Genomic DNA, 72,089 nt, shown 5'->3' with positions numbered 1-72,089 from the left:
TTTATCTGTGGATTGATATCCCATAAATTGTGATAATTCTGTATTCTTGAATTTCTATAAGAGTTTTTTCTATATATATTAAATTGGCAATTATGCTAGAATGCCTTTATAAACTGCTACCTTTCTTAATTTGAGCCCAAAATATTTGATTGGTTATTTTTTAAATGTTATAGAGAGTGACTGTTATTAATGGTTTAAGTGAAATTCATATTAATGATTTCAGTGATATGTTGAGTACATGATATTGCTGCTTTCGAATGTTTAAAGAGATTTAGAAATAATTTAAGTATGCAAGTGGACTCATCCGGTTCGCCGGTGAGGTATAAGTGGACCTATCTGGGACGCTAGTAGGGATTAAGTGGACTCATCCGGTACGCCGGTGAGGTATAAATGGACCTACAGGGATTAAGTGGACCTATCTGGGACGCCGATAGGGATTAAGTGGACCCATCAGGACGCTGATGAGGTATATAGGTGACCTACTTGGGACGCCAGTAGGGTATTTTGTGAAATCCTTTGAATTAGGCACTGCCGTTAAAAGTGTTATAAGCATTTCAATTACTCGGATTATACTTAATTATGCATTTATTGAAAGTGAAACTGTTGATGCATTTTTGTTAATAGATCTCATTTTGGAAAATATTGATATCTTTCAATCATGATTTTTTTAGGATTATGATGATCACTTACTGAGTAGCCAAACTCATCAAACTATGGTAAACATTTTTTCAGGATAACTGCGGATTCATTTTGAGTGCTAGTCAAGATCAGCCTTGGAAGATATTGTTGTTGTGCTAGCTTTCTTTTGTTACTTTGTAAGACCTCGCCACTGTAAATTTGTTCTATCAATAGATGTATATATGTTTTGTCTATCACATCTCAGGAATAACAGTATTGTAAATTCTTGGGGTGTGACAGTCCGTTACAACCACGACTCAAAGAGCTTCGATTTGAGATAAAGGGGCCTTATTTTAGCTTGAAACAAGGTATGATTTTCTGACTCCGAAATTCCATTTTCCGGTGACCACCTAAATTAGGAAAATGATCAATTAGAACTCAAATAAGGGGATTTTTGTTGTAAAACGATCACAACGATCTCGCCTTCAATTTGTGATAAAGAAAAAGACTAAGAACACAACGAATCAAGCTATATCAAGGATTAAAGTTTGCAAGCTTATGGACTTGGCTGGATTTTTTGATCAACCTCAAAAGTTTGATTCAAGCTTCAAGATGAGTACCAAATCGATCGTCTCGAGACGACCATCGATTCTACGATGTTGGGTCAGTCAAAATTATGTCGTAAAGCACCGAAAAGAGCCCCAAGGCATAGCTATGCAAAAGGCCCCTCCAAGAGGGATCATTTTGTCATTTCTAAGATCTAGCTAAGGGCAAAATGGTCATTATGCACAAAAAAGGGATTAATTATTTTATTCATTTTAATGTTCTATTTTAGCAATTTTGTTATATTTTGGTCATCTACCCTTGTTTTGTGATGATCATATATAAGTTATTTTTGCTCATTTGTAACTCAAGCAAGTAAGAAAGTTGGAAAGAAGAGATAAAATCCTAGGTTTTGCCCCTGTGAGCTTAAGCTTGTACCTCTTTCTTACTTCAAGAGAGAGGAGAGAGACTATTTTCATATTGATAGGAATACCCTTGGACTCCCAAACTCCCATACTCTAGACTTCCAAACCTCCCACTCCCTACTCCCATACTCCATACTTCATACTCCATACACCACACCATGTACTACACCCCAGACCACCCATCCTAATCCATTTAACCCTACACCATACCCTACCCTACACCCTAGACCGCTTATCTTAACCCATTTAACCCTATTCCCTACACCCTAGACCACCCATCCTAATCCACTAAACCCTAAACCACACCATACCCTACACCCTAGACCACCCATCCTAACCCACTTAGCCTTACTCCCTACATCATACCAAACCCTACAGCCTAGACCACCCATGCCAATCCACTATACCCTACTCCCTATATCACACCATACCATACACCTTAGTCTACATATACCTAATCCACCAATCATACACCACAGTCCACCTAGGTTTATCCAAACTCCACCTTACACCTTAGCCCTCTACCTAAAGACTCAAGGACCCAAATCCCTCTTAAGAGCCTTCAAGGGACAGTGGGAGAGTATACCTAACTGCCAGGCTTGAGCCATCGCCCCATTTACTAGATACTCAGTCGATTTCTCTCTCCTCCTCTTCTTCTTTCTTCTTTCTTCGTTTTTTCTTCTTCTCTCTTTCTTCTTCTTTTTCTTTCCTCTTCTCTTCTTATTTCTTCTCTCTTCTTCTTTTTCTCCTTTCTTCTATCTTATTATTCTTCTTTCTTCTTGTCTCTCCTTATTTCTTCTTCTTCTCTGCTCTTCTCCTTCTTCCCTCTTCATTTTCTCTCTCTTTCCCTTTTATTCACGATCTCTCTCACCTCATAAGGGAGGTGGCTAAGCCACCCCATTTCTCTCTCTCCCCTCTTTCCACCCTCATCTCATAAGGGAGGCAGCTGGGTTGCCCCCTTTCCTCTTTCCCTCTCTCTCTCCCCCTCTTTCCACTCTCTTTTTGCCTCATCTCACAAGGGAAGCAGCTGTGCCACCCCCTTTTCTCTCTTTCTCTCTCTCTCTCCCTCTCTTTTCACTCTCTTTCTCTCTCTCTCCCTCTTTTCACTCTCTCTCTCACCTCATAAGGGAGGCAGCTAGCCCACCCTCTCTCTTTTTCTTTCTCCCTCACTTTTCGCTCTCTCTTTTGCTCTCTCCCTTTCTTTTCGCTCTCTCTCTCTCACCTCACAAGGGAGGCAGCTAAGCTGCTCCTTTTACTCTCTCTCTTTTCCTCTCTCTCTTTTCCTCTCTTCTCTTTCTTTCTCTCTGTTTCCCTCTCTCCTCTCTTCTTCTCTCCTTTCTTCTTTTTTTTTCTCTACTCCTCTCTCATCCTCTCTTCTTCTTTATCCTATCACTCACCTCACCTCTTGCTTTTCATTATAATTACTCACTCAGAGGATCTTCAGGGGTGATTCTCTACGAGCTCAGCTCGCATACTCCACTCACTCGAATCCTTTGTAGTGTTGAGGCCTTTCTCAAACTAGGACTCTTCTTGTAGACCCTAGCAAGGCCACTTGCGGGAGGCCGACCTAGAGGCTACTAGATTGGTAGTTGGTCCTCTTTGCTTCCCCCTCTTCTCTCTTACCCTTCTTTTTTCTCCTTGTTTATATTTTCTTTCTCGCTCTTCTCCATTTATTAGGTGGCTCTTCAAGAAGTGATTCTTTCTTAACTCTCAAACTCTGCTTTCTTGAATCTTCTAGGGTACTTAGGCCTCGTTCCTAGTACCTTTTCCTTTTTGCGTACTCGGTAATACCTCCTAGGGGAGGTCACGCTGAAAGGCTGCTCAATTCTCGAGAGCTTACCTCTCTTTCTCCCACCTCTTGCTTCTTATTTCATCCCCCATCTCCCTTAAACTAAACCCACCTCTAAACCTCTCCTAAGCTGCCCTTTTAACCTATAACCTTAGCCACCCCAGGACAATTAAAGGACGTTTAACCCTAGATATCACGAGCACACGAAAGCAGTAGTGAACTGGAAAGGGAGCAAGTTCCAAACCATGCCGATAAGGTCAGGAGGCTTTCTCACAATTGATCTTAGAGGGCCCACAATGGCCTAGGCATGTCCACGAACCCAACCCGCGACGAGGCAGGAGCTTGAACTTTGCACAGCGCAAAACCCCTCTCAAATGTCGGTACACCTATCCACACCCACACAAGGGTGCGCACGTGTGTGCACTATTTCTCAAGAGGGTGATCCCGAGCCGGGCCCCACATTGGGTCCCAGGCGTTGACGAGATCAAGGCCCAACCAACCGACTCTATAATGACTATTAAACAACTCGCATTAAGGATACTGTCTTTGACAAGGATAGAGGGAAGTGGGTAACCCTTGTGTTTCTTTATGAAGTGAAAGCCTCGGTGGTCTCTCCACTTTTTATAGACGGCGAAGACGAGGGGTTCAAATTGGTGGAGGGTGGGTATGGAGAGAGGGTTTGATTGGTTGATGAATCCATAGATAAGGATATGGAACCTTAGCTTGTTGGAGGAGAAAGCTGGGGTGATGATGTTTCGTTAGGAGAAGAAAGCTAAGGTTAGCTTTTGGAAAGATTGTGAGCTTCTTCTCTTTTTTCCTTTTTGGGATGTAATCTTGCACCAGCATTATGCAATAGTGGCTATGAACTACTCACTCGAGAACGTAGAGAATAAAATGGAGCTTCCACTCTATGATGTAAGGGAAAATAAATTGGTAAAGAGGGAAAATAAATTGGTAAAGAGTTCTATTAAAGTGAATATGAATAGGAGTTTTCTATGGGTGGGTTATAATGGCGAGGATGGTAAGGACTGTCTAGCAAGGGGCATTCCCATTGTTCACGAGGCCCATATCTTGCCCTACAGAGAAACACTCTTCCATTATAATTATTTTCCCTATCATCAACCATAATTGTAACTAATTCTGCAGTAGTGACCTGCGATTGGAATTATCCTTCCCACAATACTTTGGACCCATGGTCGCTTATAGGAGCGGCCCAAACCAAAGGTGGGTGTACCCTGATACCTTACCTCATTTCTAAACTAAGCTTTACCCTAGTTAGGAACTCTAAGCCTAGCCTTACCCGCTAGTGGTTTAGAGGTACTCATGTCTTTTTGCTTGATTTGTTTTCCCAAGTAGAGGAATGTATTACGACACAAGTATGGTGGTGAGAGATTCGGACACCGAGTCGACTGCCAACTCATACCGAAGGTCGAGTACATCGTCCAATCATCCAGCGAGGCAGCACACAGCTATCCCCTAGGACTATGGGACCCGGCCTCCATCTGGGCACATGGTTAGGTCACCTAGTCATCAATCTAAAGGCCAACTAAGTCGTCGGTTCGACACTAGGGATCACCAGGTTTGCGCTTCCCAAAACACCCTAAACAATCAAGGAGTTAAGAAGACTAGGAGTACTACCATCATCCCGATGACGGACACAAGATAGGATTTGTGCTTTTAGTAGTGGTCAAGCTGGTGCCTTAAGCATAGGTGATCCTCCCATAAAAGTAGTTCCTTGTCCTCCAAGTAAAGAGCCTTATGCTAGGGGTAATGCCACAGGATCCTTTAGTACCCGCAACAGTCATAGGGCTGACCGAGCTCCTCTTAGAGCCACCCAACCTAGTCTAAGACTAGCAGCCGACCCTAGTATGACCCAATTTCCTCTAGGGCCATGCCAACTAGTGGTAGACAACACTGTAGATCCATCTAGGATAGCTCAAGCTGTTCTCCAAGCCATATGGAATCCTAACTTGGGACAAGTAGCAAACTTCTCAGCCAAACCTAACATAGGGCCCCCTCAACTTGGTCAAGCACAAAACGATACGAGGATGGTCCAAAACCGACCCGTCCTCGAACCATCGTACCAGTTTTATAACCCTCAGCCTAGGGAAAATCCTCTCTGGCACCGACGTACCCACCATTGCATTAGCCTCCCCCTCTACATCTGGCTAGTCAACTTGCCACCCTAGAAAGTAACCCTTGGGTGTCATCCGTGCAAGCGTATAAAATACCAATCTCTGGAAGGTCAAATAAAAATCATGTGTGCAGCGCTACAAAGGCTGGGGGTCGGCGATCTGGCTCTTACCGAGCCTTATGACGAGTCCTACCTAAATGGATTCACTGGCCTATCAATAAATTTACTGCCGTCAAAATTCCTAAATCGCTTTAATCACAAGGAAGACTCATGGCTTCATGTGACTAGATATTTACTAGTCATACCAACAATCCGAGATAAGTCGGTCGCCCTTAAAGTGATGTTTGTCCATAGTCTCGCAGGAGACGCCATCACGTAGTATAATGAGTTTGTAAGGGACTACCCCGAGGCTTCATGCCAAGAGATTCGTAGCCCATTTCGACACCAAGAAACTGTGACCGATCTCAGTAGGGGAACTAATCACGCTTAAGCTAGAACTGAACGAATCATTCACAAATTTCGTTGACAAGTTTAATGCCATGGCCTCAAAGGTCACAAAATGCCCAATATCAGACCATTCTAAAATCAACATGATATTGGAAAATGCCAACAACAAATACAATATGTTCTTTAGCCACGTCGATGTCCCTCTAACATTCAACGTTATGTCAAATCAGATCATGCTATAAGAAAGAACTAAATCTAAGATGGCCAGTATTAGGTTGAGAGAAAATCAAAAAATTAATAAAGCCTCGAGAAATATCCCTCGGGCTAAACTACAACAAACCAGAGAGGTAAACAAGATTATCCTACACCAAGCGAATCAGAGTAATCAGGATTGGTCAGCTGGCCAAGACTGGCGAGGAAACCAAAATGGGGGGGGGTGGGGGGGGGGGGGGGGGGGGGGGCATCGATACAGACACACAATCAACCCATCAAACCGCAAAGACACTTCACCCGTAGAAACAACCTTTGTCCGAAGTACTTGGGCAACTTCTGAAGGAAGGAGATTTGATTCCCCGCCTCCTTCACCACTCCCAAATGAAATGATGAACGAAAGCAAATATTGTGAATGACATCAACATCATCAACACAATACCCAGGATTGCATCACTCTAAAACATCAAATCAAAAATTTGAGAGAAAAATGGGTCACTAAAGTGGTGAAACCTAGTGAGCATGTCAAAGACGGTCATCAAAAAATGGGGATCTATGTCGACCCATTGCCTACCATTGATCCTCAGCACAGTACGCCACTGCCTACGACCATGAAAGTTTTATCATCGGATCCAAGGAGAAAGGTCGCGGTCTCTACCATCCATGAAGAGTTGTACATTATAGATTCATCCCTACTCATCTTCCCGTGCATTATACCGGCTACCCCCAATGATTCCATGGCAAACCACCCCTCAAGAACCTCTTCGAGACATCTCAATGCCCACCATTTATAATGACCAAGGGGATGATGTCACATCTGAACCTCAGACATAGCATCAAAACATTATAATGTCAACTGCTTCAGAGATCTTGGAGGAATTTGCCCTTTAGGGTCCCCGTCACAGCCTCAAGACATTGAAATGGCACCTAAAGAAGAAGCCGAACAAGGTAATTGCTTATCTCCCAATAGCTTGGCAGTAACCAGAGTTGAAGAAGGGTAACTTGCTCAAAAAAATAATCCAATTGGAAGGGGAATAGGAGGAGTTTGGCACATGGATGAAAGACCAACCCTTCTACACCCTTACCAATCATCACTTGACTTACAAGACATGGTCGATATTTCAAGCCAACTCGGCTCAGAGCTGACACGTTATAGGGAAGGATAGCGAATCCAGCCCCTATGCCACAACCGGTCACAAACTACCCAACCTCTAATGCTAAACCAGTTCGGAGGGGGCAACCACTAATCTCCATAGCACCTATGACTTTCTGGCACACCTATATAGGATCGCTGCTTCTATATCCATCTTAGATTTGCTTAGGAGTTCTCCTATTCACTGGCATCAAATTGAGAGTATGCTACAAAAAGTGTATGTACCACCTAACACTGGACCTGAACAACTTAGTGGAATGATCACACAATTGACGAGCTCAACGCCCATTACTTTTAGCGATAGCGACATTCTTCTCGACACAGACTGATACTATATTTGAGCATTGTACATCAAGGCTCATGTAACCGACCATGGAATCCTCGAGGGTACTCATTGATAATGGGGCAGCCCTCAACATCTGTCTGGTTAAGACCCTAGAAAGAATAAGTATAGACCTATCTTATCTAGAACCCTCTCAACTCACCATCATAGCTTACGATGGGCGTAAGAGACAGGCAGAGAGCATTACGCCCATAGCTCTTAATGTAGGACCCATACCTCAGATAGAACAAGTATTACTATGATCCCTAACTACTCCTAAATACCTAGGATCGAGTATTATAGGCAAGCAAATGGTTCCAACCATGAAGGATGAGGCAGGAAATTGGGGAATGGCACTCTGAAATGTAGTAGTTGAAACCATTTTCCCACAATTCCTTTGAGAGGTAACCAAAAAGAAGAGAGGTGAACTTGTCCCCAATAGAGTCGCCAGATGTTTAGGATAATCTGAAGTTGAATGTGAATGTAGATGCATAAACAACTCAAGATGGCTTCAGAGGATATGCAAATAGGGTGGATCCATATACATAGTTTTGTTTTGTTTAGGGTAAACGAGCTCCAAGGTACCCATGGACACTTTGTTAATTGTATTCATTATCTTACAAAGGAGTGAAAAACCTTTGTTTAATTGATTACAAATGGATTTCCTAAAGGAAAAATTGTTTCATGCGGGCTGGACCGCATTTCTATATCTACGGTCCAGAAAAATGTAAAGCATCAATGTTAAAGATGGCTGCACGTAGGGGTTCTATCTAAAAACAATGGAAACCAACGGTCCAAATGTTTTCCTACTAGAATTATTATTTATAGCTTTTAAAATTTATTTATTTTTTCATATTCATGATCTCCATGTTAGAAATTACATGTCCTTAAAAATTAAGTCTTAAAATCCATCTCAAAAATAGATTTCTTAAGAGGTATGCGGGCTGGACCACGTAGAAACATTGTCCTTTACTAGAAGTATAGAGATAATACAAAAAACATCCTTCGAATTCGAAGGGTCTTCTGTCTGGCTGCTACTAACTAAGTGTGTACACAACCGGTTTTTTCCTCGTTTCAATTTTTCTTTTCCCAACTAAAGCACTCATATTGATTCTTGTTTTTGTAACAGGATAGCCATGTTCCCTGTGCTACATGTTCTTTTCCTTTGGTGTGTGGACGTTCATCAATGTACCCATGAGGTTTTCATAATCCCTTGCTTAGCTTTCAAATGAGTGGATGGGGTGGAGCAAGATGAGGATGGGAAAAGATTGGAGAAGAAATTTCTCTGGTTATTAGAGAAGAAAAAGGGGATAAATGATATTCAAGCTCTGGAAATTCCTTGTCGTCCATTACATGGTCACAAGTCTAAATCATGCAAGGCATGGTTAATTTAACACACATGGATTAAAACTGGTACATTTTCTCTTATACCTATACTACTCGATCACTATATTCTTACAATGAGAGATATATAATGCTCAAGCCATCCATGAAGGCTAATGCTCTGTTTGGGGCAGCAGTATAATTGCGATGGAATGGGCAATGTGCACAATTACAATAATGGAACTCGACCAGTAGTTTGGGGTTCTGCTAATATTGTTTGTATACTCACTCGCATGTATTCATATACAAAGATGCTATGACGTTTTTGACAAAGAAAAAGACCCAAAACCAATTCCGTGGATGGCAAGGATGATAGTGATAATAAATGAGAACACGTTTAAAATCGATAATCTCCTGTCCGATTTCCCGTCCCGATGTAGGCCTCTGGTTTTGTTGTGAGTTTGATAATGGAAGAGATGGGAACCAGGCAAAGCCCTCTACTTCCTAAGTCCATCGTTACATCTCCTCCCTATTCAAAAAGAAAAGATAATCAATCAAGAACTGATCGTTAGAAAGCCTAATTTTATGAAAAATATTGTTAAAAGACCTAGTTGTGAGTTTGATAATTGTTAAAAGTCTTAGAAGAATATCTACTTCCTTGGTTAAAAGACCTAGTTGGGAGGACTTTGCAATCTGAAATTTTGGAAACCTCCTAAGAGTCACTAGATGATTATTCTCATAACAACAAAAAATTATTTGTATATCACGTAGATCTAATTGGATGGTTTCTACTCAATCTCGAGATATTTAAATATGGATCTTTTTTTATTGAGGTTAATCTATGGGTTAAAGAGGTTACATCCCAAAATTTTAGGTCCTAAATCAATCCTATATGATGTTTTACCTAAGTTAGTAAATAGACAGCATGCTCCCTTCATAGTATAATATCTTTTGAAAAAAGTTATAAAAGGGTGAGGCCCTCAATCAAATTAAGGGGCACCTCAAAATTTCACTAGAGGTTGTTTCGATGCCCAAGAATCCTCAAATCAATTGTCTCAGCCTCAAGATGTATAGACATGAGAAGAAATGGATTTCAAGTCTTGAAAATAGTGTATCATGTAATAGATTTTTTGGATCGTCAATTCTCAAAATTTTCAAGTGTTCATAAACCAGCTCCATCTACACTTTTTTTGCTTTTAAATTTTATAATTTGAGATATAAATAAATTTTCAAGCTATTACAAAGATTTCCAATACTGAAAAAACATCGTTCAATACTATTTGAAAGTGCGTCTACTTTGATTTTTTAGGGCCTCACGCTAATACAAAACACACCCAATATCTTTTGAATTTAGAGTATAGGATTTCACTTATTGATAAAAAATGCATATCGTAAAGCATTTTATTTTTCTTGTATTGTTGAATAATCAGCATGCTAATTCAACATTAGCTACTATATAAATGTTGGTAGAGTTATAAAAACTGAGAAGCCAAAAGATTTCATGCAGCATAATGTCCATTTACTCCCTCCGGAAAAACCTAATTTAGGAGAAATTTAGGAGTCCAAATTTTGGAGAGGCTCGTCAACCCATGACGAACCTCAATTAAAAAGAAAAAAAAAAAATTCCAAATTGCACTCTATGTGCACTTGGAAAAAATAATGTCTGAAGAAGATTAAACATAGAATGTACAATTTTTCGGGGTAAAATCTAAGTATTAAAAAACTTAAATTTAAAAATTTATCTTTTAAAAACAAACTTCTAGTGATTATCAAGTGGTTCCCAAAATTTTAGATTGAAAAAAAAGAAATCCTCTCAAATCATCTGCCCAACAGATCAGGACCATAGTATACTCTCTCAATTAGGAAATTATATCATAAGTCATGGTGTATGGTATATGGTGAGCCCAAGGGGCATCCAAAATCGCGTCTAGAGGGCTGACATTAACTATTGTCTGAATGATAGCAATTCATATAAGTAAGGTTACCCTCCACCAACTCCCACTAGGAATGGACGGTTGATGCCCCTATGGTGTACCGTATATTCCACACCAGTGTTTATGGCATTTGTAGCCTTACGTTTTTTCTCTCTCTAAATGGGAAACGGGTGGTCCTTTTGGTCCAATTCCACCTTTAGAATTGTATTATATTAGATTTTTTGTATTTGTTTTGTGATTAATAAAGTTAAGTACTATTGTTAAATAAAAAAAATATTTATTATATTAATTGATGAAGGAAAAGTATACTGTGATAAGTATTTCATACTAATAGCATGGTAATGCTTATTTATTGTCCAATCTCAACAATTTATGGTCGAGATGATTGCCTATGTTCGCCTTAGTGTTCTAAAACGGGAATCGGCCACATGAATTGGGCATTTGGAAAACTAGTCTGGATTAGGGAATCATAGATCCGAGTCAGTGAACACACTCATTCTCTCTGGTGAGATTTGGTCAATCAAAAATAAAAAAATAGAAAGAGATAAAAAATAGAAAAATAAATAATTATAAATCGTGGCAACTAAGCGGTTTGGATGCTGGTTCCCTAATAGAATCATTTCTAGGTTGCTTCCCACATATTACCAATTCAGATTGATGATTCCCAATCCGAAATAGTGAATTTTAAATTTAATGTTCTAAAAAACTAAATCCGTTTACCTAGTGGCTAGGCTGATCCGGATCAGATGGATTGAACCTCTAGCATCAAATATCAAAGAAACAAAAAAGCTAATGCTAAAAAAGTTTGAAACGGAGGCAAGCCATCCAAGTCCTAGAGAACTAGATCTGAAACCAGATCGGCCACTCACAAATCTCGATCTCCATTAGATCATACCCATTCCACTCCTTATCAACTATTTTTAAGACATGGATTAGACTGAAAATCAATCGGGAAACAAAGATAATAGAAGAAAATGGGAGAGGTCTAGACGTACACGAAGGGAAGGCCGGCCCTTGAGGTATGGCGTGCTCAGCACCTGTTTATTAACAAACAAATTAATCAATTAATTAATTAATAAAAAAATCGTTAGCCACAGTCGCCATGCAAAATTGCAAGCATGGAACAACACATGTGGTCACATATGCACGTGTAGGCACTGGTGGTAGGTGTTCAGAAATTAATTAAATATGACATTTGTTGCATGGTAGGTAAGGGGACCCTGAGACATTTTGTCTTATTACGTTTTTTTAAAGGAAAAAGTTTATATAGTGCCGAGGCTCTCTCAACCATCAAATTAGAGCCTCACTTAAAAAATTTCACTAGAGGTTGTTTTGATTTTCAAATATCCTCAAATTGATCATCTCGATATCAAGATACAGGCACATGTGAAAAAATGGATTTTAAGTTTTAGAAATATTGTTAACATATTTTTTCACTGTCAATTTTCAAGATTTTCAAGTTTTCATAGATTTGCTCGATGAAAACTATTTTTGAAGCTTTAAATTTTATAATCAAAGATGAAAATATATTTTAAGGCTATCACAAATATTTTCAATATTGAAAGTGCATTTCTCAACATTATTTGAAGGTGTGATTTACTTTGATTGTTTAGAGCATCGGCTCTATACAAACAGCACCCCTATAAAAATAAGGCACGTCTTTGAATTTTGTCCAAAGATGCTCAGTTCTATTGTAGCAAAACTTATGAGGGATTGAAAATTTATGTTTAACCCTAATTATAGAATTTGAAATTTTAAAATGGTTCAGATCGAGCAGATCAATAAACGGTTGAACATCTTGAAAAATAGAGCGTCCACATAAATTGGTACAAGACAATATTTTTAAGGCTTGAAATTCTTCTCTTTCTTTATAGGATGCAGTTTGTATACGCCCGACGCTCTAAACAATCAAAGTAAAACGCAATTTCAAATAGTATCAAGAAATATAGTTTTAATATTGAAAATCTTTCTGATAGGTTTAAAATATATTTTCATTTCTAATTATAAAATTTAAAGCTTCAAACATAATGTAGATTGAGCATATCTATGAAAATTTGAAAATCTTGAAAATTGATGATCCAAAAATGCATTACAAGATGCACTATTTCCAACACTTGAAATCTATTTTTTTCTCATGTCCATCCATCTTAGCTCGAGATGATCAATTTGAGAATATTTGGGCATCAAAACAACCTCTTCTAGTGAAATATTTGAAGTGCGCCCTAATTTGATTATTTAGAGCCTCGTACTTATATAAACTTTTTCTTTCTTTATATCCATATATCTCAAAGTTGATATGATCAATGACCAATTGAATGGTTTTCTAACTTCGAAACACTCTTTTTTCCTAGATTTTTAAGGTACACCCATAATTCTTTAAGGTACACCCATAATTCTACAGTATAATGTTCCAACCTTATTATATAAGCTTTTTTCTTTTCTAGATGCCTTTATTTTTTTCTAATTGGGTTGGAAAGTTGAACTGACTCTTTTATGGATGATTGATTCTTCTCCTTACTAATTTTACCATAAACAAATTTCCAAAATATCCAATCGTTCATAGAGTGGTATCTAATAGCTTCCTAGTTCTATTCACACACGATAAGTGTTGAAATATAAACCCTCTTGTATTATGCAACACTTCGATACATGGCGTATCAAGTAAAAGAGCAACAAATTACCTTTAAAGAAAATATATTATAAAGTCCAGAATAAAGAAACTATATAATAAACTTATCCATTCACATAATGTCCATATTTTCGTTGGATCGAAAAATCAAAAACTTTGAGAATTAGACGGTCTGAATCCATCAGTTTTGTTTTGGAAATTTGTAAAAGCGAAAGGCTACTTGTTAATTGGATTTTTTTATTTTTTATTCGTCTGAAATAGACTAGATTTTTGTTTAATTTATGTTGTTGTGAGGATTATCTCATTTAGTTTTTCTTTAGCTAAATTTCTTTGAGACATTTAAACTACCGAATAATTGACAAAAATTATACCTGTATTTGTTCGTGAAGGTGCTTGATGTAGCTGCAAGCTTCGTGAAGCACTGAAGCTGTGTCTGTCTACAAAATTGAAGAGCTCTTTTACATTTCTATCATCATCATCCGAATCTTTTTCCAATTATTTGGAGTTGGCTTGCTCTTTTATTTTTATTTTTTTTTCACTTTTCCATTTTTAGAAATTGATTACTACATTGGAGGTTTGTTGAAGATGGGAATGAGTCACTAACCTTTCCAAAAGGGGAAACTAATTGCTGCAATATTGTGATCCGATCGCCGATCTTCTGACTCTTCCTTGCTGGCGTTTGCAACTGAAATCGAAAAGGTTAGCAACTTGGTTTTTTAAATACAAGTGCATATCAAGGGTCAAAGTCTATTTCTAAAAAAAAAGAAATGGCGTTTATAGAAAAGATGTGTACGGCCATGAGGGATGCAAATCCCTAACGTTATCGAGCACCTTTTTAATTGAGCGTACTTAATAAAAATATTAAAAAAATTTGATAAAATATAATGACCAAAATACCTTTTGAATCTTTCTGATAATTTTGATAATTTTATTTTATTGAGAATAGTGTTTTTATGTTGAGTGCGAGTTTGAAAAAGGAGTGGATACCCAAAATTTGGTGTGAAAATATTTTGTATAAAAAAATTAAAAATAAAATAACGTGGAGACGGGACATTATGGTTGGGGCCATTTTACCCGTCCAAAGGGGAAGTATATAAGTTTTATGCAATAAAAAAAAAAATTGCCCGATATGAGAAATTATAATGTAGAGATTAAATGGATATCTTTAAAACATAAATGGGAAAATTACGTATATATCTGTTATTACTAAAATACCTAATACTTTCCGTTATTACTGAAACGTCCATTTTTTGCACTTCATAACGAAATTTTTTAAACAATGCAGTTTTACCCTTTTTCGGTTGTTGAATAACCGAATTCGATAGATTTTCGGTTGTTTTGAACAACCGAAAAGTTAAAGTTTTCAGTTTTTGAACAACAAAAAATCCATCGAATTCGGTTGTTCAACAATCGAAAATTTAAACATTTCGGTTTTTGAAAAATCAATAATTTTTCCGTGAATAAACAAAACATATGAGGGTTATTAAAAATTTGTGTCCCCCAATACAATACAATATCGCAATACTATACAGTCTCGCACAGAGCTGAAGAGTTTGGCTCTCTGTCTGGTCTTGGTTGGTACCTTTCTTACTCTTGCCTAATACTGTTGATGAATTTTGCCACAATTAATATAATATTATATTTTTATATGTAATACTATTTATTTCCAAAATGACTTTTTGTATTACTATTATATTTTTTGTATTACTATTTATTGTGTATTGTTGATTAAATAATATTTTTTGGTAAATATTGTTGAAGTTGTTTATTTGCTTAATCAAAGATGCACACTCTTCAAATCCGAGAAATCTACGAACTCGTTGCCTTTCTTTAGCACTCATAGTTTAGTACTCACAGAGCAGCAAAGACGCACTCACAGAGCAAAGACGCAAAGAGCAAAGAAGATGAACTGATATAACTATCGGAGTCATTTTCGGTTGTTGAAAAACCGAATTCGATGGATTTTTGGTTGTTCAACAATTGAAAATGGGAATATGAATATTAACCTATTCGGCCATTTTCGGTGGTTGAACAACCGAAAATCTATGAAATTCGGTTGTTCAAGAACCGAAAAAAAAGTAAAACTATCTTTTTTAAAAATTTCATTATAAAGTCTAAAAAACAGACATTCCAGTAACAACAGAAAGTATTAGGTATTTTAATAATTACAAAAAATATAATTTCAATAATAATAGAAAGTATTGGATATTTTAATAATAACAAAAAATATAATAGATATATACGTAATTTTCCCAAACTAAATTATCAAAGATGAAAGAGAAACGAGAAGTATATCACCTTGGTGGGCTCCCCTGCAACAGGCGCATGTTGGAAGTATTCAGTGACCTCTGGACCCTTCCTTTTCTTCCACTCCCACTCCCTCTCACACTCCGCCACCCTTTTCCCTCTGCCCAAACCCTGAACAATTTTACATCAAACTAATTTTCATATTAAAAAACATTCTCAAAAAGTAAAACCTCTCAATTTCATAGTAAACCTAACCAATTTATAACCTCTCAATTTTAGATCAAAGTAATTTTCATATTACAAAATATCCTCAAAAAATAAAAGACATTTCATTGTAAACCTAACCAATTTGTAACCTCTTAACTGAAGCATTACTATGGTTCTTTATAGCAGAGTCTCTGCCCATTGCTTTCTCGGCAAATTTTATTTAATTTGGTTTTAAAGAAGTGTGACTTAATTTTTCCCTTGTATTTATTGACAGGTGGCCTATTTCCTATGAGCTAAATTTTAGGCCCAAAATTTTATAAAATCAAATTCTAAGGTCTCGAATAAAAGACGGCCAATAGGCTCCTTGCCGAGCTGAGTACTAGGTGCTACTCGAACCATTTAATAACAAAAAAAAGTGATAAAAATTATATAATATGATGTACGTACCATGATTTGTGAGTACTTTTTGTCATTTTGCATGTTTTCAATTTTTATAAAAAAATATCTCTAATTATAAATCAATTTTTCTCAATCCTTATGTAATTTTTTGAATTTTTGTATTTTATGTTGCTTTTAGTTTTATTTTACTTTTACAATTTCATTTTATTTTATATAGTTTATTTTGAAAAAGACAAAGGCTTTTTGAGTATGTACACTACCCGGCCGAGTTTTGCCTCAAGCCTGGCCAAGTCTGAGGCCCCAGGCGAGTTAAAAAAAAAAAAAACATTGTTAAGATTTAAACGTTATAGAAGATTTGAAGTTTAGTGTTGTCCTATGATACTTTGATAATTTAAACTTGATAATTAAAAATGAGTTTACCTTTGTTCTTTGGGGACCCATACAAATACTCGTATTCCCGCTAGCTGATGGCGTTATCGGACAATTGCTTCCACCTGTAACATAAACGCATTATAATACTATAAATGTTGACCTTGCCTTCACCTTCACCTTCACCGTCTTTGTTTTCTTAATAAATTATTTTCAATACCTAGTTATCTTATGGAAATAAAATAGAAAGACCAACTTGGTTTAATTAAAAATTTCGGACCTGATATTGAGTTTGGAGAATTTGACCAAGCTATATTCTGTACTGAGGCCAACCCAGGAGCTTCAATGTTGCTACAGGAGTGAGAACCAATGAAGAATCCATTTGGGTTTGGGTGCCCATGCCTGAGAAATGATATCACTTTAGTAACTATCAAATACATGATTTATTTCGGAGTCGGGCTTGGGCTGGAGTAGTTAGCAGCAATAAAAATTAATTCTTACCACTAAACTAGCTTAAAAAGGATTTTTTTTTGTACTTTTATTTTTCTACACTAGTCTTCATAACATTTTTTTGACGAATACTTGCGAGACAGAGCTGTTAATGAAATCAATAATAGGATATTTGTTTCGTATTATGTACTTTAATAATAGTCTGTGTAGAGAATATATAGAGGAGAATGATAACAGAAATATGTAATAATAACGAACAGAGGCGTTTTTGAGAAATAATATGGGGTATTTACTTACATTCGGTCAAGTTCCTGAGTAACTCGTACGTGGAACTCGTTTGGACCTGCAAGCACCCCAGCTTCAGTCAAAAACATGAAAGTAGAGAGAGAAAGTAAACAGACAGGAAGAAAGAAGAGAGAGAGAGAGAGGTTTACCATAAGTCTGGAGAAGCGTGGGGAAGGACTCAAAAATTGAATTCCTCATTCTCGAAGTCAAAATCAGTTCAAGGTAATGCCCTGCAAAGGCAGTGGTACTTTCTCTCACATGAAATGCTGGACAAGATTGAACATACTGATCCATGACAAGAAGAATACCTTTTTCAAGAAGCCGTTTTCTCTCTCCTCCTACACCTCTATCTCCAAAATTGAACAAAATCCGGTTGTTTCTCTCTCTACAACTTAAAACGGTTGTTTCTCTCTCTACAACTGAAACAAAAATTAATCACAAACTCCAGTTTACTGAACAGCGATCGAGCAGAGTCCTGGTTAAGGAGAGAGAAAAGAATTTCACCATTAAAGAGTGATAAAAATCCTTAAAAAGATGGAAAATAAACAAAGAGCTGAAACAAATGCTATACTTCAAATTGGTCTAAATTCCAGGAAAAATCGTTAAAGTGAGCAGAGAAAAGACGTGTGATTCGATTGTATTATTCGCCAAAAGCTTGCAGCACAAAGGACGGTATAAAAGGCTGCATAACAGAAAAGAGAGTGAATTTTGCAGGGACCTGAAACTAATTCCCTCAGCAGAGAAGACATATGCTTTCTCGTCAGCAAATCTCTAAAGAATTTACGTAATGTGTCTATTTTGTCCCGAGTTCAAAGAAATCACAAAGCATTTTGATTAAATAATTTGAAAGCTTTACAAAAAGCAGCATAGTAATATTCACCGATCAGAAAATCAATCGGAATTTCACGAGAAATGGCCGAAGCCTTACCAGAAAACGCCTATCTACTGATTTTTTGCTGGAAAATATGAGATTCTTTTGTTCACTGGTAAAGGAACAGATTCTTTGAAGAAAACACTTTTTACGGCCAAAAGAATCATAAAAAGTTTGAGAAAGAAGAAATGCTGCAATGACAAGCTACAAAATTTCGTGGATACGATTTTTTGAGAGAACAAAAAAATTATTGGATCAGTTAATCAAGCGACAATGGAAGAAATACATAAAACTAATTGAAAAAACTTTTGAAATCTCTAAAATTGGATCATTTTCTGCTTATTTCTTTATCCGAGCACGAGAACTTAACTCTCAATAAAGTTCACTACCATAAAAAAAAATTACATATAGGCTATTAAATCAATAAAGTTTGGAATTCGAAACCTTTGCCAGAACTCTATGTCTGAAAAAATAATTGAAAATAAACAAAAAAAATCAGAGAATCCTTTAAGAATGTTTATATTTTCAGGTAAATCTTTACTGAAACCCGAGATCAAAACTCAAAGCCGAGTTACCTAAAACTAAACAGGATAATAATTTCCTGAAAACGCCTTTAAATCAAAACATTTTCTGTGAGGTCTTTACCTGTGCTGAAGATCTAAACTGAAAATCTCAGATCACTTAAAACATAAACAACATTTAAAACTTATAGAAGAAGTTTTATAATTGATTCATTTTCCAGTTTAATTCTTACCAGAGCTCCAGATAATACACGGCTGACAACAATCCGTCAAAATCAATCGATCACCACCTAATTTGCTGGAAAACTCTGCTTACGGCAAGATTCCCGTAATTAACAAAAGAATCCGCCGAGTCCTTTCTTTAACTGTCAAAATTTTTCCGTAAAACACATTCTCCGGCGAAAAAAACCTCCAGAATCAATCCCCTGCAAAGGCAGAGGAATCAGAATTCTGTGAAAGCTTAAGAGCGAGAGAGAGAGAGAGAATCAGATGACTTTAAAGGGTGAGTAATAGGGAGGCATGGGCTTCAGTGTTATGGAGAAGCTTTCCTTTAGGAGAAGGGTATTTATTAGTACGAGGGCTCAAAGCTTTGATTAAATGTGAGAGGGGGCAAAAAATGGAAGGTGTTTCTGTTTCGTTTCGTTTTCATGGGGTTTGACTCTCCGTTCCTTTTGTCTAAATGTAGGTTGGGCTTTATTGCTTGTCCCCTCTGAGATTGAGAACCTGGTCTCAAGTCTCAACTGAGTTGACCTTCACATGACCTCTTGTCCTTATATATGTTCAGCTTTGGTCATTCTCTTTTGGGGTTCCCGAAATAACTCCTTGCGAAATGTTTGTCTCTCTCTCTTTTATTTATTTTTATTTTATTATTATTATTTTTTTTATTTTATTTTTTTGGATGGGATTGAATTTGAGATGTAGTGGTGCTAATGTGAAGTTACTAGCCAAGCCTAAACCCCGTAGACTGGAAGGGACCCGACCAGACTGTGACCGAATGGATAGACCCAACCTCAAGTCCAGGTATGGGGCCAAATTTTGGACCCAAATACTGTTTGAGTTCGAATCCAGGTTTGGGTCTAGCTGGACCAGACCCATAACCTCCCTGTACCCAGAGTCATAAAATGTATGATGGCCATCATGTGTCTTTAGGCACGGGCTAGATGTTCATATTGTTTGCAACATTTACACTACTATTGGCGAAAAACAAAAAAAAAAAAATTTCATATCAATAGGGTATATGATGGTTAAAAAAAATAAACTCATAGTCGTATGGTGGCAATGGATCCAACCAAACCCGGGAACCCAATCAAAATGGATATTGCTCCAAATTTTGGATTCGAATACTATTCAAGTTCGCATCTGGTTCCACATTCAACCGTACCCGACCCATTGCCAACCCTAAAACCCAGTCTTGTTAGATAGAATAGCAGTTATGTCCGTACGAAAGATAAAAGAAAAAACTACTATACAACTATGGGCATAGTGGTTGAGTACTTCGCGCTCACAGTTGGCTAATTGAATCTGGATTGCTTAGATCAAATGATGTTTATTGATAAATTCTGCTTTGTTTTTATAAGAGTATTGATGCTATGAGATTCTCTCACACCCATGTGAATAGGACCCCAAAAGATCACCATTAAATTTTGACACAGATATTTAGAAAAGTTATCAATAAACCCATTCACCCAAGTCTCATACCTATGTAATAATTTTTTTAGAGATCTATGTCAAATTCTAATGGTGATCCTTTGGGGTCTTACTCACATGGGTATGGGAGGGTCTTATGGTGTCATTACTCTTTTTATATTAATAATATTTTATGAGAAATGGTTATATAGGACCCTCCCCCACCCATGTGTAGGACCCTAAATGATTACCATTAAATTTGATACAGATCTATAGAAAAGTCAAGTGTCACACCCATGTGATAACTTTTCTAGATATTTGTGCCAACTTTAATGGTGATCCTTTGAGGTCCTACACACATGGGTTGGGGAGGATCTTATAGGATCATTGCTCATATTTTATATATATCATATTTTGTAATAGAGTGGCATTGTACGAGAACATGACGGATAGCATGCAGCCAAGCCAACACATGTACAAATGCAGGCTTGGCCATAAATGTATTTTTTAAATATAATTTGATCCTAAGTTTTAGAAAAAATATAATCTTTAACATGGAGATCATGAATATGAATAAATAAATAAATTTTGAAAAATATAAATAATGATTATATTAAGAAAATATTTGGACCGTTAGTCATAATTGTTTTTAGATGGACCACCTATTTGCATCCATCTTTAAGATGGAGGCTTTATATTTCAGGACCACATATTGTACAAATGCGTTCTAGCCCCCATGAAACAATTGTTCTAATCGTAAATATGTTTCTACATATTGGATTAAGCTTAAATTTAGTATGTCCATAATTCTCATTATCATACATTTATAAAAAATATTTAAAATTAGTTTAAAATAAATAAAATTATCAAATTACCCATGTATAGTAAATTGGTACTTTGGTAATGTTATTATTTTTAAATATTTTATGTAGGTATATGATAGTTAGAAATATAGACACTTCAAATTTAAGCTTACTCAAATGTATCAAAACGAGAAAAAATTAAAATATGCCTTACGTTATAAAAAATAGGACTTAACTATATAATATAAAATATATGGAATTATTATTAAATATAAATAATAAAACATGTTTTATATATGGTGAAATTTTATATAGAGCCGAGGCTCTAAACAATCAAATTAGAACCCACCTCAAAATTTCACTAAAAGAGGTTGTTTTGATGCTCAAATATCTTCAAATTGATCATCTCGATATCAAGATGCATGGACATGAGAAAAAAATGGATTTCAAATTTTGGAAATAGTGCATCTTGTAACGTATTTTGGACCGTCAATTTTCAAGATTTTCATAGATATGCTCGATCTACAATATTTTTTAAGTTTTAAATTTTATAATTAAAAGTAAAAATATATTTTAAGGCTGTCACAAAAGTTTCCAGTATTGAAATCATATTTGTCGACACTATTTAAAAGTGCGCTTTACTTTGATTGTTTAGAGCCCCCGCTCTGTACAAACCACGCCTTTTATATATAAACTTTCCCTTAATTTTTAAAAAACAAAATATAGCCGAAATTTTGAGGTTATGATCGGTTCACCTTTACAACCTTCAATAATAATAATAATTTTCACAAAATAGAATGACTAAACTATTCTTGAAATATTACGTGAGTATTTTGATAATTGATATTTCGAAAAAAAATATTAAAATTTATCGTTGTGCGTAAAATTGAACCCTGAAAATTTTGGGATTATATACAATGAGATTATTTACCTTTGCTATAAGATATCACAATTATTTATAACCATCCCGTGAAATCTGATAGCTTAGGTATATCACAAATTAAAAAAAAATTCTTTTGAAATTTGTGCTCTGTCGATGAAAAATATGCAACTACCCAATTTTACAATCAATGATCAAGATTCATTATGACCACCTTGTAACAAAAGTAAATAATCTCATTATATACTTTTCCTTAAACTTTTAGCTGATTCTAAATTACCAAAAGAAATTTAAAACTAATGTACCAAGATGCACTCTCAACTGTGTGATGGAGATCAGGAAACTTAAAGGGGATACGCGCCTTGTTTATAGGTGGGGTGCGGTTGAAACGGAAGGGGTAAACTAATGCCCCTGGCAAACCTGTTTACGGGACGTAAAGATTTGCCAAACCTTTTTGTGAGCACATAGACTATGCTCCCTCGGGAGCACGGTTTACGTCAACCACCTCGGTGCACTTTCAAAAAAATTTCGAAAGATGTAACTTTGGTGTCGGAAATTCCTCGATGATATGAAAAATAACTTTCATATCTAATTATAAAATTTAAGGTTTAAAAAATTAGTGCAGTAGATCTATAAAGGCTTTATAATGTTAAATATTGACATTGTAGATCGCATGTTACACAAGACTTCAAGTCTCCCATGTCCATATATCCCGAGGTTGACTACTGTCCGAACTAACATTTTTTAGTGAGTTTTTGAAGTTAATGTCATATTAAACTTCCTTCTTTGGAAAAAGTTGGGAGTTTTCCCTAAGGTTGAAGAATTTCACTTGATTATCTTGGAGGTACATGGGGATAGTTTTGTGTCAAATGTTTGAAGGACAAAGTGGTAACTTGTCTAAAAAAATTGATAACTAATTTGGGCTAGATCGCATAGAGTTAAGCATGATGAGACAGAGCTATTTGACCAACCCCTAATGCATGCAGTAGAAAAGTCTCAAATAAAACTCTTCTATTCACTCTTGGCTTTTTCTATGACTTTTAAGTTATTAAATTAAAATAAATTAATACCAAACACCAGTGGCCATGAATCCGGCAGGATGGTGATTTCTTTTTTTTTATATTTACCTCAGTTTTTGCCATTTTTATGTTGTGAAGTTGATTGTTTATTTGATTTTTTTTAAGGATTATTTCTTTAATACATTATTATCTGTAAGAAACAATGCTCAACTTCGACCATACACATGTATATGCATGGCTGCACGTGCAGCCATGCATAGATTCCCCTCACTTCTTTTTTAATTCTTAAGGAATCGGCCGGCAAATTGTATACTTGAAAATTGCAGCAAATCCAGAGCTTGGACCTTTCGATAGGAGAATATTTTGATCAAAATATTGCAAAGGAGCTCAATAGGAAACCGTACTATACACAGGTGGTGTATGGTCTTGAAATAAAAATAAAATAAAATAAAAAAAAAGTGCCAAGATTGATAAAAAAATTGTCTAATTTTTTGCGAACAAGATCGATATATTCAAGAATTCAAATTCTAGCCTTTTTTTTTACAATAAGAAATGTTCATATGGTGACATTTAGATGGATCCCAAATTTCTGGTTCATACTAATTAGGCCGTCTCCCCGAAGGAGTTGTTGTACAAAATGCTCCGTGGGAGCATACTATGCGCGCACATTTGTATATTCTCTTCCCACTCGTTTTTCGGGGTGAATAGTTTGCCCATTCTTGAAAAAACTTGGTTTTGAATTTGGGTGGAAATTTTTCTAAAATAGTGAAATGATGGCCAAAATTGCAAGTCTAGAAATTCAAGCCATCCATACAAGAAGGGAAAAAGAAAACAACAACGAGTGGATATTCTGATAGGAAACGTGCATATTCATAACCTAGTTATGGGCCTCTAAATCACCTACACGCTATTTCCACCTCATAATATGCAAGATTCGAGTTTGCACCTTAGGATCCAAATAACCCATAATTGATAGTTAACTTATCAAATATATGATATCATCATAGGATTGTCTACTACTATGAGAGGATAGAGAGAAAAATGGCTCGGCTAGTGAGAGAGCATGGTTAGAGAGAGAAGACACAATTAAAGAGGAGTCAGAGAAATATTAGACAGAGAAAGGTTACTGAGTAAGAGTCAGAGAAAGTGTATGATTAGAGAGAGATTGGTTAAAAAAATAATTTGAGAATGAAAGAAGATAGCCTGATTTATCGAATAAGGGAAACCAAAAAGGTTAGAATGGAACTTAAAATGGTATGATTGCATATGGGTAGGACAGAGACTGGGCAAAGATGGTGGCGATTTTCTTTGGGACGGGAGTTAGCTGCTGGCTGATGAATGGAGTTTTTCTGTGAATTTGATGTTCGGCAAGATTATGGAGTGGAGTTTAGCTATTGCAAAAGATAATATTCAATTATCAAAAGGTTTTGGTGAAAACACCTTCCTTAAGGCTGTTTTGGTTGATCAGACATAGTGGCAGGCGTATGAGATCAAAACTGAGCTTTTTGTCATTAGTTCTTCTCCTTCCCCCCCCCCCCCCCCCCCCCGCCCCCCGTTGTTAAGGATTACTTTGGGTTAGCTGAATGTGCTCAGCAGGAATGAAGCTATCTTGTTAGCCTGATGTTAAGATTATTGGCCCTAACAAAGTGGTGTTCAAACTTCGATCCCATGAGGAAGTTCGTACAACACTTTCTAATAGATTCTGTAGAGTCAAAGGGAGCCTACTTTATTTAGACTAATGGAAGGCCTCGGACCATACTACCTTTCTTGAGAAGAAGTCAGTTTGGATCAAGCTTTGGGGTATTCCTCAATCAGGTTGGAATTTAGATATTGTTAAGAAACTAACAAGTTCTTTTGGTGTTTATCAAGATTTGGATTGGAATTCCTTTCTCAGTCCATTTTACTGGTTTCTTTGTGTGAAAGTAGACATTGGTTCTAAGACGTTTGTACCAGGTTCTCTCGTGATCAGTATCAATGATGATTTCTTTCAAATTTCAATTACTGGTGATGATAATGCCCCTCTTTCTGGTGGTACTAAGGAGAGAGAACATATTGGAGGAAGAGTTCTTGGGCAAGCCACGCAACTAGAGAAGAAGCCCGAAAATTTTTCCAGCGCCCCTAGTCTTGGTATACGGTTACGAATGTTCAGAAAAATGGGAGTTTTAAATTTCAAAAAATTTGAAAGACCCAAGATTAGAAGGCGTTGGATTCAAGTTGGTAGGTTTCCTGAATCGTTGAAAGGTTTTTCAAAAGAGTTTCATAATCAACGTGACATGTTCTTTGATGATAAAGATAATGGGTTCGGAAATTGTGGAGTAGTAGGAGAGGCAGTTACACGTAACTGTCATTTATCTGAGGGTCCACCTATTTTTTATGGTGGTTGGATAGTTGTACCTCATATCCCTTTTGGATTTGCTTTCAAAACTTTAGATGGGGTGGTGGGAGGAAGTCCCGAAGTTGATGGGACTGATATCTTTGATTTCTTCTGCCTTGAAAGGAGAACTCTTCGTCCTAAGACGTTAAAGCCTCGATAGCCAAAAAGCCTCTGCCTCTGGTGCATCTTTGGAAGGAATTTGAACTCCTTCATCAACTTTTGCAAATCCTTGTAGTGTTGTGCGGCATGTGGTGCCTGTTGGTTTGGCGGAAAATCTTGGAGAGGTGCATGCAACAGAAGGTCAATGCTTTATTCCACAGTATCTTTTTTAAACTAAAGATGCCTCCATTGGTTTTTAGGTTGGTTGCTGCTAAGGGTATGGGGAAGAAGCCTTGATCCCGTTTTGATCCTTTGCAGGTAGATCCCTTGGCCATAGTTGTTGTTGAAGAGGATTCCATGCTGGAGCCGTCTCCTCCTCTTTTGGCACTTGAGCCAAGCTTTGATGATGAAGTACTTGAGTTGGCTGCAAGAAAAGTAGGTGGTTGACCTTATTACCAGTCCTTGGGCGAATACAATGGTGGAAGGCTCCATGGATTTCCAGCTGCATAGTAAGCTACTAAATATTAAGCGGAAACTAATTAGATGGAAACAAGAAAACAAATTTGATGTTAAGGCAAGAATAGATGGTGCTTCGCTAAAATTGAAAGTGATAGAAATGAATGTTCAGACCTCAGGGATGATTTCTAAACAGATAGTTTTGGAGCGTAATTTGAAGAGCTTGGAGTTGGAGGAGCTACGCAAATCTGAGGAGATTTATTGGAGGCAAAGATCCAGAACAAAATGGTTTAAAGAAGGAGATCTCAACACCAAGTATTTTCATGCAATTGCTAGCGTTAGAAGAAGGAAAAATGATATTTCTAGTTTATCAATTCCTGGTGTTGATTCAGAAAATGTAAGTGCAATTGAAAATCTTGTGGTAAACCATTTTAAAAAAGCTTTTACTAAAGAAGTTAATTTTACCTCATCTTTGAATAGAGTTCCCTTCCAAAGGCTCCTTTAGAATTGAGAAATGAACTAGAAAGGGAGGTCACAAGAGAGGAATTACAGAAAGCGGTTTTTGCCTTACTTGGTGACAAAGCACCAGGACTTTATGGGCTTCCCTTTGGCATTCTTTCATAAATTTTAGTCAGTAGTTAAAGGGAAAATCTTAGAATTTGTCAAAAAGCTTTATGATCAGGGGTCAAATTTGGCTTTGATTCATAAGAAAGTGATGATTTCTAATCTCTCATATATAAGGCCACTAAGCTTGTTGAATAGCCTGTATATGATTGTTGCTAAGGTGTTGGCAGAGAGGCTGAAGGTGGTTTTGCTTTTTCTCATTTCTAGTACCCAATCTGCTTTCATTCAGGATCGTTAAATTACAGATAGTGTTTTGTTGGCTCAAGAATGCATTCACTCTAGAGTTATTAGTAAGAAGCCGGGTATCCTCTTTAAGTTGGATATGGAAAAGGGATATGATTGGGTTGAATGGGGGTCCTTTTAGAAATTCTGAGAGGTATGGGTTTTGGTGAGAGATGGAGATCTTGAATTTTTGGATGTCTCTCCTCGGCACGTTTCTCAATCTTATTTAAAGGTAGTCCAGTGCATTTCTTTAATGCCTCTAGAGGGTTACGACAAGGGGATCTTTTATCTCCTTTCCTCTATACAATCTATATTGAATGCTTTAGCTTATTGCTAAAAAAAGGTGGAGAATGAGGGTTATTTTAATGGATTTCGGGTTGCTAATTTTGATATTTAAATCTCTCATCTTCAATATGCTGATAATACCCTTATTTTCTGTGAGGCAAAGTCATTACAAGTTTCAAATATTGTACGATTTTTAGATATTTATGAAGCCAACTGAAAGTAAATTTCTATAGATCTTCCATGGTTGGGATTAGCTGTGATGGAGGGGTGATAGAGGAGTTGGCATCTATTATGGGCTCTAAGGTTGAATCCTTTCTTGTTACTTATTTGGGTATTCCCATCTCTGATTCAAGGCTATCGATTACAGTTTGGGATATAGTGTTTGAAAGAGTTTAAAGAAAATTGGATTTGTGGAAGTATAAGTATCTCTCTTTTAGTGGAAGGGTTACTTTGTCAAAATCGTGTTTATCAAATCTCTCAGTTTACTAAATGTCTCTGATTAATATGCCTGCTTCGGTTGCTCAAAAATTAGAAAAAATGATCCAGGATTTCCTTTGGGGCTCTAATTCATATGGGAGGAAGTTTTACTTGCTTAGATGGGATAGGGTGTGTACGCCTAAGAAAGAAGGTGGTTTGGGATTAAGGAGGATTAAGGTTTTTAATCAAGCACTTTTATGTAAGTGGTGGTAGAGAAGTTTAAAGCTAAAAACTGATATTTGGTTCAAAGTTCTCTTGCCTAAGTATGGGAATGATAGATTCCAAATGCAGTTGGGCAATGGGCATGGAAGAGAGGTCTCACAGGTGTGGAAGGCTATCTATATACGCAGGCCGATTGTTTCAGGGTATTGAAGGTGGAACATTGGGTGTGGCAGTCAAGTATCTTTATGGCATCATAAATGGGTAGGGAAATTTCTTTTGAAAGTTGTCTTTCCTGATCTTTTTGGATTGGTAACCCAGCCTAACTTGACTATTCGTAATGCTAAAGAGAGGAGAGGTACGCAATGTTCTTGGAATATCTTCCTCTCTTATGGCCGGCTAAGTAACCACCTTCTTTCCCCAATGGTGTGCTCTCATGGAAATTTTGGAATTGTTTATGCTGCCGGTGATGCAGAGGATGAAATTATTTGGGAGATTGTGAGTGATTGGATGTTTTCGGTTAAGTCCTGTTCTAACTTATTGGTGGTGTTGCACGTGATTCCTCAAGTTCTATTGTCTTCTCCTTTGCTAGTCCGATTGGGGTAAAAACACTTAATTTTGTTGAATTGAGTGCTCTTTTATGTGGGGTGAAAATTCTGATTGATAAGAATATAAGAGCTAATGTGTGGATTGAAGGGGATTCTTTGAACGTGATTAAGTGGTGCAATAAGGAACAGAAGGTTTCGTGGAAGCTTTGGTCATTATGGTTGCAAGTTATGGATCTGGTTGAACCTATTTCTGTTTCTTTCAATCATGTGTACCAAAAAGCAAACTCCATTGCCGATTCTTTGGCCAAGGGAGGTGCATCGTTGCCTTTTCTTTTGATTTCTTCTGATGTAATCTCTTTTATTTAGTCATTAATAAAACTTTCAAATATTTGTCAAAAAAAAAGAATTGTCTACTATGAGACTATTTACCTTTGATACTAGGAGGTCGTAATTACTTACAACCATCCAATGTGAAATCTGAAAGCTTGGATGTGTCACAAAGTTCGAGAAATTTCTTTTAAACTTTAAGCTTGGTCAATAAAATAAATGCAGCCCCTCAATTTCACATCCAATGGTCAAGATTAATTGTGACCACCATGTACCAAAGGTAAATGATTTCATTATATACTTTTCCATCATAAAAATGGTAGTTTTTATTTTTGTTTTTAATTTATTCATTTATTTATTTTTTTTACAAAGGTCTAACCCTTATTGACAAGCCAACTCTTATTTTTTTCAAACAAAGAAACAACAAAGGTACCCCACAGGTGAGCCATTGGACCATATATACATATAGGGTTTTATTAGGCTAGACCAAAAAGTCCTCCCCCTCCTCAGTATGGCAAGGAAATAGGTAAGACGATTTTCCTCTTCTTTCATGTAGAGAATCAAAATGTGCATTTATGGATCATTATTATGAATCCATCACTTAATATATCTATATTTCGTGTGGTTTTCAAAAGGAGGAAATTATAGCTGGGCGGTGGTTGTTTCGTTTGAACCAAGTTTTTCTAAACCTCCTCATAAAGCATACATGCCTCAATTAGCATATGATAAATATTTCCTTAAGAAACTTCATCCTAATCTATTTTTTTAGTCTTGCAACTTGAGGTCCTTTTGAATTTGCATTAATTCAATTTGAAAGTTTGAAGTGTAAGACATTTTATAGTAGTTACCCGCTTCTTCAACTGCTCTTAAGAGGATTTAAATGGTAAGGGAGTTGGAGATTAATTGGAAAATATTGATTAATAGTAGTAAGTCAGTAACCTCAAGTTAAGCCCATTTCTTGGCAAATTGGGCATTTCTATTTGGATTTAAGTATAGGGAATGGGCATTTCTAGTTAGATTTAAGTATAGGGAAAGCTTTCTATGCTTCCCTTACGGCATAAAATTTATGTACTTCCCCTTATCCAACCGTCTATTCTGAATGGACGGCTGAGATGACCCCAATTACAATGTTACATCTCTACACTATTTTATTTTTATTCTTTTTCTACAAAATATTTTGACACCAAATTTTGGACGTCCATTCCTCTCTTAAACTCGCACTTTTAAAAAATATATAAAAAAACTATTCCCAATAAAAAAAAAACCAAAATACCCTTGAAAATTTCAACGGGTATTTTGATCATTATGTTTTATCAAAAAAATTATTTTTATCTTTTTTTAGGTGTGCCCCATTGAGAAGATGACACGTACCAAATTTCATATTTATACAATTTGTAGAAAAAACAAAAAATAAAATACTATGAGGCATCAGATCTAGATCAAACGGTGAATGTCTCACTTGATCTAAATTGGATGGATGGATGAGTGGGGAAGTATATATCTTCTATATCGTAGGGGAAGTATAGAAACGTTTCCCTTAAGTATATATGCTATGGAGATATAGTATATATTATTAGGGAAAGTATATATTAAAAGTATATAATGAGACGTTTTACTTTTGGTACTCGGTGGTCACAATTAATCTTGACCATTGGATGTGAAATTGAGTGGCTGCTTTAATTTCATTGACCAAGCTCAAAGTTCAAAGGAATTTTTTCGAATTTCGTGACACTCGAACTATCGGATTTCACATTGAAAGATTATAAGTAATTGTGACCTTCTTGTAGCAAAGGTAAATGATCTCATTATAGTAATCCTATATTATTAAGCTCCCTTTTTTATAATGTAATATAATATATAATATATATTATATAATATATAATATGTAATATATAATATATAATATATAATATATAATACAATAAATTATTTTATTAATATTTATCTTTATTATATAATATATACATATATATAACAAAATAATATAATATAATTATAAATATAAATTAATAATATAAATATAAATATAAAGAGGGAGGCAGAATAGGGTTTGAGGAGCCAACTTTCTATTTTAAGTTCCATCATTTTAGATGGAAGCGTTTTTTCGTAAGCACAAAGGAATAAGGAGGTTCTAGGTTGAACTTTTTTATTGTATAAGTTCAGTGCATCAAACACGAAACTTGTACAGTAATAGAGAAGTTCATTCTTCCTCCTCTAACTTTCTGCTATAAAACATGCCCTTAAAGAACCTTAATCAAAATGGAAAGATCGACATTGCCTTTTGTTAGGTAATGTCATAATGATGTTTGATTTACATCATCATTTTTCTTTACAAATGACCAAATTTCTCAACCCTAAAAGTTGTTCAGCTTGAAATTGTCTTGCGCCTATAATCCAGTATTATTTTGATAATTTTTGCAGTTTAAAGGATGGAAGTTCAAATTATTGTTTCTCTTTTTATTACTGGAACGATAAATAGGAATCTCCATGATCCTAAGTTCCAATTTGATGACAGAGCTTATAGTATCATGATAAATTGGGATCTTTGGAAAATAGAAAATTGGGGCTCGAAGAATCTAGCATTGTTGTTTGATAAGTTGTCTTAATTCCTTAATAATGGCAATTTCCTATATTCTACTGGCCAAAGGATTTGGAAACCCATTTGCTTTAACCAGTTTTGAGAAGATCACCTCGGGCTAGCTACTCGCTAGTGACCTAAGGTGAATTATTCGAGTGAGTTCGAGTGACTCGCTCGAGTAATGACCCAAAAAGATAACATAAAAATGTTTTTTAAAAAAAGTTAAAAAAGAAAGGAAGGGTTTTTGATTAGCCACATGCCCAAGAGGGAGGGCACAAGGCTAAAACGAGAGAGGTGGTTGTTGCCTCTGTCTCTCTCCCCCCAAAGCCCTCTCTTTTCTCTCTCCTAAATCTTTCCAAACCCCATCTCTCTCTCTCTCTCACTATTGTCGATCTCTTCGACCTTTGTCTCTCTTCGATTTCTCTCATTTGTCTCTCTCCCAGTGCCACAACCATCTCTCTCTCTCTAAACCCCATAACAAACTCCGCTCTCTAGCCTCTCTCTCTCTCTATTTCTATGTTCAATCTCTCTCTCTCGAGCCCTACAACCATCTCTCTCTCAGTGAAAAACGAAATGGAAACAAAGGGGGTTCGAGAGAGAGATGACAAAGGGGACAAATTTATGCAGATTTTTGCATCGAGAGAGAGATATGGATAAAGATAGGGAGGGAGGGAGGGACATAAGGGGAGAGAGAGAAAGGGAGGCAGAGAGACGAATGAAAAAGATGGTGAAAATCACCCCATTTGTGTGTCTAAGAGAGAGAGAGAGTACCTCACTTGTACTTAGAAGGTTGCACTGCCCCATTGTTATTTTTTTAAGAGTGTGTGTGGAGAGAGAGATCATACAAGGGTGAGTGCTCTCATTTGAGAGAGAGAGAGATTGACAGAGGGTGAGACGAAATAAGGGGCCCTTTGCTAGAATTTTATATGAGTATAACTCAACCTTTTTCATTTGACCTCGAGTTATACATATAAATTGGGGTAACCCAGCTTGATTTATAGGGCGAGGTCAAATGACTCACTCGAGTCAAAGTAGACTCGAGTGAGTTGTAGCACAACTCTTTATTCCATATTGTATATGGTTTATTGAAAGGAAAACATCTTACTAAACCTTGAAAGTCCCTTTTATTTTGTCATAACCCCTTTTTAGTTTTCGATTAAGCGGCATTAAAAACATAAAGGAGTTTCTCCCTACCCCCTGATTCATCTCTCCTTAAGTTTTATATATCTATTATTTTAAATTATCTTCAACAATTTCCCTTAATCCACATTCAGACTTGAGGTGTTGGACATCGGAGATCAAACTCTTTCTTAACATCGGAGATCGAACTCTTTCTTGAATTGGAAGCTTCATTACTGTTAGGTGAGTTTGGCCATTAAAGGCCTTATGAGTGCTTATAAAATGAAATGATATAGTGGAACATGAACTCAGTGGGAGTGTGGTCCCTCATGGACCATACTAAGCAAACGATGTTTGCTGATACCAGCCTGTGCTTGACAGTCTAGGCCAATCGGTTAGGAAAAACTCATGTTACCTGAGCATAAAGTATAAACCGATAAGGGTTTTAATAGGTCATCCCTTGAATAGGTCGGAGTATGCCCGGATGAGTAAGCCGAGGGACTGTTGTGATGGTGACCTGCAGAGATGGGGCCCAAAGCCTCATCTTTGTATCATCACACGGCATGCATATTGATAGACCGTTTTGAGCAAGCAAACCATCTTTCAAGATGAAGCGTATGCATGTGCGATATACCCCTAAGAACCATAGGAGCTGTGGTCACATCAGGTCTAGCTGACATTGACTCGTCTCCAAGAGAGGATCTGAAATCCACAGACTGGGATTACGACCCCTTGGCTCATCGGCTAAACTTTGGTGACCTGCTAATGAACCCCTGCTTGGACTGTGGGTCATGGAAAACACTGGGTCCATCTGATAAAGCAAGTGTGGTCTGTAGTTCACAGTTGAAAGTGGAGTGCCCCATGATTGTTAATTCAATTCATAAATCATATAGATCTTTTTCCCATCAAATTAATTTAATTTATGTTTATTTCATTATGAAAATTATTTTAGAATTTTTATTTGAATTTTTATGAACCTTTGGATATTTTATTTATAATTTTTGGATTTATAAAATTAAAAAATATTGATTTTACAATAGTTTAGATATTCAAATAATATTCTAAAATCCTTTTTATTAATTTTAAGAATATCATGGGAGCCCATTGTGCATATGGGCCAACCATATTTCTAGAAGGTGGGGCCCATGAGTGCCTCCCTTGGGTGGTACGCCCCACCCTTTATTCTCTTTCTTATTTTTTAGTGATATGACATGTGGCCATATGGTTGGAAGATATTCACTAAATATTGACTTGATAGTTTTTTGAAAAATTTTGTGGGAAGATTGAGTAGACTTGTGTTAGTTTATGGCATGCACAATATTTTGATTAAATTTAATTTATTTAATTTCTATTGATGGGAAAATAGTTTAGAAAATGGGGATAAGGGTTCACGCACTTTCCATAATGTTGATGGTTCATCTATATAATAGATGGCTCAAATTTCTCCCCCCACAAGTTATCCAAGATCAATGATTCATATTCAATATCACAAGAAGAGACAAGCCAAGGAAAATCCTAAAAAACCATAAGCTTGTTCAAAGCCTATAAAAAAGGATTGTCTCTACCCAAAAATCTCTACACCTTATCTCTGGTACCTAATTCTCATCTTTCTCACTCATATTTTACAACAGGCATGCCCCACTTAGAAGTTCTCTCTCTCTTAAGAAAATTTTCTCTCTCATAAAAGCCCAAAAAAATGGCAGGTCCCACTCTCCCATCTTTGAGATTTTTCTCTCTCCCACATTGTAAAAAAAAGGCTAAGGATTTAGGCTATATGGCTCTTCTTTCTCCCATCTCTTAACTATAGATTTGTAGCTAAGGGTTTTAGGATGTAGCGAAAAGAGAATCCATCTCTCTCAAACTAGGTTTTAAGGGAATTCACATATGGTTTAAGTTTGTAATCAAATGGGTTCATGTTCTATTGGTGTGGCTTAACCTAAATTTGCTTTCCCGATTGAGATTGAAGGTTGATCATTGGTCTCATACCATCGAATGGTGGTAACTCCGTGTGGAGTGCAATAAGCCCGGTTGAAGTAATCTCCAACGATCTTCACTTTTATTACTTGCAATCTTATCTTTATATTCTCAAACATAGTTCATAGTTATTTCAATGACATCGAGTTTTAAGATCTTGGTTTTAGTGTTATGTTGATTTTATTTTAAAGCGTATCTTATTATAATAAGACCACTTATTAGTGATATTGTACTAAATCAAAAGGGGTAAAAAAATATATATTATATGATTCCCCGGAAAAAGATCACATAGGTCTTTCTTTCATTGGTATCAGAGCTATTAATACTTGATGTCATTAATTATCTTTTCTCTTTATTGAGTCTAGATCAAGGTTAGGAATGAGATACAAGAATACTAGTGACCGTTGTGGTCAAGTAATACATCCACAGTTAAATAATTTTTGGAATATTCAAACACAGGAAAGACACTCTGCATAATGGGCAGTTTGGGCTATTTTTTATCAATGATATGAAGACGATAATGATGTATTTTTTTATTGCGTACTTCAGTGATATTGTGTGTATTTGAGTTTAGGAACTACCTGCCAAATTTCGGTGGGATATTCTAAGGGAATTGAGAGTTATGGAATCATCAACGAAGGATGTCAGTTTTGACCCTACAAAATCCAAGAGCTGTCTATTGAGTTCCGTACTTTTTTCACCAATCATATGATTTTATTTCCTGCTTAAATTTTATTGTGACTCATTAAATTGAGTCTACTTTCAAACAAAAAAGGTTTCATCAAGTAAATCCATGTTTTTGACACATAAGATCAATATATTGAAGGGTGCGCAAGTGTTGTTTTCTGCCATGAAAACTATTTCAATGACGTAGAGATCATGATTTTCTATGCATTCTCAACATAATGTTTATAGTCTACACTAATTTTTTAGACTTCCATTCTGAGTTTATTTTCTAATAAAAATTATTTAAGAGATAAATATCTATGGGAAGAGAGTAATAAAAATTTTGAATTGAAGATAGTTCATCCTGAATTTATCAAGCCTACTTAACAGAACGATATGAGACTTATGTATTACTCTTATGTGTCAAATTTTAGACAAAATTGGTTTGAAAGGGAAACTCTATGAGAGTAGAGAGAAAAGACAATTTTACGAGATAGATTTCATCTTGGAATTCTGCAGTATGATTTATTTTGTGATGTGAATGTCACTTCTTTATTTATCTAGAGATAAGTATTATTTGGGATTCACACTATTCTGTTATGATTTGGTTTTGAGTCTAGTTTTCAACACAAAAGATTTCAGAAAGAAATTCTTTGACGATTGAGATAAAAAACTTTTTGTTGAGAGGTGCTCAACTTGATTTTCTGTTGAGAAAATTGCATTATGACGTAAATGTCACTAAAATGAAGACTCACTAAATAGTATGATTTAGGAATGGAATTGAGCACTATTTTATATTTTTTAGTCTATTTCAATACTTAAAAAGATTCTAAGATAAATTATTTATAAGTTGAGAGATAGCATATATTTATCATGGGATGCTCATGTTTTATTCTACAGTAAATTAAAAGATGTGGCATGTTAAGACACATCTTTGAATTTCTAATTATAGTGACTTTTTTAGGGCTTATTTAAAAAGGTTTTATAGTGTACCATGAGTATGGTTTATTATAGTAAAACTTCAGAGAGAGATAATACAAAGTTGGCGACATAAGACACTCTATATGAAGAATATTTGATCTAGGAATGACAGAAAGATGAAAAAACACAATATCTATAAAAGCATCTTGGTTTTTTCGAAATGAATGGATATATAGAGAGACTTGGTAGTAGCATAAAAATGCTAACAATCAGTTGAAGAATCGAAATTATGATATTTGAAATCATGGGATGAAGATGATTATTTCTTCACGGTGTGAGACATGGAGAATCCAAGTGCCAAAAAGATGGGCACTTCATGACATGTGAAACCGATAACCAATATACTCTCCATCAATTACCTGCTCTTCTAAGATCACAAAAGCTTGTCAAACAAATAAAAGCAATGAATCAAGAAAGCCCATGTACCGCACTACATGATTTTGAGGTATGAAATCTATCTCACATTACATGGTAAGGTCGTATAAGGAAAGATGATTCAATAACTTTTTATTTTATGCTTTGGTTATATTTTGGCTAATTTTTTTTATGAATATGTATGGAGTGTATAGACATTAAGTGATAGGTGCAAACAAATTTGAAAGGCCGATTTTTTAATAACATGTGTTTTAGTGCCTCAGTGTACAAGAGTATGAACTGCTTAAGGTAGTAATACACATGGAGATGTAATTTGACCAAGGGCTTGGAGCCCTAAAGATGAAACACGAGAGATGGTTGTGGTTTATTCAAATATGTAAGCACGAATGGAGTGATCTGATGGAACTCGGTCTTAGTAACCATCCTCCCAATAATGTCTATAATATGATGTATTGCATGTGTGATGATGTCTTAATAAATTCTCCATTTTTGCCAAAACTGATGTATTTTGTTTAGGCTTTAATAGACATTCTTTATTCATGCTTTATTTTGGATAAAATTATAAGATGGTATTTATGATTTGTTTTTGTGGCCATGAACTTGACTTGGTAGAAAATTAAAAGTGAATGCGATAAAATGATTTATGAAGGCTAAGCATGTATTTTAAAATTAAAATTGGATGATTTGAGAAAAACCTAAGTCTATGAATATAGTTTTGAAAAAACCACATAGTCTTCCAAGGTCCACTAAGTCTTTATGAAAATTATTTTAAAATATCATACTATTATGTAACTATTGCTTGCGAATAGTTATATAATATACCAAGTCAATATTTTTTAGAAAAACTATTAAGCACTATTTTTTAAATACCCATATACCTTGGCCCATGTTTCTAGTTATTTAAAATCCGCGATTACTTAAGACCTTGAACTATAGGGAATGTTGAAGGAATGTCATCTTGCTAGGCTTCCTTGACACATGTTGTGTTGATTAGATAACTTGCTTTGTATGGATTTACTACTAAGATGACTAGTGTGGTTGGACCTTTATGGTTCATAAAGGTTTTTTATATTGTGAAACCAACGAGTATTGAATTATTTATTACATAAAAATGTTAAAAATGTATATGTTGTGTGTGTAATAATTGAGTGGGAACTGTTATAGTCCCACATTTTTTTAGCTGCTTGGATATTCAAATATACAAATGCAAGCTATCTCACAGATCTAGATGATGCGAAGTCTACATCTAGATATGTGTTCATGCTTGGAGGGGGGTGAAGTTTCATGGAAATAAAAAAAATGGGATGTGGGGAAATTGTCTACCATGGAGGTCGATAAGGATTTTTTGAGACAACACGGCGGTGATATGCGTGTTAAAAGATCCACGATTCCGTAAGAACTCTAAGCACATAAAATCATATTTATGTCACCTAAGGAATGAGGTGAGATTGAGATAGATCAAATCCAAATAAACTAAATATTCCAGTAGGACCACCTGCTAGTATTTGATAGGCCAGCTGAAACAATAAACGATAATGTTGTTCACCCATGGAACCTGGATGTGTGGCGCTAGTTGTGTATGGCTACAGAATGGAGCAACTTGTTTGAAGAACTCCTTTGAGCCCATAAACATACGACCGCATGAGATGAAAGTACATGATGACATTCTGTGACAATAGGTCCGTGATTCACAATGCGATATGAAAGATGGACTACGACTACTTTTGAGATGAGATTCGAGCAGCAAAAAAAAAAAAAAAGGTGTTGCCTCTATAAATCTTTTTATGAAAGAATTGATGATAAAAGTCATGATTAATGTATTGAGAGATAATAAGTGAAAAATGCTTGAGAGAGAGATTGTAATTGGGAGAGGGAGATGAGGATAAGAGAAAGTGAGGAAGAGAAAATGTAAGGCCTGCAAAGACTAAGTGGGAGATAATGGGTGAGTGTGGACATTAAAAGCCTTATGAGTACTTGTAAAATGAAATGATATAGTGAAACATAAATTCAGTAGGAGTGTGGTCCCTCGTGGAGCATACTAAGCAAACGATGTTTGCTGATACCAGACTGTACTTGACAGTCTAGGCCAGTCAGTTGAGAAAAACCTATGTTACTTGGGTATAGAGCATAAACCAATAAGGATTGTAATGGGTCATCCTTTGATGAGGTTGGAGTATACTCGGATGAATAAGGCGAAGGACTGTGTGACCCTTGTATGTGATGGTAGCTTGCAGAGACAGGGGCCAAAGCCTTATCCTTATACCATCACAAGACATGCATATTCATAGACCATTTCGGGAAAGCAAACCACCTATCAGGGTGAAGCTTATGCATGTACGAGAGATACCCCTATGCACCATAGGAGTTGTGGTAGCATCAAGTCCAGGTGACATTGACTGGTCTCTAAGGTAGGACCTGAAATCCACAGACTGGGATTGCGACCCCTTGGCTCATCGGCCAGACTTCGGTGACTCGCTAATAAGCCCCTGCTTGGACTGTGGGTCATGGGAAACACTGAATCCGTCTAATAAAGCAAATGTGGTCTGTAGTCTACAGTTGATTGTTTATTCAATTCCTAAACCATATGGATTATTTTTCTATCAAATTAATTTAATTGTGTTTATTTTATGATGAAAATTATTTTAGAATTTTTATTTGAATTTTTATGAACACCAGGATATTTTATTTATAAAATTAAAGATATTTATTTTACAATAGTTTAAATATTCAAATAATATTCTAAAATATTTTTTATTAATTTTAAATATATAATAATATCATGGGGGTCTATTGTGTACATGGGCCCACAATATTTCTAGAAAGTGAGGCCTATGAGTGCCTCACTTAGGTGGCACGCCCCACCCTTTATTCTCTGTTCTATTTTTTAGTGATATGGAATGTGGTTATATGGTTAGAAGATATTGACTAAATATTGACTTGATATACCTTTGAAAGATTTTGTGGAAAGATTGAGTAGACATGTGCTATTTTATGGTAGGCACAATATTTTGATTAGATTTCATTTATTTAATTTCTATTGATGGGAAATTGGTTTAAAAAAAGAAGATAAGAGTTCATGCACCTTCCATAATGTTGATGACCCATCAATGAAATCGATGGCTCAAAACTCTCACCCCATACGTTACTCAAGATCAATTGTTCATATTCAATATCACAAGATCAATGGTTCATATTCAATCTCATAAGAAGAGGCATGCCAAGGAAAACTCTAAAAAACTATAATCTTGTTCAAAATCTATAAAAAGGGATTATCTCTACCCAAAAATCTATACACCTTATCTCTTGTACCTAATTCTCATCATTCTCTCTCATATCCCACAAAGGGGCACACCCCACTTAGAATTTCTCTCTCTCTCTCTCTCTTAAGAAAAGTCTCTCTCTCTCATGAAAGCCTAAAAAGGGGGTACGTCCCACTCTTCGATCTTTGAGATTTTTCTCTCTCCCATATTGTAAAAAGGGGCTAAGGGTTTAGGCTATAAGTTTTTCTCTCTCTCATCTCTCAACTATAGATTTGTGGCAAGGTGTAGCAAAAAGAGAATCCATCGTTTTCAAACTAGGTTACACAGGGAATTCACCTAGGGTTTGAGTTTGTAATCAAAGGAGTTCATATTCTATTCGTGTGGATTGGCCTAAATTTGCTTTTTCGGTCGAGATTGAAGGTTGATCATTGATCCCGCGCTATTGGATAGTGGTGACTCAATGTGGGGTATAATAAGCCCGGTTGAGGTAATCTCCGGTACTCTTCACTTTTATTACTTGCAATCTTATCTTTATATTCTTAAACATAGTGCATAGTTATTTCAATGACATCAAGTTTTAAGATCTTGGTTTTATTGTTATGTTGATTTTATTTTAAAGCATCTATTATTGTAATAAGACCATTTGTATGTAAACTTTTGCTAAAACAAAAGGGGTAAAATATATATATATATATATATATTATGATTCCCCGATAAAAGATCTCATAGGTCTCTTTTTCAATTGTTGTTTGTAAAGCGCTTGTGATGTTGGGTTTGATTACTGACTGTTTTTAATTTGGGAAAAGTTTATATAAGGTTGCCACCTTAAAATGTAGAATTCCAGATGTACCTCAAAAATCCATTGGAGAATGTTGTTTTAATATTGAAAAACCCTCTAATTGATTAATTTGACATCAAGATGTATGAATATGAAAAAAAAAAATCCGAGTCCTAAAAATAGTGCATCTTGCAGCACATTATCTAGACTGTCCATTTTCAATATTTTTATATGTTTATGGTTCTACTTGATTTTAACCATTTTTGGAGTTTAACACTTTATAATTAGATATGAAAATAGATTTTCAAAATATCCTAAAAAACTTTTATACGAAAATTACATGATATGAAAAAATTTAAAGGTGCGCCTTAAGGTTACTCATTGTTTCTAATGACAATGAGCTCTGGATTCGGGTTTCCTTTGTAATGTTCCCCAAAACTAATGGATTTGAGAATATGCATCTACAAAATGGAGAATTTGAGTGGGTATAGAGCCATGTATCAAAGCAATCTATATAGAAAGCATGGATACATTTGGGCAAATATTCCCAGTCTCTCTCCATCTCTTAACTCACTTCAACAACATAGGATCTATCCAGAGTAAGAAACACATATTCCCTTTATAATCATAGAGGGGCATCAATTGGATCGTTGATTCTTCGAGACCCTAGCCTAGAGCACGGGCAAAGACCATGAGAGGACTAGATCTGAGAGGCATTCGAAAGTTTGCAATCAACCACGAAAATGGTTCCAATTTAAGAAGGATTTGATGGCAAGCTTGAAAAACACCGGGTTGGCACGGAATTGCCCGGTTGGACTTGGGAATCGATTATCCCGTGTGGATCCTGCCAATAAATAGAAAATTGTTTGGGTCTCGAAGAGAACCGGTGATTTGCTACATTAAAACGATAATTTGCTACAGTAAAAATGTCGTTTTGCTACAGTAAAAATGGTGTTTCACCGATCCGCACCGGTTTTTGGCATGTTCATAGTTTTTTCATGTGTTTTTTTGCCGGTTCACTATTTTTCCACACAATAAAACAGTGATCCAAACCGCTCACCGATTCACCAATCTGGACCAATTTGGCAATACCCGATCCGAGTCACCAATTTGTTTTTTAAATCCGGTTAGGGCTATTCGAGGGAATTTAGAAACATAAATGTATAGAATTAAAGAGGGATGGAACTAAGGGGTTGAACAAAACATTTTAAGATTTTTTTAATGCCGCATGAAAGAAAATAAAAGGGAGGGGCTATTATGAAATAAAAGAGATTTTTAGGGACGATATTTCCCTTTATGGAATATAACTTGGAATTTTTCTAAGTGAGATTTTTGGTCATAACCCATTCATAGATTACTTCCAATATGAACAGTATGTAAACAAATTTAAATTTGAATAGAAAATTTATAAAAATTCTTGATTTAACTTCTCTCTCTCTAAAAAAGGGAATAAAATGGACAGCTCATAAGATGGTTCAGATCAACCATTGTTGATTCAATTAATCTATGTGTCTCTCTCTTTTCGATACTCTCTTTTGTAGTTTTTTTTATTGGGTCGTTATGTACATATCATATTTTTTGCTCAAATAAGGGTGCGGTTTGTATAGAGCGTAGGCTCTAAACAGTCAAATGAGAGCCTACTTTCAAAATAGTATTGAGCAATGTGATTTCAATACGGGAAATCTTTGTGATAACTTTAAAATATATTTTTATATTTATTTATAAAGTTTAAAGCTTTAAAAATAGTGTAGACGGATAGATCTATGAAAACTTGAAAATCTTGAAAATTGACGGTCTAAAAATGTGTTACAAAATACACTATTTTCAAAACTTGAACTCTAGTTTTTTCTCATATACATGCATCTTGATATCAAGATGATCAATTTGAAGATATTTCGATATCAAAAACAACCTCTTCTAGTGAAATTCTTGAAATAGGCTCAAATTTGATTGTTTAGAGCCTCAGCTCTATACAAACTCTTCCCCTCCAATAATCATGTAAAAGATTAATATCGTTATAAATAACAGCTTTCAAATGCCACATGTGAGTTAATTGATGAGAGAGAGAGATCTTGAACCCAACACACATACACAAATAATGAACAATGTCGCATATCACAGGAATCCTTGGTAAGTCATTAACATACTTGATCTCTGTTCGAAATATTGAACCGGCCTTGAAAACCGGCCAACGGTCAGGTCCAAATAGCCGGTAGAGCGCTAGTTCAACCGGCCTAACTAGGTAAGTATATTTTTAAAAAAAATTGAAAAATGCATTTAAAGCACAATTAAACAAATCACATCCAAATGAAGTTGAAATTAGTGAAAAAAATGGATCTTAAAAAGTCAAATTGGGCCATGGATATTTTTGAAATTTTTCAAAAAAGTTGGAAAAATATAAAAATAAGTATTCGTGGCAAAAACACTTTTCAATCTTTGCCAAATTGATTAAAAAAATATTAAAAAATGCATTAAAAAAATATCTTACTTTTTGTAATTTTATATAAACTTTTGAACTTTTTTTAACTACTGGCTGGATCACCAAAACCAGAACCAAGCACTGATGTAAATGGCCTGTTCTGAGTTGAACCGGCCGATATTGCGAAGCTGGCTTGAAACAATTACGACACAATGGACATTACTTCAATTAATATTTGATTTTAATTTTTATTGTATCTCACAATAATGCCATAGTCGATGTGATGCCCTATTGCAACCTTGAGACAAGTATCCTCCATATAAGGATACTCGAAATCATATTTATATACCACCTAAAAATCCTATGATTAATAGTTATTAGAAGTAGTCGATGCTATTTATCTACAGCTCCATTCCTTTAAGAGTATCAATATACAAAGTAAAGTATTTATGTATGGGTGTGGTTTATATAAGGTTGGAACCTTGAACAATCCAATTAAGACGCACCTCCAAATTTTATCATTACATATAATTTTGGTGTAAAAAATTCTAAGGATCATCTTAAAATCTATTTTCATCTCTAATTGTAAAGTTTAAACTCCAAAAATGGTTAAAATCAAGTAGATCTATATACATATGAATATCTTGAAAAATGGACAGTCTAGATAATATGTAGCAAAACGCACTCTTTTTTGGGATTAAAATATTTTTTCTTTTTGTATTCATACATCTCAATGTCGAGATGATCAATTAGAGGGTTTTCCAACATTAAAACAACCTGGCCCGATATATTATTGAGGTGCATCTTTAATTCTGCATTTTAAGGTTGCAACCCTATATAAAATTTTCCTTTATGTATTTTTGTGATAATGTAGTGTGCAATTTATGATGAAGATGACAATCACATAGTCTATGTTGTTAGTCCCAATAATGAAAATAAATAAATAAATAAATAAAACCGATAAACAACTTACTCGGATTTATCCTTAAATCACACGAGGGACTTACGGTTCCATACCAAAACCTATAGACCAAGCCATCCGGTGATAGGCTACCTTGACAATCCTCTTAGTGAATCACCTTTACTAATTTTCCATCATTCTCTCTATATTACTTGAGGGGTTAACCTCTTTTTATAGAGAACCATCTTTTGTAACTCTCATACTCGTGGACTATAGGAGCTGAGATCCAAGTATAACTCCTGCCTTAATTCCCTTAAGTACAGCCAATTAGGATTAACAAGTTGTCACCAAACAGTTAATCCTATATAATGAGCTAAACTTGTCATTAGTGCACTAATGACTCACATAATAGGATGTCATCCAAGCATTCCTACAATTTGATAAAAGATATTTAGGAATTAAATAATTTTGTACATCTATAATATAAGAAAAACAATTCTTATAAAGAATTCAAACACATCACTGGGTTTTCCCTCCAGTGAAACTCGGCTTTCCCTCCAGTGCAACATCCTATAAAAACTCAAAAATGGATCTTAGTATATGGCATTGCCTCATGTCAACCACATGGGATTTCACATAAATTCCTGAGATAAAAGGGTATGATAGGCCATATTTCCAATACATGTATTCCAATTTCTATAATGCAATACACGAAGGGTGCCGTTTGTATAGAGCCTAGGCTCTAAACAATCAAATTAGAGCCTACCTTCAAATAGTTTCGAGAAATGTGGTTTCCATATTGAAAATATTTGTGATAGCCTTAAAATATATTTTTATATTTATTTATAAAGTTTAAAGGTTCAAAAATAATGTAGATCGACAGATCTATGAAAACTTGAAAATCTTGAAAATTGACCATCCAAAAATACCTTACAAAATACAATATTTTCAAAACTTGAAATCCATTTTTTTTCTCATGTACTTGCTTTTTGATGTCGAGCTGATCAACTTGGAAATATTTGAGAATCAAAACAACCTCTTCTAATGAAATTTTTGAAGTATGATCAAATTTGATTGTTTAGAGCCTCAGCTCTATATAAACTTTTCCCATACATGAAAGCCAACCATAAGGATATTTTCACTATATTTTCTGCAACTCTGCCCCAACAAATTCGCTTGAAATGGACAAAAAAGAGCAAAACTCAAACAACAACCATTTTAAACTTAAAGGAAACTGCAATACCAACATGTTTCAAACAAAACAAAACACTAATGAAATTGACTGTAAATTATTCTTAAAAGGTGTTGTTGGATGAGAAACTACCAAGGCATGAAAATCTTACTTAGAAATAAAGCAGTAAAATGCATGGTACTTTTACCTAGATCTTGGTGCAGAAATATGGGATCTCCCTGTTTGATTTTTGTGCATAATACGACTTCTCCTAAACATAGAGAAATGAAATAGATCAAGGGACAATTTAATTATGAGCTGTAGAAACTCACCCTCATGGCCTCCTCACTATGGATCACTAACTACACTGGTTGCATCTTACCAAAAACAATATGAAAAATGAAAAAACTCATTTATGATAGAGTTAACTGATCACATGAAAAGCATGAAAGAAAAGAACAACAACAATAAAATCAATAAAAGAAGAATGATTTCAAAGTTATAAAAATATTTTAGTTTAGAAAATTCAAGGAAAGTGGGTCAAGAATTTGATCGTCATTCCACGTGGCATGTCTAGATTTACGGCCTAGATTGGCCAAATTCTATAAGATGCTTGGTTAGTGTTGTCTAGATCTTTTGGGTCTATAAATACCTACTTCTAATTGCTTTATTTCCTTCATGGAGATTTGTGAGAGACAACCATGGATACCATAACTTTGGCACTATTGTCATAAACCCTAGTACGATCTACGCATTTAGGTATGCTAAGCTAAGTCTTTTAAACCCAAATCAATTTTGTGAAACTCTAGAATGTCCCCCGCTATTTATAGCCAAACACTGGAAGTTATCAAATGAAATCCTCTCTAATTCATGTTTTAAAACTTAATCAATTAAAAATCAATAGAAAAGATTGGAGATCCATCAAATTACATGAGTTCGTAGTTAACATAACTTCTCCTCGTACACTATCGACAACACCTGCCTAAAATCACATAAAAATGAAGAAAAGAAACCAGAAAAACTAAAGGAAATTAAAAAGAAAGAAAATAAACTACAAATTATTGACTAAAAGAAAGAAAGAATTACTTATCTAGAAGCAACTAAAGGAAATTAAGAAGAAAGAAAATAAACTACAAATTAAGGAGTAAAAGAAAGAAAGAATTACTTACGTAGAAGCCCAACACCCAGAGTTAGTGGCTCATATTAGACTAGTAGTTAAATGACTTCATCCTCAACCCTAGAGAGATTTATTTGAATTTGAGAAGCCTCCTTGAGCTTGAAAGGGGATTTTCCCTAGGGCATGTTCGTCTCAGGGTATTGATTTGTTAGAGCATTTTCTTCCTAAATCTTAGTTTACGGCTTCCTGGTTGTCTTTAACTGCAAAGATTTAGGGTTTCGTGACTAAAATTTTCTAGGGATGTAATGACCTAAGGTTAGGGAAGACCTTAGATATAAGAGGGGGGGTTTATATAAGCTTTAATTGGCTCCTAGATCAACTAAGAATAGAAATCATATGGTTTATCTCTAGAATTTCTAGGTTTGACTTCTGACTAAGAACTCGGAATTCTATGGCCACTAGGATACGCAAAATCCATGAAGAACTATCCCCCATAAGCATAATTAAAGGGCCACCTTTAGAGAAAAAGTCTTATCGGAATATGATGGGCTCTATGGAAAATCTGGAGGCCATTGTCGTCAGTGGTGCGGGAAGCGTCGATGAGCCCGTTGTGGCCAGTTTTGACCTGCATCCTTGGGCCATAGTGTCTCCGAGATCGTACCGAAGGCCCTATTAAGCCCAACAGTGGTGGTCTGATCAAATTTAGAATCTTTTTCGGGCTTCCAAATAGCACTTTTTCCTGTTTCTAGTGTTATCCTATTTTGGATTAGTCTGGATAGATTCGGATAAGATTTGGTAGTTTTGGGATAGGTTTGACTAGATCATGATAGGTTGGGATAAATCTAATGTTTTAGGATTTGTTCTAAGATTTTCTAGAGATTATGGTCTATGGACTACATGATATGGTGTACTAGGGTTCACTACACTAGTATGATTTTTATGGTTCAGGATATGGACTCTTAAGAACTTCGTTAGCCCAAAATCTGAGGGGGCGTCTATAGTTGACCCATCTTTGGCACTTTTTAGTCTTCGAGGAACAGGTGAGTCACAAAGAAGTAGAGACCTGAGGTCATCAATGTTATAAGAGAAATGATCTTGTAGGACCCTCCCCCACCCATGTGTGTAGAACCCCAAAAGATCATCATTAAATTTGATACTGGTCTTTAAAAAAATCAAGTTCCATACTCATATGATAATTTTTTTAGAGATTCGTGCTAAATTGAATGGTGATCATTTGAAATCCTACACATATGGGTGAAAAAAAATCCTATAAGATCATTGCTCATGTTATAAATAAAGAATTATTTACTTGAATATCCAACACTTAAGACAGAGAAGGTGTCCTATCAAGATATGTGAGAATTCAGCTGTCAACTCTTTAAGGTGATGTCATTTTATGTTGAGATTTCCGCCTGCCACTACTTCGTGGTAATGGTCAGCCTGCTACCACTTTGAGACAATGGTCAGCCAGTTGTATTGACAATGGTCAGCCAGTTTGAGAAAATGGTCAGCCACTTTGAGACAATGGTCAGCCAGTTGTATTGACAATGGTCAGCCAGTTTGAGAAAATGGTCAGCCACTTTGAGACAATGGTCAGCCAGTTGTATTGACAATGGTCAGCCAGTTGTATTGACATGAGTGTTAACTTTGAGGCAATCGTTAGCTGAGAGGTCTGCTGCCTATCAAAACTGTAGGTTTACTTTGATCCTTTATCAAATATAAAAAGAAAATATATGTAAGAAACAGCTAGCTAATTGACTTTCCATTATACATTTTGGCTCCTAAGACTTTTCTAGGGCTACGTGTTTTGTTAGTAAGTTTATCTTGGGGTTTTACCTGGGATGATCGGGTTTGACGCTTCTCTGATACAAGTAATCCTTTTGGATCTTGGATTTAGACTTTTCCTCAACATCACGTATGTCCTCATTTTTTAGCGGTAAATTGTTTCTCATCTAAGCTATTCTGCTTGATCGCTCCAACTCTTTGTTTTTCAAAAATATTTAAGAGAATTTTGAAAATAGTCACAAATTTTGAAACAAAGCGTGGTACCAGGTTTACAATTTTAACAAAAAACAATTAAGCTTTTTGAAATCATAAGACAGTTTAAAAACATCTGACTCAAGATTGCTCTTAAGTTTAAAGCTTGAAAAGGAGAAAATGGAAATTTTTTAAGAGGGGAGCTTTTTTTTTCTTTTTTTGCATTAAATGACGGGGTTAGCAATTTAAACTGATTGTATTGCGGGGCATTTTTCTGATTTCTCATGAAGTGTTTCCAATGTTTTGAAAATACATTTTCAAAATTTTCTTTCTCTTTTTCTTTTCTAATAGGAGTCTTTCAGTTTAGCCATTTTTCACCCCTTCTTGGATTTATGAGCATGACCAACCTTGGTTGGGATCATCAGGAACTAAAATCATTATGTAATGTTTCATCTTTCAATCTTAGCCCTTGTGTCACAATCCAAAGGAGGGTTCTTCAAGGTCTTTGAGCGAACCGGTGTCTTGGATGAGGTAAGGTATTGCCCTTAATGATTGGGATTTCTTTGGATTTCCAATTTCATTCTATCACTACTATCCGCTTGAAGTTCAGATGGTTAAAGCCCTTCAAGTTTACTCGGAGAGTTTTTCTTTACAATGGGGTAAATGCCCTTTGACTGCTTTGGGCACTGAATTGATATTGGCTTGAAGAACTTGAGTCGACTTCTGATTTTCTTTTGAGATTTCGTGTGCATTTTTTTCCCTTCCTTATTTTTTTCTCTCTCTCTCTTATTGCAGGGGATCCCATTTGGGTATTCAGCCCGTATTATTATTTTTCTCTGACCACCATATGACTTGGATTGAGAGTGAAGGATTGAGTCTCTAAGATTTTGGACGCCTTTTCTTAGACTTTTGGAGATCAATGCATGTGACTTTTGCGCCTTTCTTTGAGGATCGACAGTGCTTCTGTTTACTAATTTCGTCAGAGGACCAGGTAAGGATGTTTGTGCACCCCATTCGGAATGTGGTCATCTTTCATGTTCTTTGGGAGCCAGGCAAGCTCTAATATCGGACACCCTTAGATCACCCTTTCTCCTAGGTTAGTATCCAATGTCTCCTTGACAGTGATTATTGAATTCATGTTGAATCCTATTTGAATACCTCAAATCTAAGACTTGGAATCACTCTCAAAATTTCTAGTCCCTCAATTCTTTGAAGTGGCTAAGTTCATCATGTTCTGCCCTCTTTAAAAGGTTTTATTGTTAACTACCCAATGTATGTGCTGCATGTTTTAGGATCAGTTTGACATTTTTGACACATTTTAAATTAATCCGCCCTAGTATAAGGGCATTAGAAAGGACTGGGTGCGCGGGCTGCTTTAGAAAGTACCCTTAGCTTCCTTTTTTTGCTCCAAGACCTCATGGTGCTTACTGATATATGGACTAGCTATTCCTAAGACATGGGACAGAGAGAAATGGCTATTGTATTTATGCCTATTTTAAAAATATTAATTTTTAAAACCGTCTCGTTTTGTGCATCAAGCTGCTATTTGGGGTTTAACACCATGGAGTATTGAACCTAAATGGGTGTGAGTGCCTTACTTTGCTCTTAAAATGGGCGAGTGAAAGCCGTAATCCTTTTCATTGGTCTTTTTTTTGTTAGAACCTTGGATTGTTCTTGACCAATTAATTCTATCACAGGCTCATCCCCGATGCTTGACTCTAGATGAAACCCTTGGATGAGGATAGCAATGGTGCTAACTCTTAGACACTGTATGATTCCTTGGGATGCGTCAGCTTCATTTGTTACATAGACATACATATGCGTGTCAGTAGCTAAGTGTCCAAAGTGCCTAGTACAAAAGGTTAAAGGCTCTTCTTTTAGACATGTTCGTACAAGCATTACTCTTCTTTTATATATATATATATATATATAATTAATGATCTTTAGGATTCTCTTTTATCTATATGGGTAGGGCATCAAAGAATTTCTTCTATCTATATGAGTAGGGCATCAAAGGATTACCATTAAAATTAGTACGAATCTTTAAAAAAGTTATCATATGGGTGTAGGACTTGATTTTTTCATATATCCGTACCAAATTTAATGGTGATCCTTTGGGGTCTTATACATATGGGTGGGAGAGGGTTCTATAGGATCATTTCCCTCTCTCTATATATATATATATATATATATATATATATATATATATATATATATATATATATATAGAAAAATACTACAAAATGTTTATAGGTGAAGTTCTATAGTACTTCACCTACAGCTTTATCATCATTCAAAGTTTATCACACAATCACCGATGCCTGATAATGTTGAATTTTAATATGCTTTTTAAAAATCATAATCATCTGAAATTTTGTAAATGTGTGCGCCATTGTGAGATACACATGAATAAAATATAAAACAAGTAATTTGAAGATAAAAACTAAGTAAAATAGCCCTATAAAGTTTTAAATGTAATTTAGTTATTTTATTTTATGACTATTATTTTTTTAATATTTTATTTTGGCAAGACTAGGTCATATGTACACAAGTCTCAAATTTTAGATAAATTTTATAAATAAAAAAATTATTAAAATTCAAATACTACTGAAAACTGTGACCGTGTGATGACTTTGAACGGTGATGATGTGTAAGTGAAGTACTGCAGAATTTCACCTATAGGTGTTTTGTAAATGGTTCCATATATATATATATATATATATATATATATATATATGAAAGTATATAATAAGACCTTTTACCTTTAATACAAGACGGTCTCAATTAATCTTAACCATTGGATATGAAATTGGGTGGCTGCATTTATTTGACTAACCAAGCTCAAATTTCAAACATACCCAAACTATCAGATTTCACATCAGATTGGTAATTGTGACGTCCCTATACTAAAAGTAAATGGTCTCATTGTATACAATCCCTATATATATATATATATGCGAAAATTAATAGTGATTTTGCCTACCATTATCACTGTCTAAAGTTCATCGCATGGTCACAATTATCCGGTAGTATTTTAATTTTTATTTTTTTCTACAAATCCAAATTATCTGAAATTTGGAGCATGTGTTCATAAAAATTAGGATAATCTAATAGAAATATATAAAAAATAATTCGTAAAATATAAATTGACTAAAATACCTATGAAAATTTACAAGGGTATTTTAGGTAATTTATATATTACGAAATATTTTTTTCAAATTTTTATTAGGTGAACCTCACTAAGATCTACACACTCTTCAAATTGAAGATCATTTTGATTTATAAAAAAAAAAATTAAAATTGAAATATTAAGGGGTAATTGTGACCGTGCAATGAACTTTGGACGGTGATGAGCGTATATATATATATATATATATATATATATATATATATATATATATATATATATATATATATATATATATATATATATATATATATTCATTTTCTCCTATAGGCATTGGGAAGATAAGTCTTCCCAACGCCTATAGGAGAAAATAAACGGTGATTTCGCCTATGCTCGTCACCGTCCAAAGTTCATCACATGGTCACGATTGTCTGGTAGTGTTTCATTTTTTATTTTATTTTGTATATAAATTTAAATGATCTAAAATTTTGAAAGTATGTACATCTTAGTGAGGTGCCCCTAATAAAAATATGAAAGAAAAAATCGTAAAATATAAAGTGACCAAAAGACCCCTATAATTTTTAAGGGGTATTTTGGTCAATTTATATTTTGATAATTATTTTTTTATATTTTTATTAGATTCTCCTATTTTTTATGAACATTATATCCAAATTTTAGATCATTATAATTTATAATAAAAAATAAAAAATGAAACACTACCGGACAACTGTAATTGTGAGATGAATTTTGAACGGTGACGAGAGTAGGCGAAATCACTGTTCACTTTCGCCTATAGGCGTTGCGTAGTGTTTTCTTATATATATATATATATATATATATATATATATATATATATATATATATATATATATATATATATAAGAAAACACTACGCAACGCCTATAGGCGAAAGTGAACAGTGATTTCGCCTACTCTCGTCACCGTCCAAAGTTCATCGCACTGTCACGATTGTCCAGTAGTGTTTCATTTTTTATTTCTTTTTACAAATTGGAAATTTGAAATTTGGAGCATGTGTTCATAAAAAATATGTGAATCTATGAAAAATATCAAAAAAATATTTACATTAAATGAATTGAGTAAAATACCCCAAAAAACTTTCAGGGGTATTTTGATCAAAATGTTTTCCACTAATTATTTTTTTATATTTTTATTTGGTGCGCCTTACTAAGATGTACACATGCTTCAAATTTCAGACCATTCTGATTTGTAGAAAACAAATGAAAAATGAAACACTACCGGATAATCGTGATCATACGATGAACTTTGGACGGTGATGAGGGTAGACGAAATCATTGCTTATTTTTTCCTATAAGAATTAGGAAGACTATATATATATATATATATATATATATATATATATATATATATATATATATATATATATATATATTTGCAGGTTAAAAAATCAGGAAGGGAATTAGAAGACCCGGGAAGGTGTCAATAGTAAAATCAAAGGCAGAAAGGATAGCCTGCCAGCGAGCAAATATTTATTTGGCAACCAGATTTTGAACATCTTTTTGCAGAATATCTTTGGCGGCTTTGCAATCAGTTCGAATAAAAAACTGTTGATTGATAATATCACTTTGAAATTTGGTAACGCAATGAACAATTGCAAGTAATTCTTTTTTTACCATAGAATAGTTTTGTTGAGCTAGATTCCAGGCTTTAGAGGTATACCTGAGTAGTTGTTCATGACCATCTATTCGTTGTTTGAGGATGCCCCCTAATCCCAACTTTGAGGCGTCACATTCAATTATTTTGAAAGCAGTAGGATGAGGAAGAGAAAGACAAACAAGAGTTTTGACTTTTTGTTTGACTATTTGGACTGCTTTGGTATGTATATCCGTCCAAGGTGGATGATTCTTTTTTAATCTATCATATAAAGGTTTAGCATTTATAGCAAGATTGGGATAAAAATTACTAACATAGTTGAGACATCCTAAGAACCTTTGAAGTTCTTTTTTATCTAATATTTGATCAGGAAATTTATCAGCAAATTGTATGGATCGATCTATAGGAATAATAGTGCCATGATGGATATTATGTCTTAAGAATCTAATAGTTGTTTTGAATAAAGTAATCTTTCTTGTAGATACTACTAAGCCAGCATTCTGGACTGCATGAATAAAAATGTTAACATGTTTAATATGTTCATCTATGGATTCAGAAAAGATTAAGACATCATCAATATATACTATCATAAATTGATAATAAGCATTGAAAACATCATTCACTATTTTCTGAAATTCTGATGGAGCATTTTTTACGCCAAATGGCATTACATTCCATTCGTATTGTCCAAAGGGTACATTAAATGCTGTTTTATATTTATCTTTTTCTTGGATTTGTATTTGCCAGTATCCTGACTTCATGTCAAATTTAAAAAATATACAAGCATTGGCTACTCGATCTAGTAAATCCCTTTTATTGGGAATGGGATATCTGATCCATTGTAAAACTTTATGTAGAGGTTTATAATTAATAACTAATCTTGGAACTCCTCGTTCTTTTTCAGCATTTTTATTGACATAGAAAGCTGCACAACTCCATGGTGATGCACTTGGTCTTATTAGCTTTTTTGTTTGGAGTTCAGCAATTTCTTTTCTATACATATCTAATAAAGTAGTATTCATTTGTATTGGTCGAGCTTTAGTAGGAATTTGTTTTTCATCAAATCCTAGTTCATATGGTAGACTAATACTATGTTTTTGGTAGACTAATACTATGTTTTTTTCTTTCCCAAAAAGCATTGGGATGCTCACTACAGATAGAGGTTTCTACTTGTTGTTGCATAGATTGAATCTTTTGTTGGATCAAAGGATTCTGTAGTTGTTCGTCCACATATTTATATTCAATTTCTTGTTTTAATGTACAAAAAAAAATTTCTTTGTTTTGTAATTGACTTTTGACATTATTGATTTCGTTCAATTTTGGTTAATGAAAAAAATCAAAGTGTATTGATACATTTTGATAGTTAGAAGATATTCATGTCTGATCTATGGATAAAGGATATAATAATGTAAGAAATGGGACTCCAAGAATAACAGCTTGGCTTAGTCCTTTGACCAAGATGAATGGTGTGTTAATACATTGACGATTATTACAAACAAAAGCATTAGATAATTTATAATTTATAAAAAGTCTACTGCCATCTGCAGTATTTAGGATTTGAGTTGTTTTGTCAAAATATTTTGTTGGTACTAATCCTTCATTGATGCAATTAAGATCAACACCTGAATCTATTAAAGCTGATGTTTGAAATCGATAATCTTCAGCAACTATAATAGCGACTTGAACAAACCATTTTTTAATCATAATTTTATTTGTTAGATTCACAGAAGAAGTTTGTTCTGTGATCAGAAGTGGTTTAGTTTCTGAGGTTTTTGGTATATTTTCTGGTGGATCAGGACTATATGTTGTGACTAGATGATTGAAGTCAATTTCGTCTGTATCTGAATTTTGATGAGATAAATTTTGTAATTCTAATATTTTAATTCTATTTTTTAATTGATGAACCTCTTTTTTAACTTCGTTGATTTCATGTTTAAGTTCTGAAATAGACGGTTCTTTTTGTTTAGTGAGATGTTGTTCACTGACTCTTTTCATAATAAAGACAAAATTATATTCATCTAGTGTTTTATTAATAGGAGGTGTTTTTGCTTTTGTTTTAGCTAAATTAATAAATTTGGCAATCAGAGATCTTTTTTCTTCTGGATCTGTCATTTTTTCTATGAGATCTAAGATTAAATTATCTTCTTGGGTAAGCATATGAAGATTATGTGAAGGTATAGGACAAGTGCAAGTGGATTCTTCCATTTGATGAGATAATTCTGTTTCCGTAGAAGAATCTGAAGAATCAGATGACTTTGTCCATATTAAGTCGTCATCTTGGATATTTCCTATAAGTGATTCAGTAGAATCTGAAGAGGTTGTATCATAATTGATTATATTATATAATTTTGATTTGATGGATTCATCTAGGTGTAATGATTATATTTTCTTTTTTAATTTGCATTGGTGTTTGTAATGGCCAACTTTTCCACATTTGTAACATACTGGAAGTTTCTTTTTCTGTTTAGTATTGGGAGAAAACTTTTTTATAAATTTTGTTTAGATTTTTTATATTTGTTATGTAGTTTATCTGATCTATATTTTTTTTTTCTTGTATTTTTTCTTTTTCTTATATAACTTTTCAGGTTTAATATTTTTTCTATCTAAATGATAACCAAATTGTTCACAAAAATCACCAAGTTCTTTACGCTTGGTAATTTGTTGTTTATCAAGCTGTCTTTTGAGTTTAAGATCAGTACATAAAGTTAATCCTTCAGCACATATTTCTGCTGATAATTCTCCAAGTGTATATGCAGAGTATATAATAACGCCATTATGTTTTTTTCGTAGTCTATCTTTGACTTTTTCTGCAAATAAATATGGTAGACCAGCAATAAATTTTTCTTTCCAATGGTCTAACTGACAATCTTCTCGTATAAGTAATCTTGAGAAAAAGACATCCTTATACCATTTATAATGGGCTAAAGTAGGACATCGAAGGTTGGACAGTAGATCTTCTGATCTTGCTGCTAATAGGGCTGTACTTCCTACAAAATGTAATCTAATACTATATATTAAGGTGTTTACTGCATTACTTTCAGTATAAATTATTTCTTGATTTTGTTCATTTCTGGCAGTCCATTGTCTTGTATTGGTGAGGATTCTGTTTTTGGTTTCATCATCAACATAGAAATCCCACCAGCCTCTTAACCAGCCAGTAAATCCATTTACTATTGCTTTGGCAACCTCTTGGTCTGGATTGCCTGCCATTTTGTTTGCTGAAGCAAACATTGTCATATGTCTCATGACATCTAATATTTTTAGTTCTGATAAACCATCTATTGTCCAGTTGACTATTGATCTTCCTGAATATGAAACAGCCTGTTGTATGGCATCCTCTTCGAGTTGTACGTCAACAGGTGTAGGTCTCTTATAGTATGGTAAAGCTGTGATCGATTTTCATGTTTTACCATATGCTATCCTATTTAAATCAGTGGGTGAAGTATCCATAAAAGCAGATTCTTGGTTTTGTATGGTATCTTCTATAACTGGTTCCTCTTCTTGGAGCATCATAGTCTCATGTTCTGAAATTTTTGTTTTTCCTCTATCTGAAGATTCTGGGATAGTAGGTAAAGGTACAGAAATACTAGGTATTGGTATAGGAATACTAAGTTTGGGAGAGGGGATTCCTTTGATATTTAATTGGGCTAATTTAGATATTAACTGGTCCATTAATGTTTTATTATCTTTTTCTATATGAAATTTAGTTTTATTAAGTTCTGGAGAAGGTTTGAACAAAACCCCTTTAAGAATAGGAGTTATTCCCTTAGTTTGGGGAGTAACTAATCTTTCTATACGTAATGCTTGTTTTCCTAAATATTGCATATATAAATTGGTATAATTGTTTTGTTCTACTATGTGAGGTATTAGTTCTTGCTTTTTACCTATTTCTTTTGGTAGAACTTTATATGGTGTTGCAATAATATCATATAAGGATTGTGGTGGTTCTCCTTTGCTTAAAGGGGTTATTGCACCATTTAGTATGATACTTTTCTCAGAAGGGTGTGTACTAGCAGTAGTAGTACCGTCCGTACTGATGTATGTTTTCTCTTCTATTGTTTGAATAGTATTGAATTGAGGAATGTTAATTTTATGTTGAGTACATATTTCTAGTAACCGTATAAAAAATCATTTTGTTTCTCTTTCCTTTTTTAAGAATTTATTATATTTTTTATGAAATAATTCTACTAATCTAGGTTGGAATGTTTTAAGATACCATTCTCTAATACCTTGATTTTCTGGAGCAAGATAATCTTTTTGTATATAAGCAATATCTATTTTTCTCTTTTTTCTTGCTAATTTAGCAGCTAAATATTCTTCCATATATTCGTCAATATTTATATCATCTTTTACTTGTAATGTAAGTACTTGGAATTCAGCTATATCAGGTTCAAACGTAGATGTATACGTGGGAATGACTACATGATCAGCTGTTCGTTTGACACCTTGTAAGTGAAAATCTGAAGATGTTGTAGGTATTGATGGAGAAGGGAATATTATAACCTCGGGAGTATGACAAGATTTTCTAGCAGGTACTTATGGTTTTTTATTTCTTTTCCTTTTAATATCTATATCATCCTGTACTATAGGCTGTTGAAATTTTATTTCAATATTTCCATCCTGATGTTCTATTATTTGATTGGGAATAGTATTCACAGGTACTTACCTGGGCTGGTTTGCATTTTGCAATGCCCATGATTGAGGTAGAATAATATCGGACCAAGTAATAGTTTTAGGTATAATTGTATTTGATTTTTCTATATTAGTTTGGAATAATATAGTTTGATCCTTCTTATCGGTTTGCTTAATATTAGGACAGAGAGTATTCATTACTTTATAATAGATTCTATATACTATTGCTAAATTTTGAGAACCATGCGTCATATTAATCCATGAGTTTTTAAATTTATAGTTAATATATCTAATATATTTGGATCGGTTAATGAAACAGAAAAATTTGGAAAACAGTTAAAATAAATGGGTCCACTACATAGACTGGATTCTACCATGCCTAGGAGTGAGTCCGAAAACTTATTGTGTCTTGTATCTCTTAGGCATACAAGCACTGAGATGTTTAACCCTGGACGAGTTAATGGTTTAATAGCTATTTGTATTAATTCAATGTGTAAATATTTATAATTATTTTCTTTGTGTTTTTCAATAATTTTTCTTCATGATAGGTGAAAGTCTTCTTGATTTTGAGTTACTGATAGGCTTTCCTCTACTATTTTTATAGCATAACCTAATTTGAATTTGAATGTTCCTTTTTGGTAAATATCTTTATCGGTACCTTAGGAATATTCCAATTTTGTATAAGATGTTCAATATCATTTATGATGATTTCTTCTTTATTTTTAACTCTTAAAGTTTGAGAGTGATTACCTTTAAGATTCTTAATTAAATTTGCCATCTGTAGGTTGAGGATAATGGCAATCTGGACGATCAAGGGTCCAGCATGTTTCCCTAAGCGGCTCTTCCTGGCCTTGGCGGGTACTTTGCCTAGACTTTTCCTTTCGTCTCTTTCTTTAACTCTCGGACCAACTTTCTTAGATGTAAATTTAGTTACGTTTCTACAGTAATACTGTAACTTTTAACTCTTAACAGGTCACTGTTTTTTCTACTGTTTGGCTCTGATACCAAAAAGCGCCAGGATCTACAGTGAATTCGACAGTGAAACTTTTGATATTGTTTAAAGTAAGTATGTGAATAGTAAGCTATTATACTTCACTATTTCTTGTAAAATCTTATAATAATTGAGACATAATAGAATAATGCAAATAAAAGGTATAACTGATATATCTATTACTAACCACTGTGTATGGTTGTGATTGCCTATTTTAATACTAAATACTATTTTGAATTGCATCAAAAAATATTTCACATTTATAAAAATTCTTATATAAACATTGATACATTCATTTGTACAGAGTAATACATCGGAAAGGAAACTTATACATCCTGTATACACTCTGTGACAATAACAAACTGTAAAAACAAACTAATTGTAAAATTAAAACAAACTTACTGTGTACATATGCAATAACTGGAAAAGAGTTTCCAGTGTTGAGGACAATATGAAGAGAGAGAGTGAAGATTACAATCACACATGCTATGAATATTTGAAAGGAGGAAAAGATAGAACCTGATGGTCAAAGTAAATTTTGTGACTTGGTATTCATGAGCTATGAGGTCAGAATAACTGTTGCAATGGATGGAGCAGGTAGAAGACAGAAGAATAACGTCTGAGAGAGAGAATTGCTGAGAGAAAGAGAGAATAGAATAGAAGTGCAAAGAGAGATTAGAAGAGAAGAGAACTTCTGAAAAAGAGCTCCTAAGCGACCTGCCTTCGTTGAGGAAGGGAGAAGGCCTTATATAGGCGAGAGGAGATTTCTTCCTTGCGAAGGAAGCGAGAAAGGATAAAGTTAAGAGAAAATGCAAAAAGAAGACGAGACATAAAGCAAGATGCTGTCGGAGAAAGAAAACAAAAACAAAAAAGAAAAGTAAAAAGTCTTTTGTCCTTGTCTGCGAAAGTGGAAAAAAGAGCATCAGGGAATAGTGGGTCTTTTGGAACCACTTGTTGCTACAGTGTCAGTAACTTTGTCTTTTTTTATCGGTGGGAACAGTAATGGTATCTTGGAATAGTATTGGCATGTCTTTTATGTCGGTGGATGGCATCTTGGAATAGTAGTCGCTTGTCGTATATTGGTGAGTATTGTCAGTCATAATTTTGGCAGCAACTGGTCATGGTCTTTGGCTGCATTCATCTGGATCATCTTCTTCTTCTTCGGGGTCCGTTTCGTCTAGGGGAAAGTATTTATTGTTATGAGCTGGTGATGACTGTACGGTCTCATCTGATGAGACTGGCTTTCTTCCTGCTTCTACAAAGACACATCCATTCCAGCCTATACTCTAGCTCAATCAAGGTCAACCCAAAGACCTAATGTTTCTCGTTCTTCTTTTATTGAAAGAGCATATCTCATGGATATTACAATAGATGACCACCATACTAGTATGAAACCTATCAAACTTGCTTCATTATATCTTATCAACCATTTGAATCCAACCAATGGAGTCAAAACTTGTGAATATTATGAAGCCATTCTTATGGAAACAGGGTCCATCATTGTTGTCCATTACTACCAGCAAAATACCAAAATAATTGCATATTCAAAAATCCAGATCAAGAAATTGCTTTCTTATGAGGAGTGGGGTTGCAATCCTGCTCAGGGCAAAAAATTACAAAATCCTAATTTTTTGTACAAATATTACAAGTATGGCGAGTATATAAAAGCTTGGCATAAAATGTTTTATTACCAAAATCCAAATAACACTCATAGCTGGTATATTCAATTTCGATTACCCATTTTCGAACGATTCCCTAATTGGTTTAAAAATTGGTTTTTAGTTTGGGGATCAACCACTGCAATTTTACTTTCTGCTTTCAGAAAAGTGCAAGAACAATTTGTTATATTCAATAATAGTGATAATAATACAGACAATCACCTGTACTTTATTGCACTATACCAACTCACATGGATTATGAAGTGGGAATACACAATCTCTGTCAATAATACAACTGACCATACCTATATCCCACGCCTTGGAAAAACCATCTCAGTAAAATGGTGGGATATCTTCAATATGGACCCCACAACCATAGAGTAAAGATTACAATCGCACATGCTAGGAATATTTGAAAGGAAGAAAAGATAGAACCTGGTAGTCAAAGTAAATTTTGTGACCTGGTATTCATGAGCTATGAGGTCAGAATAACTGTTGCAGTGGATGAAGCAGGTAGAAGATAGAAGAATAACGTCTGAGAGAGAGAATTGCTGAGAGAAAGAGAGAACAAAATAGAAGTGCAAAGAGAGATTAGAAGAGAAATGAACTTCTGAGAAAGAGCTCTTGAGCGACCTACCTTCATTGAGGAAGGGGGAAGGCCTTATATAGGCAAGAAGAGATTTCTTCCGTGCGAAGGAAGCGAGAAAGGATAAGGTTAAGACAAAAGGTGAAAAGAAGACGAGACATAAAGCAAGATGCTGTTGAAGAAAGAAAACAAAAACCAAAAAGAAAAGTAAAAAGTCTTTTGTACTTGTCTGCAGAAGTGGACAAAAGAGCATCAAGGAATAGTGAGTCTTTTGGCACCACTTGTTGCTACAGTGTCGGCAACTTTGTCGTTTTTTGTCGGTGGGCACAGTAATGCTATCTTGGAATAGTATTGGCTTGTCTTTTATGTCGGTGGATGGCATCTTGGAATAGTAGTCGCTTGTCGTATATTGGTGAGTCTTGTTGGTCATAATTTTGGCAGCAACTGGCCATGGTCTTTGGCTGCATTCATCTGGATTATCTTCTTCTTCTTCGGGTCCATTTCGTCCAGGGGAAAGTATTTATTGTTATGAGCTGGTAATGACTGTACGCTCTCATCTGATGAGACCGGCTTTCTTTCTGCTTCTACAAAGATTTCCTTCATTTGTTGTTCAAGAGTTTTTTTAGAGGCATTAAGGTTGGTTTGTAGCATATTTCTCAAAGATGTAGGGAAGTGAAAGAAAGTATTGGCAGTATTATGTCCACTCGGATTGGGATTATATATAAATTTTTGTGGAGATATACGTTTAGGAACTATAGTTGTGGGGTCCATATTGACGATATCCCACCATTTTACTGAGATGGTTTTTCCAAGGCGAGGGATATAGGTATGGTCAGTTGTATCATTGACAGAGATTGTGTATTCCCACTTCATAATCCATGGGAGTTGGTATAAGGCAATAAAGTGCAGGTGATTGTCTGTATTATTATCACTATTATTGAATATAACAAATTGTTCCTGCATTTTTTAGAAAGCAGGAGGTAAAATTGCAGTGGTTGATCCCCAAACTAAAAACAAATTTTTAAACCAATTGGGGAATCGTTCGAAAATGGGTAATCGAAATTGAATATACCAACTATGTGTGTTATTTGGATTTTCGTAATAAAACATTTTATGTCAGGCTTTTATATACTCGGCATACTTGTAATATTTGTACGAAAAGTCAGGATTATGTAATTTTTTGCCCTGTGCAGGATTGCAACCCCACTCCTCAAAAGAAAGCAATTTCTTGATCTGGATTTTTGAATATGCAATTATTCTGGTATTTTGCTGGTAGTAATGGACAACAGAGATAGACCCTGTTTCCATAAGAATGGCTTCATAATATTCACGAGTTTGGACTCCATTGATTGGATTCAAATGGTTGATAAGATATAATGGAGCAAGTTTGATAGGATCCATACTAGTATGGTAGTCATCTATTGTAATATCCATGAGATATGCTCTTTCAATAAAGGAAGAACGAGGAACATTAGGCCTTTGGGTTGACCTTGATTGAGCTGGAGTATAGGCTGGAGTGGATGTATTAGCAGCAAGATTAGAAGATCTACTGTCCGACCTTCGCTGTTCTACTTTATCCCATTATAAATGGTATAAGAATGTCTTTTTCTCAAGATTACTTATACGAGAAGATTGTCAGTTAGACCATTGGAAAAAAAAATTTATTGCTGATCTACCAGATTTTTTTGCAGAAAAAGTAAAAGATAGACTACGAAAGAAACATAATGGCCTTATCATATACTCTGTATATACAATATACTCTGTATATACACTTGGGGAATTATCAGCAGAAATATGTGCTGAAGGATTAGCTTTATGTACTGATCTTAAACTCAAAAGACAATTTGATAAACAACAAATTACCAAGCAAAAAGAACTTCGTGATTTTTGTGAACAATTTGGTTATCATTTAGATAGAAAAAATACGAAACCTGAAAAGTTAAATAAGAAAAAGAAAAAATACAAGAAAGAAAAAGGCGAAAAGAAGACGAGACCTAAAGCAAGATGCTGTCGGAGAAAGAAAACAAAAACCAAAAAGAAAAGTAAAAAGTCTTTTGTCCTTGTCTGCGGAAGCGGACAAAAGAGCATCGGGGAATAGTGAGTCTTTTGGCACCACTTGTTGCTACAGTGTCGGCAACTTTGTCGTTTTTTGTCGGTGGGCACAGTAATGGTATCTTGGAATAGTATTGGCTTTTCTTTTATGTCGGTGGATGGCATCTTGGAATAGTAGTCGCTTGTCGTATATTGGTGAGTCTTGTCGGTCATAATTTTGGCAGCAACTGGTCATGGTCTTTGGCTGCATTCATCTGAATCATCTTCTTCTCCTTCGGGGTCCGTTTCGTCCAGGGGAAAGTATTTATTGTTATGAGCTGATGATGACTGTACGCTCTCATCTGATGAGACCGGCTTTCTTTCTGCTTCTACAAAGATTTCCTTCATTTGTTGTTCAAGAGTTTTTTTGGAGGCATTAATATTGGTTTGTAGCATATTTCTCAAAGATGTAGGGAAGTCAAATGAAGTATTGGCAGTATTATGTCCACTCGAATTGAGATTATATATAAATTTTTGTGGAGATATACGTTTGGGAACTATGTTGTGGGGTCCATATTGAAGATATCCCACCATTTTACTAAGATGGTTTTTCCAAGGCAAGGGATATAGGTATGGTCAGTTGTATTATTGACAGAGATTGTGTATTCCCACTTCATAATCCACGGGAGTTGGTATAAGGCAATAAAGTACAGGTGATTGTCTGTATTAATATCACTATTATTGAATATAACAAATTGTTCCTACACTTTTTGGAAAGCAGGAGGTAAAATTGCAGTGGTTGATCCCCAAACTAAAAACCAATTTTTAAACCAATTGGGGAATCGTTCGAAAATGGGTAATCGAAATTGAATATACCAACTATGTGTGTTATTTGGATTTTCGTAATAAAACATTTTATGCCAGGCTTCTATATACTCAGCATACTTGTAATATTTGTACGAAAAATCAGGATTATGTGATTTTTTTCCCTGAGCAGGATTGCCACCCCACTCCTCATAAGAAAGCAATTTCTTGATCAGGGTTTTTGAATATGCAATTATTCTGGTATTTTGCTGATAGTAATGGACAACAGAGATGGACCATGTTTCCATAAGAATGGCTTCATAATATTCACGAGTTTTGACTCCATTGGTTGGATTCAAATGGTTGATAAGATATAATGGAGCAAGTTTGATAGGATCCATAATAGTATGTTGGTCATCTATTGTAATATCCATGAGATATGCTCTTTCAATAAAGGAAGAACGAGGAACATTAGGTCTTTGGGTTGACGTACAACTCGAAGAGGATGCCATACAACAGGCTGTTTCATATTCAAGAAGATCAATAGTCAACTGGACAATAGATGGTTCATCAGAACTAAAAATATTAGATGTCATGAGACATGTGACAATGTTTGCTTCAGCAAACAAAATGGCAGGCAATCCAGACCAAGAGGTTGCCAAAGCAATAGTAAATGGATTTACTGGCTGGTTAAGAGGCTGGTTGGATTTCTATGTTGATGATGAAACCAAAAACAGAATCCTCACCAATACAAGACAATGGACCGCTAGAAATGAACAAAATCAAGAAATAATTTATACTGAAAGTGATGCAGTAAACACCTTAATATATACTATTACATTTAGATAGAAAAAATAAGAAACCTGAAAAGTTATATAAGAAAAAGAAAAAATACTAGAAAAAAAATATAGATCAGATAAACTACATAACAAATATAAAAAATCTAAACAAAAATTTATAAAAAAGTTTTATCCCAATACTAAACATAAAAAAAACTTCCAGTATATTACAAATGTGGAAAAGTTGGCCATTACAAACACCAATGCATATTTAAAAAGAAAATATAATCATTACACCTAGATGAATCCATCAAATCAAAATTATATAATATAATCAATTATGATACAACGTCTTCAAATTCTACTGAATCACTTATAGGAAATATCCAAGATGACGACCTAATATGGACAGAGTCATCTGATTCTTCAGATTCTTCTACTAAAACAGAATCATCTCATCAAATGGAAGAATCCACTTGCACTTGTCCTATACCTTCACATAATCTTCATATGCTTACTCAAGAAGATAATTTAATCTTAGATCTCATAGAAAAAATGACAGATCCAAAAGAAAAAAGATCTGTGATTACCAAATTTATTAATTTAGCTAAAACAAAAGCAAAAACACATCCTATTAGTAAAACACCAAATGAATATAATTTTACCTCTATTATGACAAGAGTCAGTGAACAACATCTCACTAAACAAAAAGAACCGTCTATTTCAGAACTTAAACTTGAAATCAACGAAGTTAAAAAAGAGGTTCATCAATTAAAAAATAGAACTAAAATATTAGAATTACAAAATTTATCTCATCAAAATTCGGATACAGACGAAATTGACTTCAACATATAATCCTGATCCACCAGAAAATATACCAGAAACCTCAGAAACTAAACCAATAATCAAAATAATACTTTGTCCAATCCACCTACTCTCATGGGCTCTCGTAGCAACTCCTCTCGCAATGAGAAGCGCCCTTTGACAATAATATCATTTGAAGGTGATAACCCGCCTTTGGCCACCCTTTCACCTTCCATTTCACCTATTCACCAAATTACATATCCAGACACTAACACATCCACTCCAGCCTATACTCCAACTCAATCAAGGTCAACCCAAAGACCTAATGTTCCTCGTTCTTCCTTTATTGAAAGAGCATATCTCATTGATATTATAATAGATGACCACCATACTAGTATGGATCCTATCAAACTTGCTCCATTATATCTTATCAACCATTTGAATCCAACCAATGGAGTCAAAACTCGTGAATATTATGAAGCCATTCTTCTGGAAACAGGATCCATCTCTGTTGTCCATTACTACCAGCAAAATACTAGAATAATTGCATATTCAAAAATCCAGATCAAGAAATTGCTTTCTTATGAGGAGTGGGGTTGCAATCCTGGTCAGGGAAAAAAATTACATAATCCTGATTTTTCGTACAAATATTACAAGTATGCCGAGTATATAGAAGCCTAGCATAAAATGTTTTATTACCAAAATCTAAATAACACTCATAGCTGGTATATTCAATTTCGATTACCCATTTTCAAACGATTCCCCAATTGGTTTAAAAATTGATTTTTAGTTTGGGGATCAATCACTGCAATTTTACCTCCTGCTTTCCAAAAAGTGCAGGAACAATTTGTTATATTCAATAATAGTGATAATAATACAGACAATCATCTGTACTTTATTGCACTATACCAACTCCCATGGATTATGAAGTGGGAATACACAATCTTTGTCAATAATACAACTGACCATACCTATATCCCACTCCTTGGAAAACCCACCTCAGTAAAATGGTGGGATATCTTCAATATGGACCCCACAACCATAGTTCCCAAACGTATACCTCCACAAAAACCTATATATAATTACAATCCGAGTGGACAAAATACTGTCAATACTTCCTTTGACTTCTCTACATATTTGAGAAATATGTTACAAACCAACCCTAATGCCTCTAAAGAAACTCTTGAACAACAAATGAAGGAAATCTTTGCAGAAACAGGAAGAAAGCCGGTCTCATCAGATGAGACCGTACAGTCATCACCAGCTCATGGCAATAGATACTTTCCCTTGGACGAAACGGACCCCGAAGAAGAAGAAAATGATCCAGATGAATGCAGCTAAAGACCATGACCAGTTGCTGCCAAAATTATGACCGACAAGACTCACCAATATACGACAAGCGACTACTATTACAAGAGGCCATCCACCGACATAAAAGACAAGTCAATACTATTCCAAGATACCATTACTGTGCCCACCGACCAAAAACGACAAAGTTGCCGACACTGTAGCAACAAGTGGTGCCAAAAGACTCATTATTCCCCGATGCTCTTTTGTCCACTTCCGCAGACAAGGACAAAAGACTTTTTACTTTTCTTTTTTGTTTTTGTTTTCTTTCTCCGACAGCATCTTGCTTTATGTCTCGTCTTCTTTTCGCCTTTTGTCTTAACCTTATCCTTTCTCGCTTCCTTCGCAAGGAAGAAATCTCCTCTCGCCTATATAAGGCCTTCCCCCTTCCTCAACGAAGGTAGGTCGCTCAAGAGATCTTTCTCAAAAGTTCTCTTCGCTTCTAATCTCTCTTTGCACTTCTATTCTATTCTCTCTTTCTCTCAGCAATTCTCTCTCTCAGACGTTATTCTTCTGTCTTCTACCTGCTCCATCCACTGCAACAGCTATTCTGACCTCATAGCTCATGAATTTAAGGTCACAAAATTTACTTTGACTACCAGGTTCTATCTTTTTCTCCTTTCAAATATTCCTAGCATGTGTGATTGTAATCTTCACTCTCTCCCTTCATATTGCCCTCAACACTGGAAACTCTTTTCCAGTTATTTCACATGTACACAGTAAGTTTGTTTTAATTTTACAATTAGTTTAGTTTTACAGTTTGTTACTGTCACAGCTTGTATACAGTTTGTATAAGTTTCCTTTCCGATGTAGTACTCTGTACAAATGAATGTATCAATGTTTATATAAGAGTGTTTATAAATGTGAAATATTATCTGATGCAATTCAAAATAGTATTTAGTATTAAAATAAGCAATCACAACCATACACAGTGGTTAGTAATAGATATATCAATTATACCTATTATTTGCATTATTCTATTCTGTTTCAATTATTATAAGATTTTACAAGAAATAGTGAAGTATAATAGCTTACTATTCTCATACTTACTTTAAAAAATATCAAAAGTTTCACTATCGAATCACTGCCGAATTCACTGTAGATCCTTGGGAATGAGATATCTGATCCATTGTAAAACTTTATTTAGAGGTTTATAATTAATAACTAATCTTGGAACTCCTCATTCCTTTTCAACATTTTTATTGACATAGAAAGCTGCACAACTCCATGGTGATGCACTTGGTCTTATAGGCTTATTTGTTTGGAGTTCAGCAATTTCTTTGCTACACATATCTAATAAAGTAGTATTCATTTGTATTGGTCGAGCTTTAGTAGGAATTTGTTTTTCATCAAATCCTGGTTCATATGGTAGACTAATACTATGTTTTTTCCTTTCCCAAAAAGCATTGGGATGCTCACTACAGATAGAGGTTTCTATTTGTTGTTGCATAGATTGAATCTTTTGTTGGATCAAAGGATTCTGTAGTTGTTCGTCCACATATTTATATTCAATTTCTTGTTTTAATGTACAAAAAAAATTTTCTTTGTTTTGTAATTGACTTTTGACATTATTGATTTCGTTCAATTTTGGTTTATGAATAAAATCAAAATGTATTGATACATTTTGATAGTTAGAAGATATTCATGTCTGATCTATGGATAAAGGATATAATAATGTAAGAAATGGGACTCCAAGAATAACAGCTTGGCTTAGTCCTTTGACCATGATGAATGGTGTGTTAATACATTGACGATTATTACAAACAAAAGCATTAGATAATTTATAATTTATAAAAAGTCTACTGTCATCTGCAGTATTTAGGATTTGAGTTGTTTTGTCAAAATATTTTGTTGGTACTAATCCTTCATTGATGCAATTAAGATCAGCACCTGAATCTATTAAAGCTGATGTTTGAAATCGATAATCTTTAACAAATATAATAGTGACTTGAACAAACCATTTTTGAATCATAATTTTATCTGTTAGATTCACAAAAGAAGTTTGTTCTGTGATTAGAAGTGGTTTAGTTTCTGAGGTTTTTGGTATATTTTCTGGTGGATCAGAACTATATGTTGTGACTAGATGATTGAAGTCAATTTCGTCTGTATCTGAATTTTGATGAGATAAAATTTGTCATTCTAATATTTTAATTTTATTTTTTAATTGATGAACCTCTTTTTTAACTCCGTTGATTTCATGTTTAAGTTCTGAAATAGACGGTTCTTTTTGTTTAGTGAGATGTTGTTCACTGACTCTTTTCATAATAAAGGCAAAATTATATTCATCTGGTGTTTTATTAATAGGAGGTGTTTTTGCTTTTGTTTTAGCTAAATTAATAAATTTGGTAATCACAGATCTTTTGGATCTGTCATTTTTTCTATGAGATCTAAGATTAAATTATCTTCTTGGGTAAGCATATGAAGATTATATGAAGGTATGGGACAAGTGCAAGTGGATTCTTCCATTTGATGAGATGATTCTGTTTCAGTAGAAGAATCTGAAGAATCAGATGACTTTGTCCATATTAAATCGTCATCTTGGATATTTCCTATAAGTGATTCAGTAGAATCTGAAGAGGTTGTATCATAAATGATTATATTATATAATACTGTGACCTAAGAAGACACAGAATCACGATGTTTTCGGTCATCTGAACATCCGTTGATTTGATGGATTCATCTAGGTGTAATGATTATATTTTCTTTTTTAATTTGCATTGGTGTTTGTAATGGCCAACTTTTCCACATTTGTAACATACTGGAAGTTTCTTTTTATGTTTAGTATTGAGAGAAAACTTTTTTATAAATTTTTGTTTAGATTTTTTATATTTGTTATGTAGTTTATCTGATTTATATTTTTTTTTCTTGTATTTTTTCTTTTTCTTATATAAATTTTCAAATTTAATATTTTTTCTATCAAAATGATAACCAAATTGTACAAAAATCACCAAGTTCTTTACGCTTGGTAATTTGTTGTTTATCAAGTTGTCTTTTGAGTTTAAGATCAGTACATAAAGCTAATCCTTCAGCACATATTTCTGCTGATAATTCCCCAAGTGTATATGCAGAGTATATGATAACGCCATTATGTTTCTTTCGTAGTCTATCTTTGACTTTTTCTGCAAATAAATATGGTAGACCAGCAATAAATTTTTCTTTCCAATGGTCTAACTGACAATCTTCTCGTATAAGTAATCTTGAGAAAAAAGACATCCTTATACCATTTATAATGGGATAAAGTAGGACATCGAAGGTTGGACAGTAGATCTTCTGATCTTGCTGCTAATAGGGCTGTACTTCCTACAAAATGTAATCTAATAGTATATATTAAGGTGTTTACTGCATTACTTTCAGTATAAATTATTTCTTGATTTTGTTCATTTCTGGCGGTCCGTTGTCTTGTATTGGTGAGGATTCTGTTTTTGGTTTCATCATCAACATAGAAATCCCACCAGCCTCTTAACCAGCCAGTAAATCCATTTACTATTGCTTTGACAACCTCTTGGTCTGGATTGCCTGCCATTTTGTTTGCTGAAGCAAACATTGCCATATGTCTCATGACATCTAATATTTTTAGTTCTGATAAACCATCTATTGTCCAGTTGACTATTGATCTTCCTGAATATGAAACAGCCTGTTGTATGGCATCCTCTTCGAGTTGTACGTCAACAGGTGTAGGTCTCTTATAGTATGGTAAAGCTGTGATCGATTTCCATGTTTTACCATATGCTATCCTATTTAAATCAGTGGGTGAAGTATCCATAAAAGCAGATTCTTGGTTTTGTATGGTATCTTCTATAACTGGTTCCTCTTCTTGGAGCATCATAGTCTCATGTTCTGAAATTTTTGTTTTTCCTCTATCTGAAGATTCTGGGATAGTAGGTAAAGGTACAGAAATACTGGGTATTGGTATAGGAATACTAAGTTTGGGAGAGGGGATTCCTTTGATATCTAATTGGGCTAATTTAAATATTAACCGGTCCATTAATGTTTTATTATCTTCTTCTATATGAAATTTAGTTTTATTAAGTTCTGGAGGAGGTTTGAACAAAACCCCTTCAAGAATAGGAGTTATTCCTTTAGTTTGGGGAGTAACTAATCTTTCTATACGTTCTGCTTGTTTTCCTAAAGATTGCATATATAAATTGGTATAATTGTTTTGTTCTACTATGTGAGGTATTAGTTCTTGCTTTTTACCTATTTCTTTTGGTAGAACTTTATATGGTGTTGCAATAATATCATATAAGGATTGTGGTGGTTCTCCTTTGCTTAAAGGGGTTATTGCACCATTTAGTATGATACTTTTCTCAGAAGGGTGTGTACTAGCAGTAGTAGTACCGTCCATACTGATGTATGTTTTCTCTTCTATTGTTTGAATAGTATTGAATTGAGGAATGTTAATTTTATGTTGAGTACATATTTCTAGTAACCGTATAAAAAATCGTTTTGTTTCTCTTTCCTTTTTTATGAATTTATTATATTTTTTATGAAATAATTCTACTAACCTAGGTTGGAATGTTTTAAGATACCATTCTCTAATACCTTGATTTTCTGGAGCAAGATAATCTTTTTGTATATAAGCAATATCTATTTTTCTCTTTTTTCTTGCTAATTTAGCAGCTAAATATTCTTCCATATATTCGTCAATATTTATGTCATCTTCTACTTGTAATGTAAGTACTTGGAATTCAACTATATCAGGTTCAAACGTAGATGTATACGTGGGAATGACTACATGATCAGCTGTTCGTTTGACACCTTGTAATTGAAAATCTGAAGATGTTGTTGGTATTGATGGAGAAGGGAATATTATAACCTCGGGAGTATGACAAGATTTTCTAGCAGGTACTTATGGTTTTTTATTTCTTTTCCTTTTAATATCTATATCATCCTGTACTATAGGCTGTTGAAATTTTATTTCAATATTCCATCCTGATGTTCTATTATTTGATTGGGAATAGTATTCACAGGTACTTACCTGGGCTGGTTTGCATTTTGCATTGCCCATGATTGAGGTAGAATAATATCGGACCAAGTAATGGTTTTAGGTATAATTGTATTTGATTTTTCTATATTAGTTTGGAATAATATAGTTTGATCGTTTTTATCGGTTTGCATAATATTAGGCAATGATCTAATACACTTCTAGACACTTCTAGAAAACCATGTTTGTGGTTTTTGTATGACCTCAAATTTTGTACACACACTCTCTTCATCTCAATAATCAATCCAAAAAAAAAAAAAAAAGTTCAATTTGAACCCTAGATATGGTCAAATTGAGTCCTTTCCAAAAATGAATCCAAACCATTCATTTTGTGAATTTCAAGATCTTAGCCTTTTTGAACTCAAAATCAATTTTTTTTTTTTTTTTTTTTAACATTGTTCATCTAATGATAATAAAGCTATCCAAAAAAATTGGAAATGAAAAAATCCTTCTAAGGCCTAGATCTAAGAATCTCACTAAAATGAACGGCCTATGTTAATTGAGCTAAAAAAATACTTTCTAGGCTATGTTCTCAAGTTTTCCTTTTTTTGTGATGTCTCATTAGAATGACAAGAGTGTATATTTCAAAATTTGGATCAAACAAATGACCATAAGATGGTTTT

General features: G+C 34.6%; 1 protein-coding gene and 1 long non-coding RNA gene across 4 annotated transcripts; one reads left to right on the top strand and one right to left on the bottom strand.

Moving 5' to 3' along the window:
* Nucleotides 1-9,131: 9,131 nt before the first annotated feature.
* LOC105420782 (uncharacterized) lies at nt 9,132-19,327 on the bottom strand. 3 transcript variants are annotated; one of them, XM_088874634.1, is made up of 11 exons: nt 19,110-19,327; nt 17,793-17,959; nt 17,634-17,714; nt 17,497-17,542; nt 17,030-17,151; nt 16,801-16,874; nt 15,826-15,945; nt 14,132-14,212; nt 13,899-13,964; nt 11,894-11,935; nt 9,132-9,493 (listed from the first exon to the last, which is right to left on the bottom strand). In XM_088874634.1, exons 3-11 carry the CDS (start codon nt 17,680-17,682, stop codon nt 9,362-9,364), a joined length of 732 nt encoding a protein of 243 aa, XP_088730760.1. In that variant the 5' UTR covers nt 17,683-17,714; nt 17,793-17,959; nt 19,110-19,327; the 3' UTR covers nt 9,132-9,361. The 3 variants fall into 3 exon arrangements, with proteins under 3 accessions (XP_088730760.1, XP_011624156.2, XP_088730761.1); XM_011625854.3 differs by having other exon boundaries at nt 17,793-17,903; XM_088874635.1 differs by lacking the exon at nt 13,899-13,964.
* A 28,459-nt stretch (nt 19,328-47,786) lies between these two features.
* On the top strand, nt 47,787-71,327 carry LOC148780798 (uncharacterized). The gene is made up of 6 exons (XR_016061404.1): nt 47,787-48,050; nt 48,558-48,750; nt 48,887-49,082; nt 57,239-57,382; nt 58,267-58,340; nt 71,184-71,327. It is a non-coding gene; the product is annotated as an uncharacterized LOC148780798 (long non-coding RNA).
* The last annotated feature ends 762 nt before the right edge of the window (nt 71,328-72,089 follow it).

Source organism: Amborella trichopoda, chromosome 8, assembly GCF_054954075.1.
Source record: "Amborella trichopoda isolate Santa Cruz 75 chromosome 8, AtrichopodaSantaCruz75HAP2 v2.0, whole genome shotgun sequence".
Classification (NCBI taxonomy): Eukaryota; Viridiplantae; Streptophyta; class Magnoliopsida; order Amborellales; family Amborellaceae; genus Amborella; species Amborella trichopoda.
This window is presented reverse-complemented; position numbering and strand designations above follow the sequence as displayed.

Excerpts from the sequence above, each read along its gene's own strand:
- LOC105420782 (XM_088874634.1), bottom strand. The coding sequence starts at position 17,682 with ATGAGGAATTCAATTTTTGAGTCCTTCCCCACGCTTCTCCAGACTTAT. Across the intron at positions 16,875-17,029 it reads TTCTCCAAACTCAATATCAG|GTGGAAGCAATTGTCCGATA; the intron begins GTCCGAAATTTT and ends TTTATGTTACAG. Across the intron at positions 11,936-13,898 it reads ACCTTCACGAACAAATACAG|GTGCTGAGCACGCCATACCT; the intron begins GTATAATTTTTG and ends GTTAATAAACAG.